Source organism: Myxocyprinus asiaticus, chromosome 22 (genome assembly GCF_019703515.2).
Source record: "Myxocyprinus asiaticus isolate MX2 ecotype Aquarium Trade chromosome 22, UBuf_Myxa_2, whole genome shotgun sequence".
Lineage (NCBI taxonomy): Eukaryota > Metazoa > Chordata > Actinopteri > Cypriniformes > Catostomidae > Myxocyprinus > Myxocyprinus asiaticus.
This window is the reverse complement of record NC_059365.1, coordinates 15,646,072-15,707,019: the sequence shown is the minus strand read 5'-3', so window position 1 is coordinate 15,707,019 and position 60,948 is coordinate 15,646,072. Positions and strand designations below refer to the sequence as shown.

General features: G+C 38.5%; 1 protein-coding gene and 1 long non-coding RNA gene across 3 annotated transcripts; one reads left to right on the top strand and one right to left on the bottom strand.

Moving 5' to 3' along the window:
- Positions 1-1,000: 1,000 nt before the first annotated feature.
- LOC127413467 (TSC22 domain family protein 3-like) lies at positions 1,001-40,192 on the top strand. 2 transcript variants are annotated; one of them, XM_051650647.1, is made up of 3 exons: positions 1,001-1,764; positions 37,947-37,998; positions 38,799-40,192. In XM_051650647.1, the coding sequence occupies exons 1-3, from the start codon at positions 1,451-1,453 to the stop codon at positions 39,048-39,050; spliced, it is 618 nt and encodes a 205-aa protein (XP_051506607.1). In that variant the 5' UTR covers positions 1,001-1,450; the 3' UTR covers positions 39,051-40,192. The 2 variants fall into 2 exon arrangements, with proteins under 2 accessions (XP_051506607.1, XP_051506608.1); XM_051650648.1 differs by lacking the exon at positions 1,001-1,764 and adding an exon at positions 37,448-37,742.
- Positions 26,705-37,301, bottom strand: LOC127413471 (uncharacterized). Its single transcript, XR_007892595.1, has 3 exons — positions 28,042-37,301; positions 27,896-27,932; positions 26,705-27,416 (listed from the first exon to the last, which is right to left on the bottom strand). It is a non-coding gene; the product is annotated as an uncharacterized LOC127413471 (long non-coding RNA).
- Positions 40,193-60,948: the final 20,756 nt, after the last annotated feature.

Sequence of the window (60,948 nt, the reverse complement as noted above, 5' to 3'; positions counted from 1 at the left end):
CATTGCATTGAAGAACTATGTACTACATATAACTCAAAACAGCACTATACATCATATTATGCACCAATATTATCGGATTGTCACATTACAGAGTTATGATGATTGGCACTAACAGTGGTAATGTTTGCTGTGGCTTGGTCTAAATTGGGACGGAGAGTTTAGATAAATGTTTGTAAGATGTGATGAAATCATATGTTTCCACATATTTCAAACATGTCATCAGAGGTGTAGATATCATTGAACATTGGAAAGTATTTGTGGTTTCTGAGAATTTATTGAGCACTGAAAGATTTTCAGTGTCTAGTGTTTTGTAAATGTTATGTCAGCGTTTTTCCTTTATCATGATTTTCAGTATGATAGAAATCCTTTTTGCACAAGTTCTCAATCTGAGGCAATTCACAAAAAGTCCAAACCTTGCCTTAACAGAGGAATTTAATAGACAGGATAATTGGATTACTGACCTTTAATCATTAACTATATGCACTTTAAACAGACTTTGTTTTCATTTTTCCATGGAGATATTGGCGTCTGAGCCAAGATGCTCTCTTCTTAAAAGGGAAAGAACAAACTGCTACAAGGCACTCATTGGACACGGAAAGCTGCACACAAGCATCATTTGTGTCAACTGCACGCAAAGAAAATGAGTCATGTCAGAATTTAATAGCCTTAGGAAATGGGAGACCGAACCAATGAGGGGAAAAATGCTTTTGTGTGTGATACAGTGAAATAAACAGGAGACGTACTATGAGTTTACTCTTGTTCTGTTTCTGCCCCTGGCAGCACTGAGGTGCACATGTTAAAAAGCATGCTATAATGCTTCTTTACTCCCTTTCTAACTTCGCTCCTCCCCTAGTTGTGATGTCAAGTTTGAGACTGGCAGAGTAAGAGGAAATGGGAGGGGCCTTTGTGTGAACAGATCAGAATGGTTGAATAATCAGAGATTTTTCCCCTCCCTCATTTCTAACCTTCTCCTCCTCCTATCTCTCTCTCTCTCTCTCTCACTCTCTCTGTCTGCACTGTATACACGCACATGGGCAGGGAAAAGTGCAGGGCCGGGGACAGCGTGAAAAAAAAAGCAGCTTCTGGGTTTTCTTTTTCAAACACATTCACGTTGCATCAGTACGAGCGAACAGGCACCCCTGCTCATAAAAACCGGTGTTGCATGTGCACACACTCACACACACTCTTGCATGCACTGTCAAGAAGGATCAACTGACATCAGCTACTCCCATCACACCTGGAACACTTGAACAGAAGCTCTCAGAAGGTGGCCTTCTCGGGACGTGAGTGGGAGTTTTGCTGTCAAGATCACAAACACACACTCGTGCGCACACACACACACTCTGGTGTGGTGTGTACTGAGAGCAGTTGGAGGAGGACCTGCCAGCACTACCGTCTCCCTGGCTCCCTTGGGTGTGTGTTAGGAGCTTCACCTGCCAGCTTCACCCTGATGTCAAACGAGGAGTGCCGCTCACCCATCGGCCTGGACTGCTGCAGCTGCTGTCTGGATCTGGCCAATGGCTATGAGCCTAAGTCAGGCCAGCCAGGCCACACAAGCCTGGGCAGTCCCACTTCGATCAACCACTTCAGACAGCTACGAGACCAGCTTCACTTTCAGAACCTCAACACAGATAAGCTGAACAACATCATGAGACAGGACTCCATGGAGTCGGTTGTCCGAGACCCGTGTTACCTGCTCAATGAGGGCATCTGCAATAGCAACATTGACCAAACGATGCTATCCATTCTGCTGTACTTCCACAGGTATGTAAAAAACACATGCATTCCTACACACACCTGCTCTGGCAAACAATTTTGCACACACACACATATACACAAACACAACTAGCTCAGGCTATTAAAACCTTAAAAGGCTCCACAGGGGTCATGATTGCAAGTTCATGACCAAAGTTAAAAGTATTATGAGTCTTGAGTTTGGTGACAGGAACATTCTGTGTTTTTTAACTTATGTAATTCCGAAAACCTTGTGAGCAACAGTTTAACGGCAATTACAAAACCTTCTTGTTTTTAAGGACTTTAAGAGTCATGCTATGCGATTTTGTTTCGGTAACACTACGCAGATCTCTTTGAACCAAATCTGCAATCTCTTTTTAATGGGCTTTAGATGTATTGATTCATTACTTATTAGCACTTATTCATTGCCAACCATGAGCCAACACTAAAAAATGTTACACAACCTTAATTCAAACACCAAATGCTACCTGTTATTTACACTTCTTGATGTATGGTGATAAAAACACCATGAAAGACTGTGGCTTTAAATGTAGCCTTTTTCAACTGTGTTATTAAAGAACTAGGTGGCTCACTGTCACCGACTCAGTAGGGTTCCAGGAATATGTAGATTGGTATGAAGAACATGCCTTTGCGCAAACTTAAGAGGATCTTGAGTAAGTCAACCTTAAATACGCCCTTCAGTCCCTATTCAACCCAACATCTCAGCATCAGGCCCATCCAAATATTTTTATGCTAATGTTCTACATATACTTTTGCTTGGTGCAGAAAGAACACATGGATTTTATTTTCATTCAGTCCAACTTGTCTCCTTAGTTCAGTCAGTTGGAGCAAACACGTTTACTTATAAACTATAGGCAATTTAAATACCCTGCTGGCATGGTCTTTCACAAATTCTTAAATGTTTATAAAATGTAATGGTCACAGCAGTTTCCAAAACAGCATTCAATGAGAAATCCCATAAACAGAAACATTTTCCTGAATCTAGTTGCTGTCAGATTGTGTACACAATGTTGAATTTTAGAACAAGATGACGTAGTGTACAATATTTTAGTGCCAAAAAAATGGATTGCAAGTCGTACAAAGCAGGTATTTGGCAAACATGCCTAATCAGGATTAAGCTCCCAGCACATTTTTCCATGAAAACATGCTCTCCAAACAGAAAGTAAACGTATATGGACACTAGGATAGTTTGATAATTCAGACAGTGTTTGGAATGTTTAGTCTGCAGGAGAATTAGAGTTGAGGCCTACTGGCGAAATGGTCAGCTGATGCAAGGTAAGAGGGAATTGAACTGTAACTAATTGTCGCTTGTGGCCAGATGATAAGAACACATTCCAGATGTTGTTATCATAACACAGCACCCTTTGGGTTTCACTTGCTTGGAAATCTGTGATTTTATGTGAGCTCAGCAGAGACATGGGTTAAATTAGTATAGCTAGCCGGTCAAACTGTCTTAGGTGACGCTGACGTTTTTCTCTGTTAACAAGACGACATTGCTCTTCAAATTGCTATCTCAAGTTCTGACGTAGTAAAATTGGCTGATAACCACCCAGGCAATAACACAGACTCGAAATCTTAAGTCAGCAAACTATTTTAACTTTACTTGGGGATGTAAAATTCATATTTAAACAACAATTTTGAATGGAAAGATGATCATTCGAATGACTAATGAAATAAGTATAACCAGGGCCGTAACCACAATAGACATTGAGGGGGACATGTCCCCCCCAATATTCATAATAGTGGTCTAGTGATATGGGTTTTTTTTCATGGTTGATTATTAAATTATAACATTTGGTGTGTCCCCCCTCCCCCAATCCTGAATATGTGGATCCTGAATTACATCCTTGAGTAACAAGACACATTGGATGTCAAAAAGAGAGTTGCAATAGCAACTCCTCCAGTAGTAGTAATGCATCTCAAGCTACTGCATTTAGAAGATTAAATAGATAAAAAGCACAAATGGACAAACATTTAAATAATCCTGGTGAATTGTGGTTTGATCTAAATATGGTGTAATCAATATTAATTTTTACCATATACAGTATATTTACATACGTCTTCTCTGGAATCCGATTTACAGAATGCATGTTCTGATTCTCAAAATGCACTAAAGTTGTTGTTTAGCATCCAATCTCACTATTTGAGTTAAAGCTGAAGTATGTCATTTTTTGCAATGTTAAAATACTTTCTACTATTCCAGCTAAATATACAGAAACAACTAAAAGTAAGCAATTCTTTAGGGTTAATTCCCCTGAAAAGTGTACACTGTGGTTCTTTGGCAGTATAATAACATTGCTCCGTTTGAGAATCCCAACCAGCACTTACATTTACATTTATGCATTTGGCAGACGCTTTTATCCAAAGTGACTTACAGTGCACTTATTACAGGGACAATCCCCCTGGAGTAACCTGGAGTTAAGTGCCTTGCTCAAGGACACAATGGTGGTGGTTGTGGGGATTGAATCAACAACCTTTTGCTTACCAGTTCAGTGCTTTAGTCCACTATGCCACCACCACTTCATAACAACATTGGCTCAACCAATGATGTGTGTTTGGGGTGGGACCAATGTTTTTCCGACCATTGATAAACGTGTAGTGTTTGTGAAACCTGTGTGAAAACAGTCATAATTTTTTGCAATTCTGTTTGGAAACGCTAGTGGCAAAGAAATTATACACTTCACATTTAACTAATGCTTTATGGCAGGACAATATAGGCCTACCTCTTTCCCTTACTGATACACCTTTGAATTAAGACTCCTAGTGTGCCAGTTAATGTTTAATCTACTTTACTGGCTGTCCTCAATTTTATACGTGGCAGTGAAAGGTTACTGTCTACATAATTAGCTTGTCTTTATGAGCAAAGTGTCGGGATGTAAACATGAGCAGTTTGCCTGCGATCAATGGCCTAATAAGACTTCACAGTCTCAGTTACTAAATCCACTGTGTTTCAACAGTCCTATGATCTAAAACCATCAAATAGCCATTGTTAGTCTGTACACTAGCCTGCTTTTGCATTCCATGACAATAAAGGGAATTATGTATTATGTTGGTCCGCTCTTTGCTATGGGATGCTTTCAGCATACTTCAAACACTGACACTCTAGTGATTTGTTTTCTTTCTTTTTTCCATATACAATATGTCATATTTCACACTTCTCCAATCTGTACAGACTCAATATTGATTTTTTTCACACAAAGGTCCTTAATGTTTGGAGAAGGGAACACTGTGTTATTGATAGGACCAGAGATAAGAAAGGTGTGTCTGTTTAATAGAATTTAGGACATGAAGTTACAGAGGTCTTGCCAACAATCCTGTTTGATAAACTCTCCTCCTTTGAAAGACATATTGCTAAAATGGCAGTCTATTTACTTGATATTCAGAAATGCAACTGAAAATTCCAGGCATGCACGAGGTATAGGCCCAGACAAGTGGAGTTGGACAGCTGATGATAATTTTGCGCTACAATGTCTGGGAGCCAGTATTTTGGGGAATTATCTGTGGGATTTTAAATGAAAGGTATGTTTCTGGTGCCTTATGTGTGCTCAACATATTAAACAGAATTAAGAATAAGGCCTTTCACCTGTGTAAAATAAAATATGACTCATAAACACTTAGGAAATGTAATCATACACAAAATCCATGTACGAATGCAGGGTTTTCAAAGCATGCTAAATGCTATCTACACCCTCCCAAACATGTTGAAAAGACACTCTGCCAGCATTTTAGGCTGCAGTGGCCCCAAAAAATATTTAGACACATAAGCCACACCTAAAAATTTATGAATGTCTTTGTAGAATATAACACAGTGGTGATTGCTTTATTTTCCCCTAAATTTTCATAAGAAATGCAGCAATGATCAGTTAAATATATGTACAAATAATCTATATAAATCTATTTCAATATTTTAGCAAATAAAAGTGTAGCTAACATATCACACATCACTATCAAGCTGTTTTTGTATGTCTGTATTTTTTCTACATACCTACAGAAGTCAGTGGTATGGCAAATACCTGTACAATTACATTTCTGGGGAGTAAATATGGATGCTTATTGGATGAGAGGCTTTAAACACATAATTTTGGGTCCTGCCCAGATGCCATGCTTCTTTGGGAGTCAATGGGAGCTATTTGCATTGGATCTGAATATTATTACGTATCGGACCTCTGCCTTTAATCAGGTTTTGTCCCACCTGAAAGCCCAGATTCTCTTTATGATGATTAGTCGATCTCTCAAATGGACTGAACTTTGCAACAAATAGCCAATAACTGAAACGGTGATGTACATGATTGACAGTGTATGAAACGTTAAAGTACTATAGTCAAATGACGTGTTCGGTGCTTTTGAGATACATGCAAAGTAATATTTTATATTGGATATTTGACCTGTTTTGTTGTTTTGAGCTTAGTTAATTATTTTTGTTATGAAATTTCACTGCTTTAGTAATTTGAACTGTTTTTGGGAGCCACATTTAAAAAGCATTGATCACTGATATAATATATATTTTTAACAGCATTTTCTTAAAGAAATATAGCACAAAAACATCTTTCAAGCAAACATTTCACAAAGAATTTTGTTTGGTATCAAATTATAAAACAATTGATATGTTGGTAACACTTTAGAATACTGTTCCTTCATCAATGGGTAACTACACAGGAACAAATGAGTAGCACAACATTAATATTTTAGTTACTATTATTAACTAACAAGAAACTGTGATTAACTAATTAGTAATAGCACACAGATTAATGCAGTAGTTCACTATTAGCTAATCAATAACTACTCTTTTTTTCATAAATCCTGGAGAACTACTAAATAAATATACTGTTTCATTATTAATGCTAATCTAATCAAGAACTAATGCAGGACAAATGATTAGCGCTTAATCACTACTGTTTTTTTTTTCTCCCAATTTGGAATACCCAATTCCCAATGCACTCTAAGTCCTTGTGGTCGCGTAGTGATTCAGTTGCCTCCATGTCTGAGACCGTCAACTCGCGCATCTTATCATGCCATCCACTGCGGCAACTGCACTCAACTCACCACGCACAATTTAATAAAGATAACACAGCCATGGTCAGCACTTGGTGCAATCACTGGAGGGACAAGGAGGAATACTGGACCAAAAGGACTCATCAGCCAGCATTACCACAAATGCCATATAAATTGAGCCTACAGTGATTTATTTTCAGATTTCTTGTCCCCCTTCAGGGGGAAAAATTATTATATTCTATTTTGTGACAAAAATAAAGTACATCTTTACAGAAGTAGGACATTGTCCCTCTTGTGCTCTTTAACCAGAAATGAACTTAAAGGAATAACCCCTCTAAATTACTACATTGCCTGGTAGAATATCATTACTAGCCAACTTACCTCATAGAACTATATGGTTCTTCTGGATATCTCTCTTAACCATTACAAACGAGTACACTGTTACTGTATGTTTTGGGGTTAGATTTCTATTAATAACCACTTTGAAAATCATGGTAACCCCTTGTAATGACTTTACTGTTACCACATTCTTCTGAAGTAATTACTAAACATTTGGAACAGTATTCTAAATTGAAGATCATGGTAACCCACTGGTAATGACTTCATCCTTCTAAAGGAGTTACTGACCATTTTGAACAGTATTCTAAAGTGAAGATGGTAACCCACTAGTAATGACTCAAATGTTACCACAATCCTTCTGAAGGAATTACTAATGATCTTGAACAGTATTATAAAGTGAAAATGCATTATAAACCATTAAAAGTAACTAAGGTGTTACTTGTCCATTAATATTGAACACTCAAGTATTTGGTTCTACGATTTATTAATTTAATCAGATACATAAATCAGTTACATAAACATGTAAACACATTCAAAACATCTTTCTATGACATTAAATTCATTGAACATAAAATGCATAATAAACATTACTGCTTTACTATATCTTTTGTCAAACCTATAGCAGGATATCATGTTTTTAAAGGTTCTCACAGTTGCAGCCTACTTAGAGGTCTGCAACCCGACCCGGACCCAACAGGACCCAAGAACCCGATGGGTTTCGGGCCAAGTTAGTGTCAGTTTTTCAAGTAGGACTTCGGGTTGGGTTCGGGTTTGTAATTAATGAAAAAATAAACAGGCTTACCGAACTTGTTTCGTGCACACGTTCTCACTCACAGACAAATGCGAACAGATGATTTAGGGGCCGTTCACACATAATGTGTTTTTGCGTGCATCTGTTCTGTTTTCCCATTGTTTTCCTATGTAAACACATGCTGGATGAATGTCTTTGACATTTGCACTGTGTCTCGCGCAGGACTGCCATATTTTATAAACCATGTCAAGTTAAAAAGAATTTCAGATTGTCATAAACGCATATTGAGACACCAGCGCTCCATTTCATTCTTTGCACTGCGTCTAGATTGTTTTCAGCGCAGTTGTCACAAAGATTCAACGTTCTAAACATGTTCAGGCTGAATAGAGGGGACTGTTGCATTGTTTCATATTATTTCAGATTGTTCTACACCAAGTGAAGTTTCAGCAAATAAACGGTAAGGCAATGCTTTTTTCCCTTCTGCACTAGTGTACTAAGGGACTGCTGTGCCTTGTTAAAACTGTATGTTTACTGTTTCAATACTGTTACAAATGTTGCCTATTTGCTTACATACAGCCTATTGCAACAGTACTTGCTAGGAGAAGAAATTAGATAGTAAGCGATTTCGGGTTCGGGTTGGGTTCGGGCTTAAAATCTGAGGGTATTGTTCGGGCTGGGTAGGGTCGGGCCACATGGTCTCTGGTACGGGTCAGATTCGGGTTTCATTAGGTTCGGGATTCACTAGAAATCATGATATCATCATGATGGCGCTGCGGATGGCCGCCTTGGTGTGGAGCGCTCCTATTGTTTTGTTGTTTTTGTTTGTTTGTCCTGTGATCTTTTTCCAGTCAGTTTTACCAGAGACGAACTGCTGAACATTCGACAGCATATACCAGACAATCTTTTCCCGGTTTTTGAATATTCAGACATTTTGCTGGGCATTTTAGTTGGAGGCGCGCCTGTGTTGTTAAAGAGACGCAGGCAAGGGAGACGAATAGGTGCGTTGTTCAGGCTCCGTCGGCGCGGGTTTTCGAACAGCGCTGCCGTGTATTCATCTAGCGAATCTCCGCTCTCTTCCTAGCAAAACTGATGAACTACATCTCCTCACCCGCACAAAAAATGACTTTTCAACCTCTGCAGCATTGTGCTTCACAGAAACCTGGCTGAGTGAAGCCATTCCGGACAGTGCGTTACATCTGCCGGGCTTTCAGCTGTTCAGAGCGGATCGCATTGCGGAGTTAACGGGGAAAACGAGAGGCGGTGGAACATGCTTTTACATCAATGAAAGTTGGTGTACAGATGTAACAACATTAAAGAAGATGTGCTGTCCTAATTTGGAAGCGCTCTTTATTAACTGTAAACCTTTCTACTCGCCATGGGAGTTTTCCTCGTTTATTCTGGTGAGTGTTTACATCGCGCCAAATGCGTGTTTGAATGCCGCGCTGAAACAGCTGGCTGATCATATCACAGACACAGAACAACAATACCCGGATTATTATTATTCTTGGGGATTTTAACAAAGCAAACCTCACACGAGAACTGCCCAAATACAGACAGCACATTACATGTCCAACCAGAGACAGACATATACTGGACCACTGCTACACAACATTAAAGGATGTATATCTCTCTGTCCCTAGAGCAGCTTTGGGATTCTCTCATCACTGTCTGGTTCATCTTCTTCCAAACTACAGACAGAAACTAAAATCTGCTAAGCCTGTAGTAAGATCTGTAAAGAGATGGACCAATGAAGCAGAGCTGGAACTATAAGCCCGCTTTGACTGCACTGATTGGAGTGTTTTTGAGGCTGCAGACACCAATCTGGACAAGCTCACAGATACTGTTACATCATATATCAGTTTCTGTGAGGATATGTGCATCCCTACTAGGACTTATTTAACATTTAACAACGACAAACCATGGTTTACAGCATAACTCAGGCAGCTTCATCAGGCCAAAGAGGATGCTTACAGAGTTGGGGATAAAGTCTTGTACAATCAGGCCAGGAACACACTGAATATGGAAATCAGAGTGGCTAAAAGAAGATACTCTGAGAAGCTGAAAAACAAGTTTTCAGCTAACGACCCTGCATCAGTGTGGAGTGCCATGAAACAACTTACAAATTACAGGACTCCTACCCCCAACCCTGTGGTGTACCAACAACTGGCTGATGACCTGAATGTGTTCTACTGTAGATTTAAAAGGCCTAATCTCACACCCTACACCCTCTCTGACCTTCACTTCACACAAACACCAACACCTCCTGCAGCCCCCCTCCTCCCCCCTCCTGCTATTAAACCTGCACTTAAGATCTGTGAAGATGATGTGTGCCGTGTCTTTCAAAAACAAAAGATAAGGAAGCACAAGGCCCAGACGGCGTTTCATCTGCATGTCCTGTGCTAACCAGCTGGCCCCCATCTTCACACAGATTTTCAATAGATCACTGGAGCAGTGTGAAGTTCCCTGCTGCTTCAAATGCTCAATCATCATTCCAGTCCCAAAGAAACCAAAAATCACAGGACTTAATGACTACAGACCTGTCGCCCTGACATCTGTGGTCATGAAGTCATTTGAGAGACTGGTGTTGGCCCACCTGAAGGACATCACTGGACCCTTTCTAGATCCCCTTCAATTTGCTTATCGAGCAAACAGGTCTGTGGATGATGCAGTCAACATTGGGATTGCATCATATCCTGCAACATTTGGACAGACCAGGGACATATGCAAGGATCCTTTTTGTGGACTTCAGTTCGGCTTTCAACACCATCATCCCAGCTATTCTCTGGACTAAATTACTCCAACTCTCTGTTCCCACGTCTATCTGTCAGTGGATTACCAGCTTTCTGATGGACAGGCAGCAGCTTGTGGATGGGAAATTCACTTCCAACACCTGTACAATCAGCACTGGTGCCCCCTAGGTATGTGTGTTCTCCCCACTACTCTTCTCCTTCTACACCAACAACTGCATCACCAAGGACCCCTCTGTCAAGCTCCTGAAGTTTGCAGACAACACCACTGTCATCGGCATCATCCGAGATGACGATGAGTCTGCATACAGAAGGGAGGTTAAACAGCTGGCTGTCTGGTGCAGTCTAAACAACCTTGAGCTGAACACGCTCAAAACGTTGGAGATGATTGTGGACTTTAGGAGGAACACACCAACACTGTCCCCCCTCACCATTCTAAACAGCACTGTGGCAGCAGTGGAGTCACTCAGGTTCCTGGGCACTACCATCTCACAGGACCTGAAGTGGGAGACCCACATTGACTCCACTGTGAAAAAGGCCCAGCAGAGGTTGTACTTCCTTTGCCAGTTGAGGAAGTTCAACCTGCCACAGGCGCTGCTGATACAGTTTTACTCAGCAGTCATTGAGGCTGTCCTCTGCTCTTCAATATCTGTCTGGTTTAGTTCAGCTACGAAATCGGATATCAGAAGACTACAAAGGACAGTTTGGACTGCTGAGAGGATTATTGGTTGCCCCCTGCTCTCCCTTCAAGAACTATACACTTCCAGAGTGAGGAAAAAGGCTGGAAAAATCACTCTGGACCCCACTCACCCTGCCCACTACCTCTTTGAAGTGTTGCCTTCTGGCCGACGCTTCAGAGCTCCGAGCACCAGAAACGTCAGGCACAGGAACAGTTTTTTCCCTCAGGCTATCCTTGTCATGAACAGTTAAAACTGCCCCATTGAGCAATAATTAATGTGCAATATACAGCTTAGTCTTTTTATATTATCCAACACATCCAACCTCTTCTGCCATTACATTCCCTTGCACTATATATAACCGATTTGTATTTAGATTTGCACTACGTATGTATATGTGTGTATGTATATATGTGTGTGTCTGTGTGTATGTATGTATGTATGTATGTATGTATGTATGTATATGTGTGTGCATATATACATATATACATGTATATGTATATGTATGTGTATGTATGTGTAAATATATATGTATGTATATATATATTGTCTATTGTGTATTCTTTCTATACTTTATTTTCTTTTCAATATTTATTAATTTTTTATTCAATTTTTTAATATTCTTTAAAAGTCTTGTTGCTGTTTTGTATTGTTGTGTACTGGAAGCTCCTGTCACCAAGACAAATTTCTTGTATGTGTAAGCATACTTGGCAATAAAGCTCATTCTGATTCTGATTTTAAGGCCTGTGCAGACCTCTAAGCCTACTACACAGGCTGTGTGCTGTGAACGACTGCTGGAGGCCTTCCACAAGTTTACGGCCATGGCAATTAGTATAAACATTAACTCCACAATCTGCTTTCACAGCATTACCTTTCAACGTAAAATAAAAAATCAAGATGAATATAAAAATAAATGTCTACAGAAAGTGCGCTGATCTCCAAAAGTCACCGGACAACGATGCTTCTCCGAGGCCGATTCCATCTGTCTGTGTACTTCCACTAAAATGCTTCTAAAATATATTTTCCATGTGCCTATTTTCGATCTGAACAGAACTAAACATAGCATGTATACGTTTATTGCAGTGCGTGTTCGGGAGGAGTGGCGTGAGCTTGGATCAACACAGAAGAACCGCGTTCTTTTCCTCGCTTGAGCCCCACCTGCCTCCTCAGCTCCAACATCCAGTATCACTAATTCTGATTGGATCAGAGGCTTGATGGACATATAGTTTTATGAACTAGATTTATTAATTTATTCAAAAATACATAAAACTGCTAAATATGAAAATGACTGGAATACGACCTACTCTATGATAAACATATTCAAACATATTCTATGACTCAAAAAAGGTATTGTAAACAACAACAAAAATTCCTTAAAAAATATGTTTGAAACCTTTAAACTAGATTTTTTTAAAGATGTTTATATATAACATATCTGACATCCTTATTTTTCATTGACCCATATACAATTAATAGTTATATTAATTTAGCCATATTTAATTATTAGTTCTCAATGAGGCAAATAAAATTCAGTATTTATTGATTAGCTACTACACTACTACAGTCATCAGTTTGTAATTACTTACTGATTAGGTAATCGTGTTTGCATATTAGTTAATAGTAGTGACTTTAGTGTTAATGTAGTACTACTCATTTGTCCTGCATTAATCCTGCATAGTTACCTATTAATGAAGGAACAGTATTCTAAAGTGTAACAGATATGTTGTTGAAAATGTAGTGAAGTTAGCTCTGAGGAAATGTTTTGGGATTGCACATGACACTTGGTTTAATACTTTGTATCTGATTTCATTCTGTACATATTTCAGAGTGAATGAAGTGTTAAATTTTTTGACCACTGCATATGTATTTGCACTCAACCAATGAAAAAGCATCCCTCTACAGCCTTACTCTGACTGACACAATATCCCTCCCCACTGACCAAACAAATGCCAAAAGTTAAAACTGTTCATTCTCAATCCTCCATCCCAAAGTGAGAATTTAGGCTGGTTCATTCAAATTGTTTAGGCAACAACATACAGTAGAATATCTGTTAGAGTAAATAACTCTATCAGACCTAAATTTGCACACACACAGGTACAAAACAAAATCACTTAAATGGTCACACATCCAGCCAGCCTAGAAGAGGGAGCCACTAGTGCTAATAAAAGGCATCCGGCACATCACATGAGGAAAGAGTGAGGTTTGCACAGGCCATAATAAGCTAATGCTCGCCACATGAGAGCTCGAGAGATTTTTTTGTTCTTTCTCAAGAGTTTGAAGGATTTTAGGAGCAGCGACTTGAGCAACCTAGATCAGTATGAGAAGGACTTGTATTATATGCCAAAAAAATATTCCTTACTAACAATGAACCTCTGTCTACAGCCAAGTCTGTGATACCTCACACACAGGACAAAAATTTTAACAGGATAAAACCATATTTTGAGAGATCTTCCTAAAGCCTGCCTATTTTTTTCCAGAAGGGAACATGTAGCAGACTGTTACATAAAAGAGACTGGGGTCATGAGGGTGCCAGTGGTTTTGGCTGAGTGGTCTTTCCTTTAAAGTTGTTTTGAAAAAGTCAGGCTGTGTTAGGGTGAAGAAATCAAGGCTTTGAGGAGCCATAGGCTTGGATCCTCTGAGCCTTATTCCAGTCAATTCCCCAGTGCTCACAAACCTATTTATTTGACTTGGTCATTACTATAAATGAGATCAGCTACATACATTGCACCACAATCTGAAGGCATGCTGACCACTCCCAGCTGTGTCAACAAAAGTAGGAACACTTCAGTAAGACTTCTGTTAGAGTACTGTTTCAAAAGAACAGCAAGAATTTGAATGCTGATTTGATCACATTTCCAAACCATTCAAATGGATTCAGAGACAATGTGGAAAATCTGATTGCAATGCTGTGATTTAATGCAATTAAGATCTTTTTTTTGTATAGTTCACCCTATATTTCCAAATAAGCATTAAAGCCATTGTTTTATGTTACATTAGGGCTGTATATTAAAGGGATAGTTCATCCAAAAATCATTCATTTACCCTCATATTGTTCAAAACGCATTTAACTTTCTTTCTTCTGTGGAAAACAAAAGGAGATGCTAGGCAGAATTGTAGCCTCAGTCACCATTCACTTTCATTGGATGGAAAAAAGTTGCAATGAAAGTGAATGGTGACAGAGGTTAAAATTCTACCTAAGATCTCCTTAGTGTATCATGGAAGAAAAAAACATATATGGATTTGAAACAACATGCTGGTGAGTAAATGATGACAGAAATTTAATTTTTGGGTGAACTATCCCTTTAAGTTAAAGTAGGTCAGCAAGAAGAGAATAGTGAACAGCAATAAACTAATGCAACTCAAAGGCATACACTGTGTGCCATCAATTTTCCTTGTCATACATACAAAGCTTTAATTGATAATGTCTCAGCTAATTATATGAATAAGGTGCAGTCTTTTGATGTGATGTGTTCAATTCTGCAGCTGGTCTGCAAATTAAAGCGCCATTGAGCTCATGCTTTGAGAACAAGTCATTTGCACTGATGATTCTGATTATGCCGAGTACACATGCAGTTCTGCATGTACTGAACAATATCCTTAACACAAGCTGTTTGTAATAAATGACTTACAGCCAGTAAGTGGGATATTGTAATAGAATGCAACAGGTGGATCCAGTTTCATAATGACTTAACAGGTCAATTGTCTGCATGGCAGAGGCTTGTCCAGTAATTTACTTGTCCTAGTCAGACAAACACGCACAGAGGTGTATAATATCCATTTAATTGACTGGCTGAATAGCAGCATTGTTGTGACTGGGCCAGTGGAGCTTTGACAGTGAGCCAGAGGCAGGGGGCCAGCCCAGGCTTTGTTGTTTGGTATAAGGTGCTCCTTTTCCCAGAAATAGGGTTCAGGGTACTGACAGGCACTGTCTGCAAGCCCACCCAGCACTGGCATTCACTGAGCCCGAGCAGCTATGCTATAGCCAAAACACAAACATGCTTATTGAGGGCACTGGGGTGCCTTAGAGTCCATGACCTAGGACAACGAGCTAAATTACTTTCTTTCTTCTGTGGAACACAAAAGGAGATGTTAGGCAGAATGTTAGCCTCAGTTACCATTCATCTTTTTCTCACACAGTGAAAGTTAATGGTGACTGAGGCAAGCATTCTGCCTAACATCTCCTTTTATGTCCCACGCAAGAAAAAAAGTCATACAGGGTGTGTTTCTCAAAAGCATCGTTAGCCAACTATGTTTGCAAGTTCCATCATTACCAACATAGTTAAAAGATTTTGTGTTTCCCAAACCATAAATCCAACGAACATTCGCAAAGAGTATTACAAAGTTGTGTGGTTTAAACTACAGCTCTTTACCTGTGGTTAGAAGCATAGTTTTTCGCGACATGTTGTATAACTAACGTGGTTCGAATGATGGATATGTGACTTAGTTACTATGATTTGGGGAAACAGTTGTGACTAGCAAGTTAATTTCTCCAGTGATGCACAGTGGGTTAGAAGAAAGAATATAGTTCTGATATGTGGCAAAAGGTTGTTGAGCTTCACAAAATGGGAAGTGGCTCTAAGAAAATAGCTAAAGCATTGAAAATGCCAATTTCCGGGGGCCTGGGTAGCTCAGTGGTAAAAGACTCTGTCTACCACCCATGGAGGTCACAAGTTTGAATCCCAGGGTGTGCTGAGTGACTCCAGCCAGGTCTCCTAAGTAACCAAATTGGCCCGGTTGCTAGGGAGTGTAGAGTCACATGGGGTAACCTCCTTGTGGTCGCTATAATGTTGTTCGTTCTTGGGGGCGTGTGGTGAGTTGTGCGTGGATGCTGCGGAGAATAGTGTGAAGCCTCCACACGTGCTATGTCTCCGTGGCAACGCGCTCAACAAGCCACATGATAAGATGCATGGATTGATGGTCTCAGACGCGGAAGCAACTGAGATTCGTCCTCCGCCAGCCAGATTGAGGCGAGTCACTACACCACCATGAGGACTTAGAATGCATTGGGAATTAGGCATTACAAATTAGGTGAAAAAAACATTTCCACCATCAGGGCAATAATTAACAAGTTCCAATCAACTGGAGATCTTAAGAATCAGACTGGAAAAGGATGTGTGTCTATATTGTCTCCATGCACAGTGAAAAAAAAAAAAAAAAAAAAAAAAAAAAAAAATATATATATATATATATATATATATATATATATATATATATATATATATTAGGCATCACCACAAGTTTTTTGGGAGGGTTTCAAGAAAAAATCCTCTGCTCTCATCCAACAACATACTTAAGCGTCTTCAGTTTGCCAGACACTACTGCGACTGGGTTCTATGGTCAGATAAAAAAAAGAGCAAACACCAGAGATGGGTTTGGCACACAGAGATAAAGAAGTACCCAATGCCCACGGTTAAATGTGGTGCTGGATCTTTAATGTTGTGGGGCTGTTTTTCTGCCAGAGGTCTTGGACATCTTGTTCAGATACATGGCATCACGGACTCTATCAAATTCCAACAGAATTGTTTTTTTAAACATGGCTGCCTCTGCCAGAAAGCTTACAATAGGCCCTGGCTGGATCTTCCAGCAGGACAATGATCCAAAACAAACATCAAAATCAACACAAAAATGTTTCACTGACCACAAAATCAAGGTTCTGCCATGGCCTTCCCAGTCCCCTGACCTGAAAATTTGTGGGGTGAACTGAATAGGAGAGTCCACCGACATGGACCTCTGAATTTGAAGGATCTGTAGGGATTCTGTATGGAGAAATGGTCTCAGATCCCTTGCCAGGTGTTCTCCAACCTCATTAGGCATCATAAGAGAAGACTCAGAGATGTTATCTTGGCAAAGGGAGGTTGTAAAAGTATTGAATAAAAGGGTGCCAGTAATTATGGTCTATGTGTTTTGGAGAAAAATATTTATTTAATAATGAGATATTTCCCCTGATTCAATTGTTTTACTTCAATTAAAGGTTAGATTTTTGTGATTTATTTGAATGAAATATCAAAAGGATAAACAATGCAGATTTTTTTTACAGCCTTCTTCATATTTACCAAGGTAAATCGATGACATTTTTAAAATGGCATATCGGATGAAACAAGAGACTACTCTTTTGACTCAAACAGGTTTTAACGTGAAAATATAATGAGGTTTCTTACCAGATGTAGTTTTGTTGCCGTTTCTCCCAAAGACAAATGCTGAGATCGGGGCCATGTTGTTTTGTCACATGACTCGGTGCGTCGAAAGTTTAACACTTTAATGCCAGCCTAGAGTCTCCTAAACTGAGATTAGTCAGTTTAAATGAAATGAAATTATGCATAGCCAATGGCGAAGCCAAAAAGTAATGTTCACACATGTGGATGCGGGGTCTCAGGAGGTTTACAGTGTCAGAGTTTTTGCAGGGCTCTTACAAGAGTGAAATGAAATTATATTGTTCGCTGTTTGCTGCCTTTAATGGATAACTTTCTCCAGGTATATTATAGACCTCCATGTCTTAAAGGTCTTGGAGTGAAATAACTTACCAACTCTTTCAAACCTTGCATTATGTCATGAAAAGAACAAAAACAAAAGGGTACCCACACCTTTTGACCAATGAATTTCCATTATTTTTTCCAGTCGCTCAAATTACTGGATGAATTTGGAATCAAATTTCAGTCCATGCATGTTGTCTCAGAATAAATCAAATCAACAGGGAGGACAGATGGAATAAAGAGGATTTTTGGGAACTATGCATTTATGGATGAAAAATTAAAGGAGTGTCACATTCATGAATACATTTCCACCTATGTATTCTTGCCTTGCTTGTTTGTGAGCAACTCCATTTGGAATGATGTAGCTGGCATAAGTATGAGTTGTTTATAGGATGACACAGAAGTGAGCAGTGCACCAAGGTGCTTGCCCTTATTGTCTTATCCTTTCACACCCCAGCATTGACGTCCATTGAGATAATGCGAGAACCTGTCAACAGCAGTCTGCCCTCTTCTGAGTTTGCCCTTGTTACATAAGAGCCTGGGAGCCAATGTGAGCTGATTCAACAATCAGAATCTGTGCACCATGACTGAGCCATTGGTATTAGAGTTGTACAAAATTACCTACATGGCCAACACAGTGTTGTTTGTAAACAAGTGAACAATGCTTCAAGGATTACAGGAATTCGAGTCACAAGCAACTAATTTTACTCATAGATCTCCCATTATAAATCGACATATTGTACATCACAGGTGTTTTCAAACAGTAGTGTTGTATGATCAAGGACACTATATTGCTCAGCTTTCAATAAAGGAGACCTGTGTTTTTCCATTGTGCTAGTCCATGACAAGCCTTGGCTCATCATGGGGTTTGGCTTGGCAGGTCTGAAAAACAGCGTCCTCCTAAACACCTATGGGGTGAATGAATCAGCCCACTTTAAACGCTTATTCTGGATAAAGCTTCTTCACAGGATTGTTGCATGTATTCAAATAGGATTTCATAGCTCTGCTGTACTCTTCTAATGGACTTTGCTTTGTATTCACATGCCACGTTATAAAACAGAGACAAAGTCATCTTGCAGGGTTAAGAAACTCTTGGGCATGTGCACAGCAGGTTGCACATGCCCAAAGTATGTGTGGCGTGCTGCTATGCAATAAACGATTTTCTGTCCAAAACGGCCTCTCCACTGAAGGTTAATTATAGGAACTTGGATTCTTAAAAATCCCGTCTCATGCAACAGAACTAAGACCATATTTTAACATGTCAAATGGCTGAAATTATTTTGTGGCACATAAAGTTGCCATACTTGAGTTTCGTTACACTTTTGTTGACATACAATGCTTGTCAAATAAGTATTATTTACAATGTTCAAATGTGAAGAGAATCTTTGGCAATAATCTTAGAAGTTTATATTGATGTTCTTGTACCAATATGGAATTGTGGATATGGTATGGATAACATACAGTACGTACAGCAGTTTTGTTGCAGCAACACAAAAGCATTTAAAAAAAAAAAAAACAAGAGTTAATTTTCCCAAGCCCAAAGAAGCATGTAACTCATTATAAAGGTCAGTCTTGATAAAGGCAAGGCGTTGTGGTTTTAGCAGAGCTTTTATGGGAAAAGATGTTGACAAACTGTTAAACAGTGCTAACGCTAAACAGGAATTACTTAAAGGCTTTGTGAGATTTACGGTTTGATGTCGTCACTTCTCCAAGACAGAGAAGGCAGAAACGTTCTCAAAACACTATGATTCATCAGGCTTGGTTCTTAATTATCGACTTTGAGAACATCTTTGCACGAACAACCGAAGTTGAACTTTCCTCTCCTTCCAATGCAAACATTCAGAGAATCCTAGAAACACATGTGAAGTTCCTTTGTCTATATATATATATATATATATAGACAAATATATATATATATATATATATATATATCCTATATATATATATATATATATTTTTTTTTTTTTTTTAAGGCATGTTATTAAAGGAATAGTTTACCTAGTAGTTTACCCAAAGTGTCATTGTGTACTTGCCCTTATGTTGTTTCAAACCTGTATGATTTTCTTCTATGAAAAAAAAAAAAAAAAGAAAAAAACGAAGACACAAGGCATAATGTTTGTCGACTCTTCCCTCCTTTAAAAAAAAAAGAAGCAAAAATCTAGGGTTACAGTGAAGCATGTACAATGGAAATGAATGGTTCCAATCCGTAAACATTAAAATAATGTTTTAAAAGTATAGAATATGCATGTAAAAATTATTTTAGAGTGATAAATTCACTTACTAACCTTTTTTGCAAAACTCTGTAAACCATGTAATCCCGCAAAAATTATATTTAAACAACTTTAAAGTTGAAATAATACAGGGTTTTAAAAGTAGAATTAATGTAAGTGCTTTTATAAAATTATAAGCTTCACATTTCTGCCTTTAAACCCTCCAAAAATTGGCCCCATATACTTCCATTGTAAGTGCCTCACTGTAACCTCAATGTAGCTTTTTTTAAAGAAAAGGAGGGATGAGTTGCAATACATTTTTGTAGTAATCAACATTATGCCACAAATGCTGTCGACTGAGCTTAACTTGCATTAAACACGGACTATTCCTTGAAAGATGTTCATTTTTTTAAATGGAAAACAAGACAAAAATACTAAGAAAATAATTTTTTTTTTTCTCAAGTTTTGGCTCTTATTATTAGTGCCATTTACTACATTTGCAGCCGCATTCTTTCCACTGAGCTGTCATTGAGCGAAACATCAAAGAGATGTTCTGCTGTTAACAAGCAAATAGACAAATAAGTAAACAGAGCAGTAAACTCTGGCACAGGCTAATGTAACTTATAGGAAGCTCTGCCAAAACTCTAAGGCACAGGGAACTGGAATGTAAAACATGCATACTGGGTTCTTGTTGGACTTAAACCACAGAACTGTGGCTTAAAAACTGTGGCCCAAAAAGTCTCCCAGGGCCCACAATTCATGATGTGTCATTTGTAAGAGAACCGGGCAGGAGAGATGTCAAATAATAGCAAAGAATGCTTGTCTTCACATTGACTAACACACTTACATAACCTGCCAGATCTGGTTATCTGTGGGTTAAGAATATAACTGTCAAATAAGGTGATGTAAGATCCTCACTGAGGAAATGTTTATTCCTTCATAAAGCATATAGCTTTACCTTATATAGTGTACAGTTTGAGAGGTTCCTGTTTTGGTTTTGGTTCCTGTAGCTTACTTAGAGCAAGGCACTAACAATACTTGGGGCATGGGTTCAGATCACATCTTGAATACTGCCACGGTCCTGTCACCTTGTCAGGTTGGGTTTTTGAAGTACGGGACCGTAACATCATCGCCCCATGTTCTGTCTTGTGCTTCGTGTCCTGTCTTTGTGTGAGCGCACGGGTCTGGTTGTGAGTTACCGCCGTGTGCTCTCTGGTGATGTCACGGTCCTGTCACAGTGTCAGGTTGGGTTTTTGTCTGACGGGACCATGGCATCATTGTTCCCTGTCTGTCTTGTGTTTCGTGTACGTTCTCTGTGGGAGCGCACGGGCCCAGTTGTGAGTTACTGCTGTGTGCTCTTTGGTCGGTCTTGTTCATGTCCGGGGCATGGTGTCTGGATCCTGACTTCCTGTCTGGTTCGGTTTTGGTCTGTGTCGGGATCCGGACACTCATGCTCCATGTTCTGTTTGGTTTGTTCCAAGCGTGTTGACGTTTTCTCCCTCATGTGTTTCAGGTGCGGCTGGCACGTGGAATCAGCATTTCCATGGGAACCCTGATTGTTTCCATGGGAACGCTGATCATGCCAACTTTCAGCTGGCGAGCGGCACCTGTTCCTTGTTTGTTCTTACTTATTTTAATGTCCTTTGCTGGTTTGTTAGATGTAGTTCAGTGTTGACTGAATGTAGTTTGTTGTGAATGTAGTCTGTAATGACTGTTATGTGTAATCATTATAGAAAGCTGTTTGATGTGAAGTAACTAACCTCACTCTCTCTACCTAGTTGGTCCTGTCTTGTGTATCTGTTGGTTACCCGTGTGTCGGGTGTGTGGTTGCCTTCCAGTTTGCTGCATGTCAGCTTATCTTCCACGGAGGTTACCTCGTCTCTGCCCGCGTGTCGGGCATGTGGTTGCCTTCCAGTTTGCTGCGTGTCTGCTAAGCTTCAACAGAGGATTGCATGAATCTATACCTGACTTCCACAACGCACAGCGACTATTATTATTTGTTGTTAATAAATCCTTTGAAATGCTCCTCTGCTCTTGGGTCTGTTTGTCTCACTATCACCCATTCCAAATACACTGTAAGTTTCTTTGAATAAAAGTGTCTGCCAAATGAATAAATGTAAGTACATGCTAATCTTTGCAGCATATACCTTGAATGGTATAATGATTTCTCGCATTTTCATTTCTCATTTAAAAAACTGGAAACACAAATGTATGGGATCATATGCAAGTTCTTTAAAGTCAATTAGTTGAAAAAAGTATGTTTTATCTTTCATTTCCAGCATTGAGGTAAATTTACTTAACATCAGTCCAAAGTTCTGTTGAGATCAACAGATCAACATTTTCTTTCGCTCCAAAACAAATATTGCATGTATTTAACAAGATGAAGTTATGCCAGGTCACAAAAGCTCAGGCATATGGAGTTTACAGTAACATCATTTTTTAAAGAAATTATGGCTTTTCACAATGAAACAAATAGTACAACTTGAATAAAGGCCCATTGTGGTAAAACCCTTATGATTTTATTTTCTGCCAAAACAGTTGATAGCAATCAATACCATCACAGCACTTTATTAAACACCTTCGTGTCACTGTGCACTGCAAAGGTTTTCTGATGCATGAGGTCAAAATGGAATAAAAAAAACAAAAAACATCTTCTTTAATGTAATTTCATCTTCACTTGAGGTAATTTCTCATCTATGAGATTTGTTGAAGGGGATTAAATCAGTAGTGTTCCGATCCACCCACATGCTTGTACTTCAGCAAATTGTTTTCCATAAGTGTGTGTGGGAGGAATTTTGTAATAAAATACTTGTAATAGAATAGCTGAGATGTTGTCTAAAAAACTGATGATATGGTTATGTTATGTTAAAAATTTTAATTAAGTAAAAGGTTTATATAAGTTTTTTATCATTTTTTTCACAAAAATAATGTCGCTCCAAATATATATACACAACAGTTAGTTCTGGTCCTCGAATCTGATTGGACGAGAGACATTCCATGAGCACTGATGGTCTGACACCATCAGCACTTGGACGCTACACTGTGTGTATCACTCCGCTTGTGTTTGTGCCATTCTAAACTAAAGTGTAAGAGCAGTGCAGATGTGTTAAGAGCTACGGTTTGTCTTTTTTTACATGTATTTTTTTTTTTACATTACATATGTTAGCCAGCAGGTGGTGACAAAAGATCATTTTTGTGTGTAATATGAGCCAGTTAGGTGACGTGAAGTGAATCCGCCTCAGCCAGTGTTTACATACAGCACTATATGATCGCTTGTATTACTACTACTAAAGCAAGGAAATAGCTTTAAACGGCTTTAAACGAACAACTTCAGCATTATGGCTCATCACAACTGAGAGACACAACAGACTGATTAATTACACAATCTGAAGGCGCTTACCTCTTATCGGACTTCCCACATTTAAGTGGACACACTGTTTAAAATGGAGGACATTGCGTTTTCAATAGTGATCGACTCTTGCACTCCGGCTAACGCGAAATAGGTAGAATTACCCCCGCTTGGACGGCTATTTTTTCACTGAGAAAGCTGATCTTCAGAAAGCTGACAGCATCTCTGCTTGGGAGTGGCAACAGATGATCGCACACGCTCCATCTCTCTCTCTCTCTCTCTCTCTCTCTCTCTCTCTCTCTACTCTCACACACACACACACACACACACACATCCATCCATCCATCCATCCTTGTTTATCCAATAACTTGTTAGAAACAGCACAAGCCCTGATACTATTTCTGAAGTGACATTTTTGAATTACTAACAAAGGCTTGGACACATCATTTGGTTTGAACCAGCAACGGCAGATTCTGATCCGCCGCGTAAGAAAGTAGTTCCATGCACAAATGCATATTTTATTACCGTACTCAGTTTTTCCTCTTTTTTCAAAATGTACTGGTTCATTGAACTGTTGTATATAAGCAATATCACACTCGCAATCGTGCTATATGGCCCTAAATCAGCACTGCTGTGATTCGGCCGCAGGCCGAGTGCTGTAGGTAATCACAGCAGTGCTGATTTAGGGCCATATAGCACGATTGCGAGTGTGATATTGCTTAAATATATTGTAAAGGAGGAGGCGAGAAGCAGCTTTCCTTATTTAGGTAAGGATTTATTCTTTCCTCTTGCAGCACAATTTACAGTCACACGTTAAGCACTAAGTTAACCACTATCACACACCGCTTCACAAAATAAACTCTCATTACTCGTGATAAAAATCTTTTCTCTGGTTCGGGTCTGTCATGTCCAGTCTCTCTCCCTCTTCTGTTTGCGGTGTGTCTATTTATGCCGCTCTCCCCGTGCTTACTGAAATTAGAGACAGGTGTTAGACATAATTTCGCTCAGGTGTAAGCGCCCTTACCACTTTCTCTCTCCGGAGAGATGCTTGACCATGCCCCTGCTGCCACATATATATATATATATATATATACATATACACTACCAGTCAAAAGTTTTGAAACACTTACTCATTCCCCACATTTTAGAATAATAGTAAAGTCATCAAAACTATGGAATAACATAAATGGAACTATGGGAATTATGTTGTGACTAAACAAAATCCAAAATAAAAACTGTGTTATATTTTAGCATCTTCAAAGTAGTCTCCATTTGCCTAGAATTTGCAGACATGTACTCTTGACATTTTCTCAACCAACTTCTTGAGGTATCACCCTGGGATGCTTTTTAAACAGTATTGAAGAGGTTCCCATTTATGTTGGGCACTTATTGGCTGCTTTTCTTTATTATTTGGTCCAAGTCATCAATTTCAAAAACTTTTTTTATTTTTTTTATTACATTTTAGTTTTATAATGAAATGAATTAATATGTTGGCACAATTATATTTTTGTCTACAAAACTAATTTTAAACATTTAAGCATACACCTTCAGATCAAAAGATTTTTAAGATCATGAGAAACATTTCAGTCAAGTGTTTCAAATCTTTTGACCGGTAGTGTATATATAAGGGCTAAACAGATCTCCCTTAAGGGGGAATACAGTATATACTGTATATATATATATATATATATACTCTATATTCCCCCTTAAGGGAGATCTGTTTAGCCCTGTTTAATCCTACTCGTTTAGATATTTACTTTTTCCCTGACTGCTTGAACAACAAGCATTATTATTATGTAAGACCGACAATGCACATGCACGCCTACGATGAGACTCAAGATGAGACCTTGTTTTTCAAATCTTCTTTTTGGTGTTTACTAATATCAGTTATATCACCACAGTCTACTGTAGACCACACCTGAGAGTAAAATAATGGACTTGTATAAGAGAAATGTCTTGGCATGTTAATGGACTATAACCGTTACACTAGTTTGCATATTTTTCCTCTGGAGTTTATTGATTGAGCTATGATATAGTCAGACTTGTGAAAAAATTGTAAGAGTACTGTAAATTATTTTTCAAGGAAACTCAGTCAATAAATAAATAACTTTCTAGACTTTGGTATTTTCAAAACCATTGACAAATTTGGTTCAAAAGATGTAATAGTATAGTGTTATTTAATACAATTACAATTATATTTAGTTACATTATGCAGCTGAAATCATATAGCATATTTCTAACTAAGTCAATAAATAAATAACTTTCTAGACTTTGGCATTTTCAAAACCATCGACAATTTTGGTTCAAAAGATGTAATAGTATAGTGTTATTTAATAAAATTACAATTATATTCAATTACATTATGCAGCTGAAAGGCATATAGCTAATTGGTCAATGTCTTGTTATTGATTTCATTTTAGCTTCAACATTATAAGCAAAACGTTTAATCACTTTTATAGAATTACTGGGAAAATGTCTATAACAGACATTTAGAGCACATTAGAATTCAAGAAGATGTTATCTTTCAGGTTTTTAAGTGTTGCCATGGTCACCTGGAGAACCACTGGCGGAAGCCCATCGGGAGATTTTGTTCCCCTCAATTAGTATTCTAGAATACGTTCCTTCCCTTCAACGTCCTGGCCAAGCGTATCTCACAAAGGGTCACTTTTGTAGAACAGATTAGAGAATTAAAATGTGCGCCATAAGCTGATCTAGATATAAGAGGCTAATGATTTTCCATATGTCAGCATTTTCACTCCTGATGGGAGACAGTTTTGAAAGAGGATAAAGGTGCAATAATTCTTATATTTGAAGCATTTGGGTGGCTGATGCATAACGTGTCCATAGACTTTTTAAAATCAAGATTTAAGGTTAAAATTGATATGAATATTTAAGACAAAGTGTATATATTAGGTCCTGTAACTAGTCACCATTTCTTTTAAGTTGATATCATTTTTTAACACCTTTCTGCCTTCATTATTTTCAAACGGTCCTGCGGTATGACATTTTTTAAATATATATTATAAATACTTCATGCAGTCTCACAATTAATATGTGGTTATTAAAACTCTATGTATAAAAAATGCTGTTTAAAATAACTATAGATGGCATAAAGCATGTCAAACCATAGGACATGTCAATTTCCCAAAAATATTTCATCTTAACCATCCATTTACAAAATAACCCCTTTATTCTCAAAATATTTAAAATAAATAACATATATTTAAAGCACAACAATTTATGCATAATTACATTTTGAATCAGTCATGCTTTGCATACTGCCACCTTGTCTTTTCATAAAAAGGCGTTTAAGGTAATTGTGTTTTGAGTCGTTTACTTAAAGAACTGGGAGTACAGCCAAGTCCACTATCAGAGGAAACACTGCACAACAACAGCCGTGAAAGCCCTCCCTCCCTCCCTTCCCACCACTTTCTCTTCCTTTTTTTCATTTCCTTGTTTTAATATGCTCTCTCTGTCTCTCTCTCGCTCTCTGCTTCTGTCTTTAACTCTCTCTAGAACTCTCTCATACACACAGAGACATTAAGATCGGAAATAGACACAGGACATCCCCCGGACAAACTTTACTTAGGGTTGCATCATATGTCCGTTTAGATCATGACAAATGATCTGACTGCACGATAAAAAAAAGGACTATATTTATGATACCCACACTTAAGCTTATTTTTAGAATTATTCCTGATAATTGCAATAAAAAATTGCATAACATAAACCATCATGCTTTTTTCAGATTTACAGTGGCCCCAAAAATATTTGTACTCTTAAGTCACACTAAAAATAATGAATGTATTTGCATTATATAACATTGCTCCATGCACTTTGTTTTGATACAAGTTCACTTGTGCAGTTTCCACAGAGGAGCTAAAGAAGTGGTCAGGGTCTTGAAATGCACAGCATTAACCACAACTTCTATGCCAGCGTCTATCACAGAGTGTCTAATAATAGGGTCAGTCCTAGCCAGCTTCCTTGTTGTCCTCATGTGGGAGTCATGTAGAGTCGCATCCTGTGGTCTGTTTACTTGGGCAGGCTTTCTGAGAACCTCCTGGTTACCATGTTTATGCCACAGCGCCATTTGAAGTGAACCACTCATGGAGTCTCTTTCTAGAATCTCCCCCACAAAAGAATGAAGATTAATGTTAAGGTGGCGTGAGGACAGTCTGAAGAATCTAGTCTAGCAACAGAGCATGCAATGGCACACCACCTGAAGCAGCTCAATAGTGACACTGATAACTGTGAAGGTATCATGAAGTGACTCAACTTGTTCTAATCCTGCAGGTACTTTCAATGTCAAACCAAACCTAACACCTTTGCTCATGCCAGAAATAGCTTTGAGCCAGACAACAGGAAAACACTTGCAGACATGCACAACACGGATCAGGGAGGGACACACACAAAACAGATCACACTCCAGACGGGATGAGCTTAGTATGTAGACAATTGCTTAAGAGAGCATGATCTTCAATATCAAATGTACGTTATGCAACACAGAATGAAAGGAACGCTTTTTAGTCCAACTAAAGGTGCGAGAGCACATTTCTGAAATATTTTGCAGTCTGCTACTAAGTGGCAATCCCATAATTTACTCACCTTTATGTTGTTCCAAACCTGCATGACTTAATTTCTTCTAGGGAACATAAAAGGAGATGACAGAAAGAATGTTAGCCTCAGTCACCATTCTTTTTCATTGTATGGAAAAAGAGATGTACTGAAAGTGAATAGTTACTGTGACTTACAATCTGCCGTACACTGCCTTTTGTGATTCATGGAAGAAAGAAAGACATACGGGTTTAGAACAACATCATGTGTTGATGAGTTTTTGCATGAACTATTCCTTAATGCTACAGAGAACCTGAAACTATATTTGTAAAAGTTTCCTGCAACTGATGATTTAAAACAAATGGCACTTCTGCATTACTCTGGGTGTGGCGGGTTCACATTGTTCACTGTTATGAAAAGCAATGCCTGTGTGGCTGCATATCTTAAAATAACAATCAAAGTGGCATCTTAAGAAGGAATATGAATAAGGGTCATACAGAGAGATCAGTTTCTATAAACACTAAAAAGTTTGATAGTGACATCTGGTGTGAGCTTACATCCTCCAGTTAATCTTTAACTTTTTTGCAATATATTGGAGCAGTGCACTGATATCCAGGAAATGGAAAATGCTAATAAAAAGCCATGCTTCGTTATGCAGTTATCATGGACACTGAATTAGAGTGAAGAAAAACAATGAAAGTAAAGAAAAAACTCTGTGTGCAATGCACCACACTTTCTTGTGTCATTTCTATTTGCATTAGACTGAGAAGGCTTTCCACTGACTGGCTTCTTTTTACAGTGCCTAAGAATATATATAGAAACACTATATAGAAAGATACATTCTCAATGGCTTTTTTTTCAATCCTTTGTATTTGGAGTTTGCAGAGGAGAGTAAAACTGTTGCATACTTATGTGGTCTTTCAACATGCATGATTTGCCCACAAAGTTCCTCTCAATATGCATGCTAGATAATCTGAGATCATTTTAGAGCACCTTAATCAAATTCAGAAAAGCCTTGTATCATGCTGTTGTTGGGTAATGTATGGTGTTCACCTCCCCTGACTCCTCTGAACATTGTGTGTTTCTGGAGCAGTGGCAGTGCGCCAACATATCATAATTTTTTGGACAACTTTCTCAAGTCTGACTAGGCTCCTAGATTGTTTTTGAGATATGATGACAGCTACTTGGCCCAAATGCTGCCTACGTGTAAAAGTCCTGCATATCAGATACCAACATTTCTGCTCCTTTCAGTTGACCTACGTATTTCTCTTCGGCTGGCTGACTCTGATCAGAGCTTTTACGTCACCGACTTAGCTACCTGCACAAGTATCATCTTTCATTTCATACCTTTTAGCTATTTAATCCTTTTGAGTTGAGGAGATTAAGAGTGTACAAAGCCGAAGATAACACATTTTCATTCTGCAGGGGTAATTGCATGAATGCATGTACATAACCGTAAATAAGTAAGCAAACACAACGGCAAAGGAGGTTAAATTTCAGTTATGTCTCAGGGTGAACGGGGTAGCCCCATTTATGAGAAAATTCCTTTCCTTGCTAGGATCCATTCATGACAAAGTAAGAGGAATGAGTTTAGGGCAGTGATTTTGAGAAAAAAGCAAAGAATGAGAGCCGGACGGTCCAGGCGCAGTAAATCTTCCCTGCCTGGCAGACAGCTCCATCCAGCCTTCAACCAACATATGGATCACATCCCCATAACCAAAGCCCCTGTATCACTCTCTCATATCTGCCCTGATAAACAATGAAAGTGACAGGATTTGAATCATGGAACGTCATCTTTGCTGTTTGTGTACATCTTTAAATAGGCAAGTGTGTGCTCTATGTCAACATGCACAAAGATAAGAGTATATTTTTTGAACTTTGCCCCTGTTCCTTAGAGTTATTTAGACATTAATGTTTGCTTAAAGGTTTATGGTTCAATTGTGTCAAAGGCTGTCTCTGTGTTGTCTTTGGAAACCATCTAATGACAACATCATATGATTTAGAGGACAAACTATTTCAGTGCACATAATACCACACTGATCACACTGTGAATTCTGCGACAGTAGGTCAAATGTTCTGCTGCTGAAATCGGTCTGTGATTACTGAAATTCAAATCACTGCCCCAATTGCTGAAGCTAGAAGTGTTGTTAAACATATGGGCTTGTGTGAGTGCCAGTTTTCAGGTGTAATGTTGACAAAGTGGGCCAAAAGCGACTTTAAGTTGTAAATGATGTAATGCAGTCAACAGGAATGTATATTTGATTAACCATACCCCCTAACCCAAGCCCCAAACTTAAACCTAACCATCAGTGGAGTAAAAATGTAATGTTTTAGAGTGAAAATGCAACCTCTGAATCGCGTTCACCACAGTTTATGTGAACGTGGTTACTTCCTAGGGAACAGAACCTTGTGTTTCGGAAATTGCTTGCACAATGCACTATCAGTTGTGCTAGAGGGAAATGTGTTCACACTTGAATTCACGCAAAATGTCTAATGGTGCTTGTAAAGAGTTTAGAAGTAGTGTCAATTTTAGGGTGCATGAACGTTCAGAGGATACATGTCGATTTCCTGTGCAATCATGTTGATTACAGGGATATATATTTTCTTCTCTAAATGAATGACAGTAAAAGGCAGTAAATGAAAAACTCAAGCAGAACTCAAACACAAATTGGCAATGCAAGAGGACAGATGATTTAAGGTGACCTTTTACTATGATAATTACACTGACCACAAAGTATAAATGAATCATAAAAATGTAATTAATAAACATGCATTGAATTGCTTTAATCTATTATGCTAGGCTCATTGGTCCTACAGAAAATAAACAGGCACTTCCCTGGCCAATAGACAGTGAAGTGTACCTGATAAAATAAATTAGTACCACTCCAGACACTCATGTTTTGTTTTCAGTTGATGCACTTATGAATGGATTTAGCAGAAGGCTTGATGCCAAGCTCAGTGCTTGCTTTGCACATTGTGTTGATGCCAGCCTATCTACTTTAGAGCGGATGCACTGAGCGAGCTCTGACATCAGAGGCCTGATGTTCCACCATTCTCCTGGCATGTCCACTTATCTACTGAAGCCAGAACACTGGGGTTATGCTTGTAATGCTGCCACTTTGAAGCCAAGAAAGGAACAGGCTACCCAAAAAAACATATCTGTGGCTCACGTCAGACCTCCTTTTGCCTAAATGTGGCAGTAAATGACACTTTCCGTTGCTATATGATGATGGCAATGGTAATGTCATTAGTTAAAGCTACACTATGTAACATTTTTTTTTTTTGTTAATGTACAGTCAATTGCTTATTATCACAGAATAAACCCCTTCAGGATTAGTCCTAATCACCCTGTCAAGGTTTATTTTGTGCCTGGAATTATCCCTTACTTAAGTGCAATATGTATTAACTTTAAAAGACCACTGTAAACTTTAGATACATCTCGAAAGCTTTTAGAAAGGCTGATGAAACATATACTGAAGCCTTATATGAATACATCCTTAATGACAGCACTGCATTAGAGAAAGTGCTGCATTTGAATGACTGTATGATCTGGCTGTATTTTGTAACGAAAGCCTGCTGTGACATGCAAGGTCCATTTTCTTAGGTAAACTGCTCTTCCTTATTGCAGAGCTCATGGGAGGTCACGACCTAATGAGAGGCATCGATTAGTATGACCTGTAAGTAGCCATGCACGTGTAAAGCACACTGACAGTTCTCCTTTAGAAAACAATGCATTATAAATAAGGGGGTGTGCAGCAGCTCAGCCACATCTGGAACGATCTGTCTTCTTGTCTGCACAGCAGGGGCTGCTTTAACATGTGGATCATGGGTACATATCCGTAGATACCGAGTTCTTCATAAAATGTACTCTGCACCATATACAGACCCATCACACTTTTGACCTTGCAGAGGTACCCTATTAGAAACAACTTGCAGATGTGAGAAATTAGGTACATTAGGACTTGTAATGTATACATACAGTAGCTCAATGTACTAACTTGAGAATGTATGTTTTAAAATGGATTTTAAAAATGTTTTCAAATTTTATTCAACATAACCTTGGGATTAATGTTCTAAGCTCATGAAGATGATTATATGGTAGTGATGATAAAGGTAGTGGCCTTCCATTTGTTGCTTGAAATGCCTTGATCTAGATGTAGATAGGTTTCAGTGGTTTGTCCCTTTAATATTTTTAAGACAAAAAGGGTAAAAATAGCATAAATGAAGCATTCTCTGTACCTCAAGCATTTTACATTCAATAGTCAGATTTATCTGTAGTTTCCTCAGTCTTGAACCCTATATTGTTTGTTATGTAACTTTTAAATATATCATTAGAGCAGACAAATAATTTTCATAAAACAAATAATGTCTAAAAACAATTTGCATGTGTAGTAATACACTCTACATTCATGCATGTTTCATGCAAAGCAAGTGTATGTGAAAAGAATATGTACCATAAAATGTAAGTGTTACTTTCCAGTCTGTAAACCCTAGTGTGGGATTATGCAACTCATATCTCTACCAATATTTCACTGATCAAAAATGGGCAACCTTATTTTTCTCTGTCTAGCCACTCTTTAAATCTGTTAAAAAATACAAGCCCATACAGCAGGAGAGAAGCTTCTTTAGTTGCAAAAATTCATTCAGATGAGAGTTCATCTGCTCGGATTACAAAACTCTTAAGAGGGTGTAAATATCCAGCAGGGATAGGGGCTTTGAATGTCCTATTTGACAGCCTCAAGTGGCTTACTCTGTGTATTACAGGGGGCCTAGGCTGTCTGTCATTGTGATTCTGTCTTTGGCATAGGCTATGCAGAATTTCCATGTGCAAAGAGGCAGCCAGTTGGAAACTGGGTAACCACAGAGATGTTTGTTTAACCTATAAGCACTCTGGTCTACATTGGCCTATAGATAAGTCTTGTCTCGACAGATGTCAAAGCAACAAAAAGGTTGGATCTGTGACACACCTGGGCTGTAAAGGTACAAAACACCTGCTAATACAAACTGTATGATTAGAGATGCTTTTATAACTGTTCAGATAGAGGCTTACATAAGCAGTTCATTCATGCCCTAAGATAATAGTGCCATTGAGAATCTGACCAATCATAATGGTTCAGTCTGTCACTGCACAAAAATGCAGACTCTAAGAAATTACTCAAGTGGAGGCAGGGGTGATATAATGACCTGTTTTGCACCTCATTTCTCTTGTTTCATTGCATGTTAATGAGAAACATGCAGGCATGAGCATTGTATATGCATGCACAGCATTGAAAGCAAGGCTAGCTGAAGCCGGTTTCCGAACAATGCATATTTAATAGTCACTAAGAGCATTCAGTGTAGTTTCAAAAAGTGTTGCAGAGGTACTGTAAGTGTCCTGATTTGTAGTTCTCTAGCCTAAATTCTTGTCCTATTAGCAATTCAAGGCAGGACCTGTCACTCACCCTACTGACTCTCAAGTAGGTCAAGAGTTTCTGTGCAATACATGATGGAAAGCCACCCTGACATGGCATAGTTACTGTATGGCAAAAAGAAAATATTAAAATGCACAAAACATGTTCAAGTTTTACCCCTGGAACATAACAAGTAGTTAAGGCTTATCTATCTATCTATCTATCTATCTATCTATCTATCTATCTATCTATCTATCTATCTATCTATCTGTCTGTCTGTCTGTCTGTCTGTCTGTCTCTCTCTCTCTCTCTCTCTCTGTCTGTCTGTCTGTCTATGGGCTGATATGATATAGTTCTGTAAGAATTACACTAGATAAAACAAGCCTTTCTTGACACAGCCCAGCTAGACAGTTAAACATATTCACAGGATTAAAGTAATGTATTTTTAATCAATTGTTTACATAACATACTGCATTCACGTCTCCTGTATCAACATGCTTTTTGTGGGCAAACAAACACAGTGGCATATGCTGCATGTACACACTATGCTGTGTTACATACCTGCCTTTTTTTTTTTTTGCAAATTCACTCATGGCTTCATCCCGTTTGCCAGACTAGTCACAAAACAAAGCTGTGTCTGGTGAGATCAAAGCATGTACAGTTGAAACATGTTGCCTTATCTTTGAAGAAAAGGGTAATTGTACTGTAAACAATATTTCCCATAAAGAGTTATGGAAAATTCTTGATGGGTGCTTTGCTGTTTTCTGCAGAGTCATCTGAGGTGGTTATGCTCAGATATTCCAGATTGCAACACAGAGAGACCAAGATTATATCTGTACTGCATTGTTAAGTTGTTCAGAAAACAATTAAAATTATTGTCATTCTCCGATCAGTGTTCCCATGGTCATGGTAACTGACTTGGAATTTTAAAATTATGATTTTAAGACCTAGAAAAGTGAGATAAATTACAAAAATGTTATAGGTAAAACATTTCTCTGAAATATTTCATGGGCTGGAAATTGCTCATTGTGAGTGCAATCTCTGTAAAATAATTTAATATTATGCTAAATAAAAATCCCTATCCTGTAATGACTGGAAAAGTTATTGTTGGAAAAGCCAGTAGGAAAATGTACTGGTCAAAAGATTTAGGAACCCAGTCTAAAAGGTTTATGCTTTCATTAATGTTGCAAAAAAAGTAACTACCCATGAACACATTTATCTAAAGGAAAATTCTGAGTATTTACCTAAATCTCCTGACAGACAGACAGAGAACTGGGGGTTGGGTGGGGGGGGACAGCATCCCTGTATGTCCATCTCCCTCCCATCCAGTTGAGAAAATGGGACACTTTCACACTGGTCGAACTGTAAAGCTGGACAAAACCCACAATCTTGAGGTGTGACTTTCCAGATTCTACTGTCCACATCGAGCCACAGCCATGAGCTTCCCACCTCCCTACTCACCTAGTCTATTTAAGAGGAGAGACAGGCGGTAAGTGAAAGAATAATGGAGTGGTGTGAGTGTATCGTTAATACTGACAGGTGATTAATTAATTGTTTAGGTGTGTAGTGAGGGTGAAGAAAGTTGGTCTCGCCTAACCACTCAAACAGGCAAGAAGTAAAATACTGCAAGTCTTGCTCTACAAGGTGTGAAAATTGGTATGTCAAGTTCAGTGAAGTGCAATACTGCGCTCTTCATCTGCTGTGGACCGCGTTGGAAACAGTTATAGATGGTCTATGCAAGTCTTACATAACTTGCATTGTTTTGTTTTTCTTCGCAGGATACAAAGTCATTACACAGTTTACACTATAGATGAGGTTATTTACATATTTTGTTCCTCGGTATGGTGAGTGCTTCTTTTCTGTTTGAAATCTATTGTCAGCCTCTTGGATGAACTAGATTTCAATTTTTGACCTAATAAGAAGCAGCTATTCACAGAATGGAAACATGAGTGTCCGAAAGTGAATTCTTTCATAGTAATTATCGCTGTGCCCTGCGTATGCATTTTCTAAAGAAAACGTCACAAAAAATGGTTCAGGTGTGGCATTCATATAGGCATGAGAACATTAATCAGTAATGAGGACTTGTTACATAAGGGGTTACTGTGTAGATAATTAGTGCCACTCAGTGTTTCTGTATTTAAAATAATATGTACATTGAAACCAGTTGTAATGGTTTTCAAACTAGTTTTTAAACTGTGCAGTAGCAGTGCAATGGATTTGTTTATTGGAGCAAGTCTGTGACATCTCCACCCTGGCTATGTTGACAGACAGAGACATACTGTACCATGGCACATTTGTGTTGACTGTGATGTGCAGGGCTTTGTTAGGAGTGGCAGCTGAATGAAGCATCTGTTTGCTTATCTTACTGCATCACCACATTGTGGATAATAACATTTGTCCTTTACAAAAAAGGTTTTAAATACGCAGATTTAGTTTAAGCCGTTTTCCTTAGAATGTAGTGTATCCAACTCTGCCTATTTTTTCGTAGTTTTGCCATGTCAGGTATTTATCATGTATCAAGTTTCTCCTATCTTAGGAATATTATCTTACAATAGTTCTAAAGAACAGAAAGCTTGCCAACCACATGTGCTATTGACACTCCATCACCTGCAGATTCTCAACAAGATGCTCAATTTATTAATTTACGGGGACACTTCTCTGTCTTTTCCTCTACCTCTGAGCTATGATTATCATTACATACATAACTCTTCTAGCAGTTGCCAATTAGCCTGACTTCAGCTCAGCAGGAGTGCAAAATCTGGCAAAGACGAAGACTGTAAATCTGGCTGAAGTGCTTCGATGAAATCTAATCTGGCAGCATTACAAACTCTGCATGAAACAGAAAGTGACAGTACTATGGTCACTAATTTGTGTTCAGTGCTTTTCTGTGAAATCTCATTAGAGGGATCAACTTTGAGCCATCACCTTTCAAAGTGTTCCACTGGGATTTTGTCAATGTCTAGCTTCTCTCTGCTAATCATATCTTGAACTGAAACAACTGCAGGTAAAAAGTCTTTCTTAGTTGGGGACCTCAGCTGTATTACCAAAACATCCTAACTCTAGAATCCTATCTTATCTGGTTAGTAATCATGATGATTTTAGGCTTTCATACAGTATGTTTAACCTACTGTCAGACTTAAGACAGGAAGTTTCTGTATTACGACCCAAGAGGGATGAATAACATAAGGCGAATTAGGGTAGAGTGGGACTATTTTTTTTTCCATTCATCTGCGTGACAAAATTGTCCATCTTCCCTAATTCACCCAACAGATAATATATAACATTTATATTTGCTATGTCTATAGTTATATCTACACCTCATTCTATAGATATTTTCAGACACAAATGTAGCTAAATGATAAACAGGTCTTCATTTTTGTCTTATACACTTTGTTATAAACTTACACCTGCTTCAGTAATATTTAAAAGTAAACAGATGGACAGTGAAAAAAAAATTGTGTTGATATTCCTTTCTTTCTGAGTGAACACAATGTGAAAACACCAACTTATTGACTAATATTCACGTTTTTAAATGACCCTGACCCCAACCTTCAGACAGTGTTGTGGTTGATAAGTCATTTGGTTGACCTCATGTTTGTGCTTGTGCCTGTTGTTACAACGTTTGGCCACTGGAGGCGCTACACACTGAGATTAGACAGTGGAGAAAATTTAATGTGAGAAAATCTGAAATTCTACTGTTAAAAAAAGTCCCTTGAGATCCAGTTCTCGCACATTCTTTTGTGCAAGCTGTCAACTGCATACCTTATAAGACAAAATCTCTCATTATACTCCTGTAAATTAATTTATTAATGTGTTTTCCACAAATGTAAAAAATTACACAGGTTTACAGGACACGTTGTTCCTCAAAAGTGTCAATTTTACCTGGACAAAGTCATTAGCCAACCATCTATTCAATAACATGCCATAACTACGTGCAAACAAAAGCCAAATGTATCACATTTCAAAACGTACTGTTACAACAATGTACATGCCGCTTGTTAATGGCGTGTCTTGTTTGTGTTGATGTGTTTTAGGGGTTTGTCCTGCAGCTTGCTGCTCCAGTGTTTGGAGCATGCTGTGTGTTCTTGAGCGAGTTCAGTGAGAGGGCACAGCGAAATCTATGCCCCAAGCCTCATTTGAATAATATATTCTTGCGTCAGATGACGTCACAGCGCCTCCTATAAAACGCTGGCAGCGGCAGAAATAGTATCACTAGCCGACAGAGTTTCTTCCAGAAACCACTAGTAGATCAGTCATAGCGCCCGGATTCTCTGCGCATTCACTGCAACAGAGCATCGCAACGAAACAATCAAGGATTTTAAAAACGTGTTAAAACAAGTCGCAAACGTGGCGAGAAGTATTATTCAGACGGGTCTTGTCCTCAATATGAGCACGGAGATGTTTAAAACGCCAATGGAGGTCGCGGTGTATCAGCTGCACAATTTCTCCATCTCGTTCTTCTCATCCTTCCTCGGAGGGGATGTAGTATCAGTCAAACTAGACAACAGGTAGGCGACACGTACCCTGGATTTAATGGCATTATTGGATGGGTTTTACATAAATCTTACTTAACTTTTAAAGCATACATGTTTGCTTCTTCAAAAGCGCATGCATTCAACATACACTTTGCCAAACATTGTAGGATACATGTTGTTTACTACTGTAGTGCTTAAACAGCTCTCTAATAGTTTGTCTTTTTTTGTCTTTTGCAGTGCCTCTGGCGCTAGCGTTGTGGCAATCGACAACAAGATCGAACAAGCAATGGTAAGATGCATAACAATTATTGGTATAAAGTTCTATTTGTGAACATTAGTTAATGCATTTGGTATCAACAATGAAAAATATATATATTTTACAGCATTTATCAGTCTTTGTTAATGTTAATACAAATACAATTGCACATTGTATGTTCATGTTAGTTCAAAGTGCATTTACTTATGTTAACATACAACTTAAAAAAATATATAAATGTATTACTATTTGTTAAAATGAACATTTGAACAGATTAATAAATGCTGTTAACATATTGTTCATCGTTAGTTCATGTTATCTAATGTTGTTAACCAATATTAACAAATAGAACCTTATTGTAAAGTTTTACCCAATTATTTTACAAGCACAATGTTATTTAAAAAAAAAAAAAAAATATATATATATATATATATATATATATATATATATATATATATATATATATATATATTATACCAGAATTAGCCTGGGGTGTTGTTAGAAGTGCAGTGGAAAGTATTTAGTTTCTGTGTGTAGGTTGTAACCAGACCTGTGGCACTCTCTAGAGCTGCTGCACCTACTTTCATTGCATGTGCTTTGTTGTCACACCTGTAGTAAAAGTCCAAGGTCAACATGCAAAACACAAATGCACCCTTTTAATAAAAAGTTTGTTTTAAATTCAATTTCAGCTCTCATTGTCATTCTATTGAATTAATTGCATTAATTTGACATGTAAACATAAGTTGCATTGGTTTAGTAGGGAATTTAATAGTCTATAGTATATGTTATGGTGTGTTCATGGAAACTCAAATCCCTTTTTTTTTCTGTTCTAGGATCTCGTAAAGAATCACTTAATGTATGCAGTCAGGGAGGAAGTAGAGATCTTGAAAGAGCAGATCAAGGAGCTGGCGGAAAAGAACAACCAGTTGGAGCGTGAGAACAGCCTGCTGAAGAATCTGGCAAGCCCTGAGCAGCTGGAGAAGTTTCAGTCACGGCTGCCCTCAGAGTCCAGCCTCCCCCTGGAACCCCTGGGATCCCCTGAGGATGTCGACCGCCAGTACAACAGCATGGGATCTGCTGTATAAGTGGCTCTGCCAAGGGGCGGGCAGAGCCACAGCTCTCACCTGAAATGGACCTCCAGATATGCAACTTCAAGATGAAGCTGGCTGTATCGATGAAACCTGAAAAATGAAAGCATTGTGATGTACCAGTGGCCTAGTCTGTTCTGTAATATCCGACAATCTCTTTGGACTGTGGACAAGAGAGAGTGAAGTAGACGTCCGAAGTTACTGTACAACGGGACTGACCAGCCCCCTGCTTGGAGGGGGCCCAGCCTTGCTTTCCCTGGGCTCTTCTCATGAAGAGAAGGAGAGGGCTTTGCATGATGGAGCTGGCCCAGAGAGTTAAGCTTTGGACCTCCACCGAAATGCATCTTCGGCCTGTCCAAGTCAAGCCAAGGAAAGTACATCCCCAAGAGATGCCCCCACAGTTTCACAAGGGCCCACCTGGAGTTCTCAACTCTGATACAAGCTATATGGGGTCAGGTATGGTCCCTGCCTTGTGTGACTGTGCTCACTTTCATACCCTCCATGTCAATGATCCCTAGAGCTGTAGACATTCTTAGCTATTGCAGTTAAGGACTCTTGAGATGGACCTTTGTGGTCCTCTCTTCCACAGCAGGGACTTCTGTCAAATGATTTGTAAAGCATTGCTTGTATCTCCGCAGATGGGGCCTGCTGCTTTTATGGGGACTTTTGCTTGTTTGTATTTTTAAACAGAACAAAATCAGCTTGTTTAGCTAAATGGGCAATGTGTAAAATGATTTTATTTTGTTGAAATGAAAATCTGTATACATTTGCAAAGTTCTGTAAATTGGCAACTGATGTAAGTGAAATGTTCTGAAATAGAGGCGTGGATGTTTTTTCTGAGAATGTTCTGTGGAAATGTTTTTTTTGTTTTTTTTGTAGACCTTCTATGCCAACCAACTAATGGGCACAAAATTGTATAAAGAGGGTCACGTTTTTGGATGGACTTTGTGTTTTCTAACTACCAAAGACTTGCCTAATACTCACAAGCTAACAGGACCATGTGTAGCTTTTCACGGGAAAAGTTTTTTGACTGCAGTCTTTTTGAAACATGGGTTTTGTTGTTTCATTGTGTCCATGGTGTTTTTGAACTATGTATGGATGCAAAATGCACATTGCAATAAACCTTATGTTTACACTAATACTACCTAATCTTTTTCTTTGTGTACATGGAAAACAAGGACATTCTTTTGTATTTGATTGTTGCAACCTTAGAGGTCCTTCAGATCAGATTGTTAGAGAATGTCCTCTGTAAAATTTAAGTTACAGTGAGTCACCGTCAGATTCTCATCAAATATCTAGGGACAGCATTATAAAAATTCCAACTTCAAGTGACCTGGCCATAATATCAAAACAATCTTCATGGCTTTAATATAGGATCGAGAATAGTGTTGTAAAAATTAGATAAATGTTTGATACCAGCTGTAAAGTGAATGGAAGTTAATATGGCCTATGATACAACGAATAAGACCAGTATTGTCCCCTTTAGCATCCATAGTAGTTCATGATTTACATTTAGTGAGACGGATGGATATTGACCAGTGCTCAAATTCTACTGCATTCAATTCAATAAAAATATCTTTAAAAGAATTTACTACATGCAATTCAAGGAAATATTTTATTTGAACTGTTATTACATGGAATTCTTTATGTAATTACACATCTACTTATATAAAGATACATTTCTGCCATTGACTTCGAGCTCTGCACTATATGCATTAGAATAAAGAGCTTAAACATTTCACTGAACTGTCAAAATACTTATAAAAAGTATTCATTTGAGATTTAACAATATAGATAAGCATATATATATATATATATATATATATATATATATATATATATATATATATTTACTGTAGCTAAGTTCATAATGGCTACTGTGCTTTAGTAATCCAAAAGGCTTTGGGGCCAATTACAGAAGGAAAACAGAGTTGGCATGTGTAACCCCCATCTTTCTTTGGAAGGGAAATCTGAAAACACTGGCACGCTCAGTGTAACCCAAGCCTCTAAGAGTTCCCTGGCCATAAGACTTCCATATAGGGCCCATATCGGTTTATTTCTATGGCGGTTCCTATAAGGTAAAAAAGTAGATTAAAAAGAAATGTAGTTTAGTGTTCTCGTGAGTTGCGTCCACTGGATCATGTTGCAGGTGGGCGGAGATAAAAAGGAAATTACTTCTGGAAAGATCGGAATCCAAATGAACTCTGATTTGAGGTTAATTTCACATTTTATTACCATTGTAAACCTCGCCCAATATGCCATGTATTTAAAAATCCACTTAATTCTACTAGGCATGAAGGTAAAAAAACACTTAAAACTGCATTTCTAAACAAGCCATAATATGATGAAATTATTCCAAACAGAAAAGGCAAACCAGTTCCACTGAAATGTTATTTAATAAAGATTTGCAAGCTTCAGGTTTATATTTTTTACACCGCAAATAAAAAAATACAATATAGTGTATACAACAAAAAATTTGGCTTCACTCAATGTATTATTTTTCGGCTGGAGTAAACAACCATGGACAGAGTAGAATGTTCAGACTGGATTCGCTGGTGATTTCTGCCTGCCCAAAACAGCTGCAAGATCTCTGCTGTTATGCAATGCTCAGACATCTGTTTCAGTTTGGTGTGGTGGGCGGCTTTCTATGTCAAGGCCTGGTGAAGTGTGGCTGAGTTTGCATGCAAGCTCATAGTTCCAGTGCACTGAGAATTTTATTTATACTACATGATTGTGCTCCCATGTAAGTACAGGCTCACGGAGGACTGTTTGTGCCATTTTTCAATGAGTGACATTATTTCCTAAACCTCAGGTCCAAGACCCTGTTGTGTAAAATTGTTGAGTGTGATCTGCCGTGTAAATGTTGTTACCTCATTCGTACTTTACCCAAACAGCTACCCTTCTGCTCCCAGGTGCATCCTGTAGCGACATCATCAAATGAGAAAATGTTTGCTTTGGGAAGGATTGTTGTTGTTGTTGTTCTTTAGAAGAAAGTTGACATAGTATAAATAGACAGTCATAATGAGCCCAAAATGTTTACTACTTTTATGGAATGCACTGACACAATGGCATTTAGCTCCCAAATAACGCAATTAAAAATCAATTGTAAAGTTTCCATTGAATTATATCATAGAGACTGACGTCTGAAGTGCAATGAATAGACTATATACAGGATGCATTTGAAAAATGACAACTTTCTACTTTCCGTTCAGTGCAGTGCATGTGTGGTCAAGAATCGTAAGTTAAAGTTACCTCTGACAGATAAGGCCAACAAACATATGACCCATACTTTACCTAGGCTTGTATCTAAGTCATAACCACAGACATGTACAAAATTCCTCTGTATTAACCACAATTTCAGGTCCTTTTTGAAGAAGTGACATTGTGTATGACTTGTATGTTTGTGTGAGTATAATATATAATTTATTGAATCTTTTAAACATATTTTGAATTGTTTTGGGTATTATATCTCGGTATCTGCCTTGGTCTGTTGGCCTTGAGCTTAAGGAATAGTTCACCCCAAAATTATAATTCTCTCATCATTAACTCACACTTATGCCACCTCAGACTCGTAAGACTTTCTTTCTTCTACGGAACAATAACAAAGATTTTTTGAAGAATATTTCAGTTGTTTTTGTCCATGCAGTGCAAGTCAATGGGGTCCGACTCAAGTGGTTTAATCCATGTCTTCTAAAGTGATGCAAACAGTTTTGGGTGGGAAACACACCAAATTGTAACTAAATTTTCACTATTTCAGAGTTTGTATGTTTTGGAACCCATTGACTTACATTGTATAGACAAAAACAGCTGAGATATTCTTATAAAAATCTTTGTTTGTGTTCTGCAGAAGAAAGAAAAACTTATGAGTTTGAGACTACAAAATTTAGTTTAGCAAATGTAATTTCTCTCTCTTCTAATGTACAGTAAGTAGTGCAATCTAGTACAAACGCCCATTTATTCCCATGAAAATACACAGCTATCTCATATGATAGAGGCTTGTGTACTCACAAGACAGAATGGTCTAGTTATTTGAGGTAATCCACTAGGGGTGTGGGAATGCAAGACGTTTGCCACACTCCAACTATAAGAAAGAGGATTTAGAAAGTAACATTAGCTACTTTCACACCATCATAAAAGGATGTTGCCTCACAAACACACACGGGTGCTGCCTCCACCCTAAACACTGTTTACTAATCTCAAAAGTGGTGCAAGAGGTCAAATATACCACAACAAGTTGGTCAATTACCCTTAAATGAGTGAGTTGCGAGAAGATATATATATATATATATTTCACTGAGCCCTTTTCTCTGATTTTGTAGGAGGCAAAAGTAATGTACTCTTTTTTTTTAAAGGTACCGTGTGTAATTTCTGCAATACAATAGTTAACAAATAGAATCACTATGATAATGATTGTTTTCAAACAGGTTCCCAGAACAAGAACAAAAAAGTGTGAATTAATTTTTTTGTATGAATGTTTGTAATGTGATGTATATGTTCCAGACAAACATGTCAACATGTTTTCCTCAGAAAAAAAGAAAAAAGCACGCACATCCAACGGCAAAAAAGCTCCGTGTGGGTGCCCGACTAAATTAGTATCAGAAAAAGAGAGAAAAGTCGGCACACCACAGCTCCAAAATTAGAAAAAAAGATTTTAATGTTCTCACCTAAAGTGATGTTTCGAGCCCACGGCTCTTCATCAGACAATAAAATCATTCAAAGGTCAGCCCTTATGCACCCCGGAACAAATCTATCAACATACATCCCATGATTAACCAGCGATAAACTCTAGAAAATGTTGTGACGCCTCAGCGTGCACAAAGAGTATAAACAATCAAACTGAAGACCACCAAAAAATGCAAACCAGAAAAATTATACAAATAATAATAATAATAATAATTCAGTGTGAATCATGATAACAAAAATTATAACAAAAACGAATAGTATTAATAATAATAACAATACAGTATTTTTCTAACATCTGTTTTCCTGCAATGATCTTGCCTAAAAGAATATAGTATCTGCATTCTGAGTAGCACAGTTTTGTGCCTCAGATAGTAATCTGAGCCTCTGGAGTGTTGGTGGATATACAGGTGCATCTCAATAAATTAGAATGTCGTGGAAAAGTTCATTTATTTCAGTAATTCAACTCAAATTGTGAAACTCGTGTATTAAATAAATTCAGTGCACACAGACTGAAGTAGTTTAAGTCTTTGGTTCTTTTAATTGTGATGATTTTGGCTCACATTTAACAAAAACCCACCAATTCACTATCTCAAAAAATTAGAATACATCATAAGACCAATAAAAAAAACATTTTTAGTGAATTGTTGGCCTTCTGGAAAGTATGTTCATTTACTGTATATGTACTCAATACTTGGTAGGGGCTCCTTTTGCTTTAATTACTGCCTCAATTTGGCGTGGCATGGAGGTGATCAGTTTGTGGCACTGCCGAGGTGGTATGGAAGCCCAGGTTTCTTTGACAGTGGCCTTCAGCTCATCTGCATTTTTTGGTCTCTTGTTTCTCATTTTCCTCTTGACAATACCCCATAGATTATCTGGTGAGTTTGCTGGCCAGTCAAGCACACCAACACCATGGTCATTTAACCAACTTTTGGTGCTTTTGGCAGTGTGGGCAGGTGCCAAATCCTGCTGGAAAATGAAATCAGCATCTTTAAAAAACTGGTCAGCAGAAGGAAGCATGAAGTGACTTCCAAAATTTCTTGGTAAACGGGTGCAGTGACTTTGGTTTTCAAAAAACACAATGGACCAACACCAGCAGATGACATTGCACCCCAAATCATCACAGACTGTGGAAACTTAACACTGAACTTCAAGCAACTTGGGCTATGAGCTTCTCCACCCTTCCTCCAGACTCTAGGACCTTGGTTTCCAAATGAAATACAAAACTTGCTCTCATCTGAAAAGAGGACTTTGGACCACTGGGCAACAGTCCAGTTCTTCTTCTCCTTAGCCCAGGTAAGACGCCTCTGACGTTGTCTGTGGTTCAGGAGTGGCTTAACAAGAGGAATACGACAACTGTCGCCAAATTCCTTGACACGTCTGTGTGTGGTGGCTCTTGATGCCTTGACCCCAGCCTCAGTCCATTCCTTGTGAAGTTCACCCAAATTCTTGAATCGATTTTGCTTGACAATCCTCATAAGGCTGCGGTTCTCTCGGTTGGTTGTGCATCTTTTTCTTCCACACTTTTTCCTTCCACTCAACTTTCTGTTAACATGCTTGGATACAGCACTCTGTGAACAGCCAGCTTCTTTGGCAATCAATGTTTGTGGCTTACCCTCCTTGTGAAAGGGTGTCAATGATTGTCTTCTGGACAACTGTCAGATCAGCAGTCTTCCCCATGATTGTGTAGCCTAGTGAACCAAACTGAGAGACCATTTTGAAGGCTCAGGAAATCTTTGCAGGTGTTTTGAGTTGATTAGCTGATTGGCATTTCACCATATTCTAATTTTTTGAGATAGTGAATTGGTGGGTTTTTGTTAAAAATGAGCAAAAATCATCACAATTAAAAGAACCAAAGACTTAAACTACTTCAGTCTGTGTGCACTGAATTTATTTAATTCACGAGTTTCACAATTTGAGTTGAATTACTGAAATAAATGAACTTTTCCACGACATTCTAATTTATTGAGATGCACCTGTACTGTGTTGTTGTTGCATACTAACATCCCAGCGAACGCAATGGCACAGGGATAGGGCAACTGTGGGTCATGTCTCACCTGGGATGCTGTTACACACAAACTGCACCGAACCTTTGACCTCTTCCGTTCCCTCAAGACACTTAGGTGAGTTTAAATTATTTTAATTTCACACGGGTGGAACAGAACAAGTAGACACGCAAAGGGCAGAAAAACAAGCAATTCTGACCCTGAAGCTTCAACAATTGTTGTGTGGTTGTGATATCACAATTATTCTTGTTATGATTGCTATGCTCTTGTAAGAGAGTCATATGGCCAGATAGTGCAGTTGAGACACAGACACTACTTAATGATAGCTTACTTCAAAATAAAGCGTTTATTTTCCATTCGTTTTACATTTAAATGAGGTATGCTGTAAATAAGCTGTTTTATAGTCAATAATTGTTGAGAAAAACAATGTTGGAAAACACCCTAGAAAAATAAGAGTGATAACTCTTGCAAAGTGTTATGCCAGTTCTTGGAACTGAACACATCTGCACTAAAAAAATAAAATAAAAAAAATAACAAAATATTCTAGAACATTTTAACTTAACTTAAATTCATTACATTAAATTCAATTGCATTTGTAACATTTAAATTTACTTAATCCATTTTAGTAAGGCCTACATGAATATTTTTGTTGAAACTGGCTATCGGATTTCGATTTCCCAGCATGCTTTGCAGGGGATTTGATGGTGTGAACAAATGTTGAAGCTAAATGTTATTTTATGCATTTTTGAGCAAGATAAGAACAGGATGAGTTTTGTTCATGTTTACTGTTTGTTTTATCATTTTTTAAAAGTAGTGTTTGTTTGGCTGGAGTTTGCAGGGTTACCATTGTGGTCAAGACTGGTGCTTGTGCTTTGGTTGAGGATGAACTTACATTTTCAAATGATGTTTGATTTGAATGCTGCTTAGCTCTATAAGCAGTTGCTATCAAACTGACAGTGTAACAGTTCCACTGTCCTTACACTTGCTCAGCTGGCATATACTAATGATTAAAACATAAGTTAATTTGAACCAACACAAAACAATTAATTCAATAAACCTTAGTAAATTAATAAAATTACATTAGGCCAATATATATATATATATATATATAAAATTGGATTTGATTAACCTAATTAAGTTGAGTTAAACCATCTATAGTAAATTGATTTGACTTAATCCAATGTGTGGGTTTAATGAAACTGAATTAATTAGAAGGGACTTAATTAAATTGCTTGTAAAAACTTTCATAAATTAAATTAAGTAAAAGTAATGAATTTGTTTTTTGAGTGCGTCCTCACAACACCTCACACTTTACAGTCAGGTATTTAACCTTCTAACTTCGTCTTGCATGTTGTACTTAAATTGTTTGCAGAACAAACTGAGGTGTCTTACTTACACTCACATGCAGCAGTATGAATAAATACTAGTGCGTCTGTCTGAGCTGAGTGTGACTCTCAGCCAGTCAACACACTGATCCCCAGGGATTGATCTCAGCAGGTCTCTTGGCATAAATATACTGTCAACTCCTACACATAACACATTGGCCATCTACAAGAGTTCATGAGGTGTCAAAATCTCTCTCTCTCTCTCTCTCTCTCTCTCTATTCATCCATCCATCCATCCATCCATGCATCGAAATGAATCCTTTATGTTGTTATATACAGTTACAGTATTTATTTTAGACAATGACAACAAAACTGTTATTTCAGAGGTATTTTTCCAATCCATGTTACAATTGTTTGGGTTCTGTTAATTTACTGTAAATGCTGAATCACAAGAAGATCTCAGAAGTTATATTAGTGAATATATTCTTAATGGCCGCTCCTTCAACTTCGTGTCTGAAAATGTAAAGTTTCATAATCGTGCGTGTTAACAGCAGCCTGGTGTTATTTAGAAGCTATCATTATGAAAGATCTTTTAACAGACCTCTGACGCCTGCAGTGAGATAACTGAGGGAAAAATCATCACCACAGATCCTGGTGGCTCATTTTGTTTTTGGCAGACAAGCAAGCTTAATTTCATTTCGGAAGGTTAGATTTTGAAACAATCTAAGCTTCAGTAACATTCTTGCAAAATAACTAAAAAATTACTGCTTAAAAGATTCCAGATACATGCTACAGCAGTGCTTACCTCAATTATTACTGTGTAAATGTTGCATAATTTTACAATTGTGTCTCTTTCTGAGTTATGTTTGCAGTCACCATTCTGGACTAAACAGGATCTGCTTGAGCCAATGATGAGTCCTGCAGTCTAAGGAAACACAATGCACAGCACTGGATATTAGGACGGGCAATGTTAAAAGTGAGTGTTTTCAAAACACAACCCGGATGTTCATCTCTTCTTTGACCTTTGTCTTGTTGTTCCAACAAGATAGGCCTTAGAGTGCAGTTGGCCCATTTTCTGCACATGTGAGCCATGCTTGCTATTGTCTGTATATACTTCCAAAACATAAAAGGGGACAAATGGGTCAGTTGTTCTCACTCTTTAGTTGTTCAACATGGGAATTAAAAGTGAGGTCATGTCTTAACTCCACTTGGTCAGTACTTGCAAGCTTTTTATCTGAGTTTTGAAAGATGAGAATTACATTAAATGTTTGGTTGCTGGGTGTGGAGGCCAATGTGCATTATCAAGATTGGATCTCTCAACATATTCCCACCATTATTGAGCATATCTTGACTTCTACAACTGTAAGCTTTAGGGAAGTCCAAACTATATAAGACCACACAGTCCTTTCAGCTTTTCCTGCCTCAGGAACCCCAGGAATCGTGAGCATCCAGAGCTTATACTATTTATGGGAATTGTGGCCCTCTGATTTGAGGTGAAGCTGACAAAAAATTGCTTCAAACAATGGTGCAACTTGAGGTAAAATCAAGGCCAAAGCTACTGTTGTAATGATAAGTTCATTGTGTTATCTCACATACCTATCCGAAGACAATCTACCACATTTATTTAAACCAGAAAAATTATATAACTGGCAAAAGTAATAAATCTTAGCTAATAAATAAATCTCCTGAGTAACTGCACAATGCTTTCTTATTTGATCCAGTGACTTGGATGTCTTTTCCCATGGACTAATTTTATCACAATGTTATGTTATGTACCATGAGTTTCCTCTGCTGAAATAAGCAAAATAATCATTTATTGTTGAGTAATCTGTAAGTTTTTGAAGAACTCACTGGGGCAAGGCCAGTGGTGTAGTAGTGCCTGAAGAGGTGGCCATACTGTGAATTTATGAAGGATTCATATATCCATAACCCCCCCTTTGCAGGTGTTTTGAGTTGATTAGCTGATTGGCATGTCACCATATTCTAATTTTTTGAGATAGTGAATTGGTGGGTTTTTGTTAAATGTGAGCCAAAATCATCACAATTAAAAGAACCAAAGACTTAAACTACTTCAGTCTGTGTGCATTGAATTTATTTAATACACGAGTTTCACAATTTGAGTTGAATTACTGAAATAAATGAACTTTTCCATGACATTCTAATTTATTGAGATGCACCTGTATATGATGAACAATGTTTGTCAATGTTAATACGTTTTAGAAATTGTTGAACACAGTAAAAAGAAATTGTCAGGTAACTTAAATTGCTTAATGTGGTAACATCTAAAATAACTGTTTTAATTCAGGTCAGAAATAATATTTACATTGTTGAATCAACCTGAATATATTAGATTACACCAACGAAACTATTTCAAGGGTTAGATCATGTAGAAATGGCTCATGAAGGTAACAATTGCAGGTACCACTACAGTGAAGATGCGTTTTTGCTCAGTGGAAAGATTATCCAGTCACTGAGTGTCTGTCATAGGCTCAGATACTAGCCTAAAATACTAGGCTGCCAGTTTGTCTTCCTGTTTACACCTTAAGGGGAAGCAATGCCTCTAACAGACTCACGGTGGGAAATTTTCAGCATTCCCTAAGTCAAGTAAAGGAGCCTATACTTCTGCAGTACTAATCATTTAAGTCTTCATTGTGAAATGGGGCAGTCTTAGTTGAGCATGTGACACAATGAAGATAAAATAATAAGCAAGAACTTGAAATAAGTTGATATTCAAGTCTCTTGAGTGTTTCAAATCCATTCTCACCTATTTATGTTTTGATGTCTGATGAAATATGGAAAGTCATAAACATGAAATTGTGGTGAAATAAAACGTGTGAAGACACTAATGGCTTAGTGCTAACATGGAAATGCAATTTGAAGCCAAGCCATTATTGCTGCCTGTATGTGTCTGTGTTAATTGAATTATATGGTTTTACACAGTAATTATTGCCCACCTGTCCCACACATTAAACGTGCAGCATTTTTGATCTGAATGTGTGAGGAAGAACACAGTGTTCTCTGGGGAGTTTTACAACTTTCCTGCGGTTTGGGAAAGGCAGCACTTCACACGAGTATGCTAGAGATTATTAGTGTGCTGCAGCCTTCAGCCATACATGCACAACACCACTATGCAATACCCACACCCACACAGTAAAGATAGGATGCAAGACTCTGCAGACTTAACAATAACAGCACATTGGTTTATTTATTTTTTTATGTTACACATTCATTCTCTTGTTTATTGACTGCAGATGGGGAGATGTCCTAGTTTAATAACGGTTCAACACACCCCTTCCTGTGTGCATGATAAATATATTCATATCTCATCAACACAGATGAAAACAGTTAAACTGCAAAACTGTACTGGACTCAGAAACTGCAAGTTGGATAATAAGCACTATCCAAGCAAAATAGATGTGTAAGAGAGAACTCCATCGGCTGAGATCCATCACTTTTCATGAGACTGAAAAACGCAATCTTCTTTATTATGTGAAATGTCTCCAGATTATACCACAGACTGGAAAGCGTGGTGATGAATTAATTACCGTACAATGGCCAACTACACTGTGCTTTACCACAGCCTGTGACTTGGCTGCTTTGAGTTTCACCAAACGTGCCAGATAAATGATGCTGGTGTTTCTTGTAGGTTAAAACAGCCACACATACAGACAAAACCAAAATAAAACTCAAATGTATTGAAGGGTTAGGGTAAAAAAGGACACTTAATTACATCCTGTTTGACAAGAAGAAATGTCCAAACATTTTAGTCACACTTTGGCTCACTTTTTAATATTTGACTGATTTAGTACCTGACTTTTAGTGAGACATTGACTTTAACAGAATTCAGGAAGTTGCTGGCAGAACATCTGGCCATACAAAATTACAGCCTCACTCTTTCCCAGACCTTTCCTACTTGAGTAACAACATGAGTGATGACAAGAAAACAAACCAATGTAAATGCCTCGATGTCACAAGACGATATTTTGCAAGGGATTTTTTTTGTCTTTATTTGCATTCCTTTAAACTGTACTATATTTATTTATTTGTTTGGCTGGTTATTTTTATGTATTTATTCATTTGTTTTTGTTTGTATTTGGTTTTATTATTGTATTTGTTTTGTTTTATTTATTTGTTTTTTATTAATTTTTTGTTTGTTTTGTTTTAATTATTTATTTTTACCTCTGTTTTTATTTATTTATTTTTGTTTGTTTGTTTGTTTGTTTTGTTGCACAATTTTCTTTGTACAAACAAACCCAAATCTGATGCATAAAACACAAGTGTGCCAAGTTTCTACATGCAGTCCAATTCCTTTAATCTCTAGAGAGCTGCTGGTGAACGCTGTTTCAGCTGTACCCACACTACAGAAAAAAAAAAAAGATTATGGCCTGACGTAATTTTGAACATGCCGAGAAATTTAATTAAGGTTTTAAGAGTTAAGATAAGTACGCTGGCACCTCTAATATTGCTCGGAAAGGCTGTTGAAATAAACCGGATTTTAATATTTACCTTATGGTTGTAATGCTGAAGTTAATAGTGGTGATATTGTAGCTTAGTACCACACGTATTTGCGGCTTTTATGTGATTTTTTAACAATTTTCATTTTTATTTGATTTCAGCATGTGTGCTGTATCAAGTGGCAACAGAAAACACACTACCCTGCAAATTTCTATAGGATGATAAAGTTTATGGCAAAAAACCTTCAAGTACAGTGAGTGTTTTGGCTTGGAGGAGGGTGTGGTGGTGTACTGTTCAACACAAAACTTTCAGCTGTTGCATTAAACTAGACTGATGGCACAAACAGACACAAGGCACCTGACCTTACATTAGAACACACTGGCTTCTGATCCAAATACACACCCCTCCCAGACACATTAACCTCTTGAGACCCCTGCGTGACAGCTAATTTTCTAGAAAGATGAATACATAATTCTGATTAAAAGTAATGGCCAGCATCATCAAATCACTGGCTATCATGTTAAAATAAAAATTTTAATGATATAATTCTGAATCTTATGTACTGATTATCATTGTCCCATGTCTGCCAAACATGTTGAGTGGTCCAGACATCATCTGCAGCCTGAAACTGAACTTTTGGTCAGATTTTAGAGTGAATACACGTAGCTGCATAAGATGCACCCTTGCTCCCTATTTAGTGAATAACTTAACCTCCAGTGTGGTGTCTGTCTGCACTGGACTCAGAAAAGTTTGAAATGCACATGATTTTCATCCTAAATCCATATAAAGCCTCTGAAAGCAAAATCTTTCAGCTTTTGGATGAATACATTTATTCTCAATGTGAAAATTTAAATATATAGAAATGCATTTACTAATGTTAATGAATAGCACTTTATTGTACAATTTTAACAAACAAAAATTTAGATTAAAATGAAGTGAAATGACCCACAGATTTGTTATTGTGAAAAGTTATTCGTTTTGTTTTTGGAACGTCTGTTAGAAAACCACTCCACAGCACTCATCCGAGTACTTCATATTTATCAGCTAACCAAATCGCAAAAAATTAATGAAATATTTAAATCAGCATATCAAACAAACTAGAGAGGCTACTCTTTACAACCAAACAGGTTTCAGTGAATAAATTTAAAGAGGTTTCTTACCAGAGGCACGTTTGTTGGCACTGCACCCATAGAAGCAGTTCACGGAAATCGACACCATGGTGTTTGTTCACGTTATTCAGATGCTTAACTCTTAAATGACTCCTTAGAGTATCCTGAACAGTATGCAATGGGTTTAAATTAATTTAAATTATGCATTACGTATAGAAAATCCAAAATAGCAAGTCCTTGCATGAGGCCGCGGGGTCGCACAAGGTTAAGGTCACACTTTTCCACGCCATCCACAACCTGCATCATTAAAATGGAACTTCTTGTCAGGCATCAGCAGTGATACAGAGAATAAGAGAGGCTCAGGACCCAAGTGCAGCATTAAAAAAAAATACAGGAATTTATTTATACAGAAAATAAAAGGCAAAAATAAACAAACTCCCACGAGGGGGAAAACAAATAGACAACCCCGAAGGGGAAAAAGGCAATCCAGGCTGGGGCAGGGGAAACTGTTTGCAGGACCGACCAGACCGGGTAAGGATAGGGAATAAACATAAACACAAACCAACCAACAGGGATTGACCAACAGACAAGACCGACTGGATAACACAAGACCGACCGAATACACAAGACGAACTGGCACGGGACAGCACACACGAGGAGACTAAAATAGGGAGATAAATAAACAGGTTAATGAGACAGGGCAGGTGAGACTAATAAACTAATAATGGGCAAACAAGGAGGTGGGGTATGACTTCAGACAGAGAGACACTCGGCGATACAGAAACAAAACAAAGCCACATGCTCTCACAAGACAACGAAACACCTGAATTTTCACATTTCCAAGACAATAAGGCAGTATATGCTCATGCCAACTGACAAACAAGACGAGGGAATGCGTAGCAATGGCAAACAAAACAACACCACGCATTCTCACATGAAACAAAACCTGAGCACGCCTCGCGATGCACGCAATAGGTGACAAAACAAGACAGGACACCTGTGCGAGAGTTTGGCCACACACAAACCCGAAACCTCAGACCGAAGTGTCCGAACCTCAGCACAACGTGAAGACAGCTCGCGACCCGGGTGCGTAGGCGCAAAGCGAGTGCAACACGCGTTCGCGGTCACGAGAGAGACACAGAACATGAAGCATGAGTGTCCAGATCCCGACACAGACTGAAACTGAACTAGACAGAGAAACAGACATAAACTATTGACGCGAGTGCATGCCGCCAAGATGACATAAGTGATGCACTCACGTCCATAACAGAAGAACAAGGAGCATGAATGTCCGGATCCCAACACAGACCGAAACCAAACCAGACAGGAAGTCAGGATACAGACACCATGCTCTGGACATGAAACAAGAAAGACCGAAGAGCACACGGCCGTGCATTCACACAAAGACAGAATGAAACACAAGACAGACATGGGAAGATGATGCAACAGTCTTGTCAGACAAAAACCCAAAATGACAGAGTGACAGGACCGTGACATTAACCCCCCAAAGGGACGCCTCCTGGCATCCCAAAACGAGAACATCAAACAATACACAAGACAAAATAGAAAACACAGCAGAGAGGGAGGGAAGGGAAACCAGGGAGGGAGTTTAAGGAAAGGGGCGGGGCCCGTTGGCCTGAGAGGTGGCCTCAGGGCAGAGGCAGGGTCTGGCGGCCTGGGAGGCGGCCTCAGGGCAGAGATTTGGTCTGGCGGCCTGGGAGATGGCCTCAGGGCAGAGGCGGGCTGGGAGGTGGCATCAGGGCAGAGGGGACAGAGTACTGGATGGCGGCCGCAGGTAAGAGGTCAGGAGTGAGTGGCTCAGGGGGTAGAGCCATAGAAGGCTCAGGGAGCAGAGCCGTGGAAGGCTCAGGGGGCGCTAGCTCGTTGACTGTGGCAGGCATGGGCGCTGGCTCATTGACCGTGGCAGGCGCAGTTGCTGGCCATGGCAGGAGAATGGCCTCTGTGGCTGTGGATGCTGACAGTGACAAGGGAATGGCCTTCATGGCTGTGAACACTGGTAGTGACTGGTGAATGGCCTCCGTGGCCATGAGCACTGGCAGCTGCAACTGGGGAACAGCCTCCGTGGCCGTGAGCACTGGCAGAGTCTGGGGAATGGCCTCCATGGCTGTGAGCACAGGCAGAGGCTGGGGAATGGCCTTCGTGACCGTGAGAACTGGCATAGAAGGGGGAAGAGCCTCCGTGGCTGTGAGCACAGGTAGTGACAGGGGAATGACCTCCGTGGTCATGGGAACTGGTGGTGACAGGAAAACAGCCTCTGTGGCTGTGAGCACAGGCAGTGACAGGGGAATGACCTCCATGGTCGTGGGCACTGGCAGTGACAGGGGAACAGCCTCCGTGGCCATGAGCACTGGCAGAGGGAGGGGAACAGCTTCTGTGGCTGTGGGATCTGGCAGCAGCAGGGGAATGGCCTCCATGACTGTGGGCACTGGCAGCAGCAGGAGAGCGGCCTCCGTGGCCGTGGACGCTGTCAGCGACTGAGGAGTAGGCGCCCTCCTCCTCCTCTTCCGGGCGGAGGGAAGTACTGCTGCTGTGCGAGAGTTCGGCCACACAAAAACCTGAAACCCTAGACCGAAGTGACCGCACTTCGAGAGACAAACTCATGTGGAGCATGAGTGTCTGGATCCCGACACAGACCGAAACTGAACCAGACAGGGAAGTCAGGATCCAGACACCGTGCTCCGGACATGAAAAACAACACAGACCGAAGAGCGCACTGCAGGGAATTCAACGAAACCGTGTGCTCACACAAAGACAGACAATGAAACACAAGACAGACATGGGACGATGATGCCACGGCCCTGTCAGACAAAAACCCAAACTGACAGAGTGACAGGACTGTGACACTGTACAGGGTCAACTCAGACATTTATAATGTGCTTCCATGCAGTTGGCCTGTTTGAAACTCTTTCCTACTAAGACATTCTGATCCAGCCTCTTAGATTTAATGAGATCCTTTTATTTATGATCAAAGATTTATCTCTCTGTCCTCAAATTAAAAATTTCCTGATGCAGCAGTAATACAAAATCATTAACCAGGTTTGTTTTTGCTGCTCATCATCCAGTTATATGCAATTTGGAGAGGCTCCAGTCCTGGCACATTGAAGATGCTGAACACTTCTAATTTAGACCAACATTTTGGCAGCCAGTGCTGAAGTAATGCACTCAGATATGATTAGAAAAACAAAAAAACAAGGCATGCCTACTGAGGATTCACAATCTCCATTTGGAAAGAGAGCGAGAGAGACACTTTTCAGCTATAATCACTATGCTAGACATGCAGAGAGAGATTTTGCACCGTAGAGCACACTTAGTGCTTATTAAACAGAGAGAAGAGCAGAGTGCAAGTGTGACCACAAAGTTCCACTGTAAATCACCGGCTGGGTACAGTGAGAGAGGCGCAATGCAGATAAAACTGGATAGACTGTGGATATTAGGCCTACAGGTGTTGCCCAGTCAATGCAAAAAGTGCTGTTTCAGTAAGGCTCCTGCAAGACTGCACATTCCAGCTCATATATATGCTAAACCTACACAAATCTCACAGGACTGACAATGTTCCTTGAGGATAGGATGATAAATTTATATAGTCATGCTGTGGTTCTCAATTGGTGTGTCCTGACCCAAAAATGGGTCAAAGGTCTGTTCTGATGGGATTGCAGTAGAGACTATTTATCCTGAGACGGAGCACTTGTATTAAAGCTAAGTCCAACATTACAGGTAAAAGAGCCAATCGCCTTTTAAATATAGACATTGCCTGTCAGTCAGTTCGAGAATGCACATGCACATTACCAACCTGACAAATAGCACTTTGTAATCTGAGCTAAAGAAGCATAATTTATAATACCATTGTTTTTATATGTTTCTGATGCTGATTTAAAATTTGATCGTAATCTTGACCAACCATTTCGGAGTAGATAGGAGCTGTACTTTCATGCGCCACTTGTATCTAGAGAAAACATCTGCCCAGGCATGTTCCTAAGAGGGCCACAGAGTGGACTGACAAGCTTTAAAAGGGACTTTGGGTTGCGGACAGCAGGGAAAAAAACAGTGCTAAATGAAAATAATTTAGCATATAACTGTGTATAGCTAAGATAGTAAAATAAAAGGGAGAAGGAAACACATATATTTGTTGCTGACATCAAAGGCAGTGCATCCAACCAAACTCTACTCTATTTTGGTGCAAATTTAGCTATTACTTGGAAGAAACTAGCCAAATTAGGCAGAGACTAAAACTGACATATTGCATGCTATACCCTCATCCTCAAAAACCATGAACAAAACTAAGCAAGTAAAAATAATAATAATAATAATAATAATAATAAAAAAATTATACATTAAATAAGGATTCACTTGCAATGACAATAAACATAATTTGCTGACTGCAATTTGTTTTGTGCCATGAATTATTGGCTGCTGAAACCATGAAACCACTGAAATACAAAAGACATTTAGAAATTGTCGCAACAAATTATTAAAAAAATCTTAATCACTTTTCTGCTATTGTTTGTGTTTACAAAATTATACAAAATTTTCCCATTCATGTCATGTTAATAAAACTGTTAGACCTATGCAGTTCATGAAAACATTTATACATTTTTTGTGTTTTATTATAAGGACATTTCCATTAACTTTTGTACAATAAACAATCTTGGTACTGTGTTTGGTTGTCACTTTATGTCTAATGTAATATCGATAAGAACCATTACAGCAGTGCTTTATAGCACAGCATATTACTGTAGCTGCAGATGTGTAATTGAATTGTATGATATGAAAACAAGCTCATTTACAAACATCAATGCCATAATCATGTCAGGAAAATGCTATTGAATGCAACTGAATGTACAATAGATATTTGAAATGATAGCTCATTTAATTAACTCTTCATTTGTTATACATTCAAACAAGCTGTAATTGTCAGGAACGTGCTAAAATGAAGCTGTAAATATGTTTAAATCATGGATGTTCCACTGAAAACAGGATTTTTAATACTTTTCAACACTTTTTCGTAAATTAAAGATAATCCCTTGTAATATGCACTAAAATTAACATTATTCTTTGAGTTATATGCATTCCAGCTCAGGCAGGGTTCTTTGCATAAGGCCACTCAGTGCACACGGGATCACATGACATTAGGGAGGAGGTATAAACACACATGCAACACAGGATTAGAGTAGCAGCACTCCCTCTCTTCTATCCAGCTCTGAATCTTTGGTCAATGTTGACCAAGTATAAGTGCCCAACACGAAAGCAGAGTCTCTGCCCAGCATCAGCTACAGCACATGGCTGGCACCAAAGCCAAGAACAAACTCAAATGCTGCATTGATTTATCATTAGTGCAAAATGACAGCTGCATGCACATTATGCATGTGAGTGGGCAAGTTATTCAGCTCATGCTGTACATTCTGTCCTAGTTGGATGGAGGCCCATGCACTCCCTCTCTCGATCTGTTTTGTCTCCAAAGAACTCAATCACATGACTCATGTGAGTAGAACTCCCACTGTTTTGAATGATTAATGAAGTTCAGGCCACTTCTAAACTTGAGCAGATGAAATGAACTTCATCGCATTGATAAATCAATCCTCAAAAATGTATGGCTAAATTCCCCCAAGTCCATTACTCTTCAAACACTGCCCAAGGACTGTTTCCATAGGCCATTGATAGGGTATTTGTGGAGAGGTGCAGTGTATGTTTGTCTGGCCCTGTGCTCTTGGAGGGAGGGAGGGAGAGAGAGAGAGAGAGAGAGAGAGAGAGAGAGAGAGAGAGAGAGAGAGAGAGAGAGAGAGAGAGAGAGAGAGAGAGAGAGAGAGATGTATTGATGTTTTTATAGTGCAGTTCAGAATGCCTGGCAAATTATGGCGCCCTTAGGTGGAAGGAACATATTAGCTAGGTTGCACTGGGAAAGGCTGGCAGTGTTGGACACTGAAATTGCTGTGAAAGCCAAGACTGTTATATTGTACTATATGTTTTGCAGGTCACAAACTTTTCAAAGGTTTAAAGGAATATTTCACTCCAAAATGATAGTCCTGAATTTTGTAGATTATACTGGGCATTCTTTTTTAATATAATGAAGGTAAATTAGGACTGAGGCTGTCAAGCTCCAAAAAAAAAAAAAAAAAAAAAAAGAAAAAAGCACCATAATAGTGGTCCATAGGACTTGTGTGCTATATTCCAAGTCTATATTCTAACCTATTATATTTTATATAGGTCATCTGATAGCTCTGTGTGCGGAACAGCTTGACATTTTAGTCATTAAGAGCCTTTCACCTCTCTGACCAGATGAGTCAATGAGTTGAATTCGAGAACCAGATCGTGATTCATGAAGGAATCATTCATACCGGATTTGTGATCTGGATCAACTGATTTATTGAAAAGGCCTGACTCAAAAGATCGATTTGTTCACAAATCACATCTTTTTTCTTAACTCTTTTAGGCTTTTCATGAACTAGGCCGGTCAAGATTTTTAGTTAATGAAAGTCATATTGGCTTGGAACGATATTAGGGTAAGTAAATAATATCTGAATGAATTTTTGGGTGAACTATTACTTTAAATGAGACATTGGAATTTTTTATGTACACAAGATGCCAAAAAGAATAAGCACCATCAATGTAAAATAAAATTGGGACAGTTTTACATAAGTCCAGAGTCTCTTAAAGGATACAGAAAGGAAGAGGCAAGCTTCTTCTCAAATGAGGAAAATGGTTACAGGGCAAAGAGCCCACAAAGAATACAAGCCAGACAAAACAAGCTTCCCAGTAAAACAGATTTGTTATAAAGGAGCTACTGAAGCACCCAGCCATGTTCCTGTCACAAGCAGCTTCCTAGCTTTCATGTACCCTCCAAGAACAAACATTAGAGAGTGTTGTTTCCATGGATATGAGTAGTTGTGGAAACAAATCATTTTGAGGTTAATGCGTAGTTTGGACATAATCATCAAATTGCTAAAATGACAAAAAAGTTGAATTACATTTAATCTGACCTAAAATCTAAACTGGACTACATTGAAATTCAGATTATAGCAGCTTAGTTTGTTTGGCACTCGTCAAAGACAAGATGGCAAAAGTTGAATGGAATTATTTTACGGTCACACCAGAATATACCCATTTCAAGCCAACATTTCATAGTGATAGATGTTTTTTTCAGTCCTTTTATTCATGTAAATGTCTCTATTTAACATTTTGAAAAATCTACTGGTGTTTAATAACATGTAGTATGTGATTTATTTGATCATCTTTACTATTAATCACAACAAAACTGACCCAGTTCTCCCAGCTCTGAGTTTAGTCAAAATCTGGCTGACATCATCCTAATTGTTGTCAGTTCACTGAGTGTGTGTATAAAATTACAGTAATTGCGCTTCTATCTGGGCAGCTAATTTGCCTTGTTAGAACATGTCCTGACTCCACCACTACTGTACATGTCAAAGTTAAAAAAGATATTAAACAGATATAGAACAGGCTACAGAACAGGGGCTGCAACACAGAGGGAAATCTGAGGTTCATTTAAAGGGATAGTTCACCCCAAATTGAAAATTCTGTCATTGTTTACTCACTCTCATGTAGTGCAGAGAGGAATCTCACAATTAAATAAAGATTTTTTCTCCAAAACATGTTTGCCACAATTATTGGCACCCCTAGAAATTCTTATGAGTAAAATATATCTGAAGTATATTCCCATTCATATTTTAACATTTTTAGTACACCTGGGTGACTAGGAACTTCAAATTGTTCAGCCATGACTTCCTTTTTCACATGGGTATAAATATGAGGTAACACACAGGCCAACTTCCCTTAGTCATCCATCACAATGGGTAAGACCAAAGAATAAAGTTATGACGTGCTGCTAAATGTTTTTGAGCTTTACAAAAAGTGACTATAAGAAAATATCTAAAGCACTGAAAATGCCAATTTCCACCATCAGGGCAATGATTAAGAAGTTCCAATCAACTGGAGATTTTACAAATTGTCCTGGAAGAGGACGTGTGTATTATTGTCTCCACGCATGGTGAGGAGGATGGTTCAAGTGGCCAAAAATTCTCCAAGGATCAAAGCTGGAATATTGCAGAAATTTGTTGGGTCTTGGGGTCAGAATGTCTCCAAAACTACAATCACGTCACCTACATCTTGTTCGGATACATGGCATCATGGACTCTATCAAATACCAACAGATAAAAAATCAAAACCTGACTGCCTCTGCCAGAAAGCTTAAAATGGGCCGTGGTTGGATCTTCCAGCAGGACAATGATCCAAAACAAACTTTGAAATCAACAAAAAAATAGTTTACCGACCACAAAATCAAGGTTCT

What these genes read in the sequence shown, in the direction of transcription:
- LOC127413467 (XM_051650647.1), top strand. Translation starts at nt 1,451, where the DNA reads ATGTCAAACGAGGAGTGCCGCTCACCCATCGGCCTGGACTGCTGCAGC. An exon ending in ATTCTGCTGTACTTCCACAG is followed by an intron (nt 1,765 to 37,946) that starts GTATGTAAAAAA and finishes TGTCTTTTGCAG; the next exon opens with TGCCTCTGGCGCTAGCGTTG. An exon ending in ACAAGATCGAACAAGCAATG is followed by an intron (nt 37,999 to 38,798) that starts GTAAGATGCATA and finishes TTTCTGTTCTAG; the next exon opens with GATCTCGTAAAGAATCACTT.